The 72,089-nt window shown below is 35.2% G+C and overlaps 3 protein-coding genes and 1 long non-coding RNA gene across 6 annotated transcripts; 3 read left to right on the forward strand and 1 right to left on the reverse strand.

Moving 5' to 3' along the window:
- Positions 1-18,236: 18,236 nt before the first annotated feature.
- On the forward strand, positions 18,237-21,798 carry LOC131928403 (zinc finger protein 345-like). Its single transcript, XM_059284435.1, has one exon. The coding sequence runs from the start codon at positions 18,393-18,395 to the stop codon at positions 20,445-20,447; it is 2,055 nt and encodes a 684-aa protein (XP_059140418.1). The 5' UTR covers positions 18,237-18,392; the 3' UTR covers positions 20,448-21,798.
- Positions 21,799-25,465: 3,667 nt separating this feature from the next.
- On the forward strand, positions 25,466-26,464 carry LOC131928176 (DNA-directed RNA polymerase II subunit RPB11-a-like). The gene is made up of 2 exons (XM_059284121.1): positions 25,466-25,506; positions 26,158-26,464. Exons 1-2 carry the CDS (start codon positions 25,466-25,468, stop codon positions 26,462-26,464), a joined length of 348 nt encoding a protein of 115 aa, XP_059140104.1.
- A 5,190-nt stretch (positions 26,465-31,654) lies between these two features.
- LOC131928411 (uncharacterized) lies at positions 31,655-35,976 on the reverse strand. Of its 3 annotated transcripts, none has more exons than XR_009383777.1 (5): positions 35,946-35,976; positions 35,610-35,670; positions 34,437-34,503; positions 32,717-32,785; positions 31,655-31,859 (listed from the first exon to the last, which is right to left on the reverse strand). It is a non-coding gene; the product is annotated as an uncharacterized LOC131928411 (long non-coding RNA). The 3 variants fall into 3 exon arrangements; XR_009383774.1 differs by having other exon boundaries at positions 35,610-35,678; positions 35,946-35,971; XR_009383776.1 differs by having other exon boundaries at positions 35,610-35,678; positions 35,922-35,960.
- A 23,084-nt stretch (positions 35,977-59,060) lies between these two features.
- LOC131928045 (uncharacterized) lies at positions 59,061-65,442 on the forward strand. Its single transcript, XM_059283949.1, has 4 exons — positions 59,061-60,040; positions 60,614-60,807; positions 63,744-63,849; positions 65,027-65,442. Exons 1-4 carry the CDS (start codon positions 59,138-59,140, stop codon positions 65,192-65,194), a joined length of 1,371 nt encoding a protein of 456 aa, XP_059139932.1. The 5' UTR covers positions 59,061-59,137; the 3' UTR covers positions 65,195-65,442.
- Positions 65,443-72,089: the final 6,647 nt, after the last annotated feature.

A 72,089-nucleotide genomic window follows, 5' to 3' on the forward strand; every position in this document is an offset into this window, starting at 1 on the left:
AATACTAAATAGGATGGAATTTATAACTACCCGTAAACTTTGTTTTTCTCAAATTATATTTTTTTTTATATTTAATCAATATTTCTAGCAATGTCTCAAACAGTTACCAATGTTTGAATTTTTTCAAATGCGTCCCTTTATTTAGGGGATCCAAAATTTAAATGAAATTTAACTAAGATGTACATGAAATAAAAATGAATGTCTTCATTATTAAATAAAATTATGTTTTAATAAATTTACCGTTTTTAAACTTTCAAACAAAACCTACAGTTAAGTATTCAACAGGTAAAAAATATGGTTTTTCAAGGTTACACAGCTAATCAAAAAGATTTATTATAATTATTACGTAATGAAATTTAAAGCGTTTTACTGTGTTTTTCAAGCATGTCTTAGTTACACTAGGTTAATTTAGTTATTCATGTGAAAGTTATTTCCCTGGAATTAAATTTTGGTATTTGGATTGTTAAAGGGGAGATAATTCGTTAGTTAACTTTACACTCATTTCAAATTCATCAACCTTAGGTTGACCACTTACATGTAAATACAACTTTAAGTTATTATTTGCTATTGTAAAAATTATATAGAGCTTAATTAACAAAATAGTTTGGTAGTTTTTTGTAGCATTATCAAGCTGATTGCAATACTTAATGTTAGTAGACATACAGTCTTGGTCGTAAATTAAACATCTAATTAAATTGTCTTTTCATATTTTTCACCCTCTCATAAAGGATTCATATATAACAATTTTAGGCTGGAATCTTTAACATTTATTACCTTTTATTTTTCAAAAACAAAAAAAATCGTTACATAATCACACAATATTTTTTCAATTGTAGCTAAAAACAGTCAAGCTGAAAACAGGTAAGTTTCGGAACTGACCTTGGGGGGACCTCAGAGAGCCCAACACTATAAGAACTTTTTTTCAGTTTTTTTCCCAAACTTTTTTTCTCCCGAAAGGGGGGGGGGGGGTGAGCTATGTCGTTAAGTACAAAGTAGACTCGTGGACTTAGCAACCATTTCAATAAAATGTGATTACGCTTGCAACCTGGAATTGAAGGAATTAGTAAACGTTTGAGAAGAAGGAGGCAAGTAAAATTTTATTTTGATGTCTACTTATAACGTGTATGCAATTGATAATAAATTAATACGTCACTTTTAATTAATTGTTTTCTTACGCATAATGTTTTTGTAATTGATTTGTGTGAAAAGGGGCGTTTTAAGAAGTTTTGCATAGGGCGCTAAATAACATGGCGCCGGCACAGCTTGTAAAGTAATTCTTGTTGTGAACTGAAAGTATTTTGTTTGACTTCTAAATCCCAGTGTTAAATATTTTTAACTGTGTTTGTTTTGACACGTGACATGTTGATTGTTGTATTGCTTGTTAACCCTCTGCTCACCCACATCAATCATGTCGTTATAAAAGGCTTTGATCTAGAGACTTTCTTATATAGTTGGCACTTGCTGATAGGCATAAGGTGATGTTGAATTTAATACAGGGGATTTTTTATTCTTTGAGCTTTCATCTGAAGTGGATTTCTGTATTTATCAGTGTTTATTTCTTTCACTAAGCTAGATAAAATAAACCGAGATTGATCTCCCCTAAACTTTCTCGAATATTCTTATATGAAAACACAGGGGATGGCAACTCAGGATACAGACATGATTTTTAATCCATTTTATATGCTTAAACTTTTTAAAATAGTATAACATTTCCTAGAAAAAAAAAGAATTGCACACCAAGTGAACGCCAAATGAAATGTGCATAATAGTGCGGAATATTATTAGTACTTCGCGTGCGCTTTTTTTTTTTGTTGAGAAATCAGAAATAGCAAAAATTACTGCTTCCGTTGAACGGAAATTACTCAAGATTTGACAGAAGGTGGAGAATCAGATATTTTACTTACATGTGAAATGTCATATCTGATATAATAATATAATATCTATCTGAAATAGTACCGTACTCAAGTAATAGGCTTTTGAAAAAAATGAAAGTAGAAAAAGTTCCACTTCCGGTTATCAGAAATTGCTCAAAAATTGATACGGATATATGATTTTGATATAATACTTATATATGAAATTTCATCAACCTAGATGTAACGGTACTCAAGTTATCGTGTTTACAGACACACAGACACACATACACACACACACAGACATACGTACAAGATTGCAAAACTATGTTTTTCAGACTCAGGGAGGTGTAAAACGTCGAGATGGGCGACCCCATTTAAGGGGTGACAGTTTATCAATACATCGTGAAATTTACTGTGATAACCCCGGGTATGTCAGGCTCAATAGATGTGGGGACAGCAACCCATCTTGTAGAGTAAACTCCAAACTGTAGTAACTGCTGTATTGTAGTTTGTTCTTTGGATAAAACCTATGGTTGCATACTTAGAAAGAAAAGCATGCTGAAATCGGATTTAACGGCCTATATGGCCCATGATAAGTTGACACGTAATACTTGATTGTGTTGGTGAAATCTCGTCCAACATTACAAATAAGATCGAAGAAGAGGACTGTCAAACGTATGTTTTATTTAGTTAAAATAATATGGCAGAGGGGTGACCTTAACTGAAAATGCAGAATTATTGAAGTGGGGTGGGGGTGACACCTTCTTCTAACGCACCGGTTGACACCCGTTTTAGTGACGTTACGCCACAGCTCTAGTTTACATTTGTATTCAGTGCGCCGAGCGAAATGGAATTTATATAGAAAATATATAATTTTAAAAGTGTCCACCCCTCCGGAAAATTTAGTCCGCTCCCCCCAAATAAAATTCGGTAAATCGAAAAATTCAAGTGCCCCCCCCCCTCCCACCCTGAGAAAAAAGTCTGGAAAAAACACTACTTGCATTCATTACAGATTAATTGGCATAATACATAAACAAGTTTTTAAAACACTTTTAGTTTTACAGTTGGAGTTTGAGTCTAAGCCAAACAATAGAAGCACCAGTAATTTTTTTTCAAATATACGTCTACATGCTTATTACTCGACAAGAATTCCTAAGTACAAAGGAGAAAGAAGCCTTCAAAGAAAACAGTAGAGACGTAACCTTCAACACGACTCAGGAAAAACGCCATTGGAGGTCGCAGGGGGAGTAAAGCTTATATCAAGTTGCTTGACAAGCTTTTGATGAGGGTTCTAATCCCTCCGGGGCGACATCTAACATATGCGAATCAGCTGTTATTGTACTTTGGTTTTACCACCAGCTAGATTAGATCATACTGCCGTCTGCAATGTGTTTGATATTCTCGTAACATGGCGATTGATTAGAAGTAGATAATAGCAGTGGCGTAGCCAGGAATTGGTCATGGGAGGGGTTATATATATATATATATATATATATATATATATATATATATATAGGGGTATGAGTCGATGGGAGGGGTTATAACCCCCCCCCCCTAACGCCCCCCCCTTGCCTACGCCACTGGATAATGGGTAGGGTATGTTATACAAACTATTTTCTATTTTCTAGACGTAATAATCTTTTCCCCTTCTTGCTTTTCCCCTTCGTGCTCAAGAAACAACATGGGCAGATGAAGTAGAGTACATATGTTTTAGGGACCTCGACAAATGAGGGAATAGTGTAGTCAGCACTATGCCCAGCTGTCTTTGCTTTCCCTAACGTGAGTTAGCTACCCATCAGAGCTGGGTGGACTCATGAAGTTCTACTGACTTGAACCCGGATTCGAACTCGAGACTTACGGGTTAGTAGTCTAGTACCTTCAAAATTGAGAAGTGCACTTAGATATGAAAAACAAGGACAACCCCCCCCCCCCCCAACACACTCTTTAAATCCATCATCGAACAAGTATTTAACTGCTAATGTTTTTATCTAGTGCGCTCTATCTATTTGGATTTCACTAGTGCAATAAATTGGCCACATGTCAACAAATAGATATGGACACTTCCTTGATAGACCGCAGCTATCAAAATATTTTGAGTATGATTCTTTCAATGTGGCAATACTTGTCTGGCTAACAATAAACATGCGTGCAGACAATGGTTCCCAGCTTGTCGCTCACAACAATGTGCTATTTATAGCATATGACCCGGTTTAGCCTCCCCGCCTACATAAGCTTGAACTGTAAAAATCGTTTTTCAATTTTAAAAGTTTTTTAGCTCAAAATTTTTAATGAAAACAAACTTTTGTTAATTTTTTTAAACATCAGTTCTACGAAGTCACAAACTGCTGATGTAGGGCGAGTGGGTTATCATGGGAATTTTGTAAAGAATGTCTGACTGGTGTTGGTCGGGGTTGTCTGCCCTTTATCACACATTTTTATACATGGCAGATGATATATTTAAAATCTGAAAAGTTATAATTCATCCTCGAAAAAAAAATATGCTATCGTTCAAAAGTGGACCATTGCCATAGATAATTAGATCGAATCAATATAATTAAAGGCGGATATAAGAAAGAACAGCGCATATACACGCACTCGTAAACGTACACGTGTACACGTCGACATGTACGCGTACGTGTACATGTACGTGTACGTTACGTAAGATATATATATATATATATATATATATATATATATATATATATATATATATTTATTTATTTATATATATATATATATATATATATATATATATATATATATATATATATATACACATATATATATATATATATATATATATATATATATATATATATTTAAACCCCTAAAAGTTTAACTGGCAGGAGCGACGTTTAAAAGCATTGTCGATTATATGGGTAGTCTACTTCTTTAATATAAAAATAATTTACGATATTTTATTTAAAATGCGATTTTTTTTTTGCCTCTCCATCATATACTGCAGTATTACACACATTCACTTAAATGAAACATTGAAAAAAGAAACATGTTGCGAATAAACCGTTACATTTCTAGACACGCTTGCAAGAAAAAATGCATAACCCTCTGGCAAAGCATTTTATCATTGCTCATTGTAACTGAATGTTCGTTCACAATTTTTTTTTCTTTTACTGCGGTACTGGCGTGGACAAAAAATGTTGCGGTAAATCATTTTGTGCGGGACAGTTGTTTTATTTGTTAGGGTCGACTGCAGGGGCGTGTCCAGGTATTCGGGGTAGAGTAGCTAGTATTTTATATATATATATATATATATATATATATATATATATATATATATATATATATATATATATATATGGTGCCCTGTCAAAACGGCCTGGGACAAATCGGCCCCGTCAAAACGGCCCCGTTAATTTGACCCCGTCAAATCGACCCCCGACAAAACGACCCAGTCAAAATAGCCCCGTCAAAAGAACCCCGACTTATTGGCTCCCGTCAAATGGGCTCCCGATATTTAGGCTCCCGACAAATGGACTCCCGACATATTAACCCTTGACAAATAGGCTCAGGACATATTGGCCCCCGACAAAGCGGCTCCCGACATAAGGGCTCAAGACAAATGGGCTCCCGGCAAATGGGCTCACGACATATTGGCTACCGACAAATGGGCTCCCGACATAAGGGCTTAAGACAAATGGGCTCCCGGCAAATAGGCTCACGACATATTGGCTACCGACAAATGGGCTCCCGACATATTGGCTCCCGGCAATTGGGCTCCCGACATATTGGCTTTTGACAACATTTTGACTCCCGACATATTGGCTCCAGACCAATGAATGGCATGACCACTATTGGCATAAAAGTAACCATTGTGTCCTAACTCCAATACCACTATAACCTTTTTTAAATGCCCGAATGAAATTGTTTTTCATGAACCGACATTAATTCACAAACAAATCGAGCCCTTAGCAGCTAAATTCCACCCATTCTAAAGTTTTGATAATGTTTAATGGGGTCATCCATAAATATAGTCACACTCGTAGGGGGAGGGGGGGTCCGTAATTTTGTGACGATGTGTGATAAGGGGGAGGGGGGGAGGGTTCAAATGTTGCGACGTCACATATTTGCATTATAAGAAAGCAATGTTAGAAAACGAATTTTAGACATTATTTCGCGTTTTAGATAACTGTTTTAATAAATTGTAATAGTTTGGACAAGATTTTGGAAAAGTATCGATGTTTAAAAAAAAAAAATAATTCAACTGCAATTTTGAGGGGGGTTGTAGGTTGAGGTGTGACGTGATTTTAGGGGGGGGGGGGGGGGGCGGTCTGGCTTTTTGTGAAGACGTGTGACGGAGGGGAGAGGGGGGGGGGAGGTAAAAATCGTCCAAAAAAGCGTGAGGTCATTTATGAATGACCCCCAATTTACAACAGAAAAGATCTGTTGCTTAAAATCGAGCACAGCATTTTGTTTTGATAACCTACAAGCATACTGCAGTTAGGAAGGTACAGCGTGGACCCTTATCCCCACACACTGAGTTGGAACAGCCTATAACCGACTCAATTATGGATGTCATAGATAGATGACCCCTAAATTAAAACATACTATATTTTATAATAGATAAACTAATATAAAAATAAGGCCGGCCGAATTAGAGATGCATACGTTTTATTACATAAGAGTGTAGGATAAGCTAACTCTAAAGAATATTGATGAAGGGGTCCCACTGGCAGGTGTCATATTCAATGACCGGGAGACTTAGCTTCTACAGAAATGGTATTGTCAGTGCAGTGGCGTAGCTAGGATTTTTGGGCCCCTATGCAAAAATTATCATTGGGCCCCTTCATCAGCCGTTAGGCCAGTGGCGTCGCTAGGTCGGGTGTCACCCGGTGCGCTCTTCGTATTGTCACCCCCTCCCAGGAAACAAAGCATACATATATATAAATATATATATATATATATATATATATATATATATATATATATATATATATATATATATATATATATATATATATATATATATATATATGTGTGTGTGTATGTGTGTGTGTCGGCCTACATAGGCCTAAAATTTATATATATGCCACATACTGGTACACGTACGTGTTTAAGCTTTAATCACTGTAGACTTAATAGTAACGACGTTTATCTACAGTCTGTTTATAATGCAGTTGGATGTAGCATTGTTTTCTTTATAGTTTACGTTCAGGTCGTGGTGTCACACCCCCCCCCCCCTCTTGATATAATTTTCGATTTGTACTTAGAAGACTATTTACTTTAACTAAAGGATCTGGAAAAATGGCATTTCATTCTATAAATTTTGCAATTTTTTGCCTTTGGTGTCACCCCTCTAAACGGTGTCATCCGTTGCGATCCGCACCCCCCGCCCCGCCTTCGCTACGCCTCTGCGTTAGGCTACAGAGGAGTTAAACGAAGAGATCAACTTCTACTTGCGATGGATATTTTTTAATATATAAATATTCTGAAGGCAACATTTTTTATTTTATATGTTCTGATTATGTATTTATACTATATTATTATGTTTGCCTACTACTGCTACTGATTCTCTCAATGTCTTACAAAGTGATATCGCCTGTAGTGTTATTATAACGATTGGGCTCTGTTTGACCCACACACACACACACACTGAATCCCACTGCCGAAACGGTGGGGGGGGGGGGGCTTTTTGGAACTTTTAACCTTTTTCTTTTTTAAAATTATTTATATGTAACAAATATTAAAATTCCATTGTAAAAGTTTTAATTTTTTATGAGGGAAAAGGGCCTCTATGTGCCTTGGGCCCCTACGCCTTGCTTACGCTAGCTTTACGGTAGCTACGCCACTGTGTCAGTGGTCCTTTTGTCTGGAGCCAAATTGACAGGAACCTTTTTGTCGTGAGCCAAAATGACGCTCGCCTATTTGTCGGGAGTCGTAATGACGGGGGCCGTTTTGTGGAGAAACTAAATGGCGAGAGCCTATTAGTCGGGAGTCGTAATGACGGGGGCCGTTTTGTGGAAAAAACTAAATGACGGGAGCCTATATGTCGGGAGCCTATTTGTCAGGAGCCTTATTGACTGGAGCCCTTTTGTCGGGAGCCTATATAACGAGAGCCTATTTGTCGGTAGCCTAAATGACGGGAGCCTATTTGTCGGGAGCCTATATGACGGGGTCCATATGTCGCTGGCCCTTTTGACGGGGTCGTTTTGACGGAACTGTTTTGTCGGGGTCGTTTTGGCGGGGCCGTTTTGTCATTGGCCGATTTGACGCCGCACGATATATCTATTTATACATATATATACACACATTCCAATCAAAATATGACACTGTTGAGTAATACAATAAAAGCATGTACTCCCCATTAATTTGGCTCTTGTTATTCACACTAACATGTTTGGAATTAACTTAAAAGTGGTTGCTTAAGTTTTTTTGTTGTTTCTGGAATTTTTAAAAATTCCATCTTAATTTAGTTTATATCCAACAAAGGCGTCAATGTCGCAAATGGAGTTGACCCCTTCCCCCTGCTCCTCGCCATGTGCCTACACCTCTGATCAACTATAATGTAAAAATTAACATAAAGGGCGGCAACAGTGTGTCTGTATTTGTGAAGAGATGGATGCTACGGATAGAGAAACTCACAACAGTCACGAAGTAAAATACTGCATATGGTTAACATGAACACTAGACCACACGCATTCAACCTGAATATCTCTTAGTCCCAGGGTTCAAATCCAGCGGCTGTTTACACTTCTGACTGGGTCACGCTGACCAGCAGACAAAACAGTGCAACAAGGTTACAGCTTTGTGAGGTAGAGTGAGACATCCCATAAATCAAAAACAAAGGAAGGGAAATTCCGTTATTACCACAAAAAAATCTCTTAAACTCAGAATATGATAAATTTCATTGATAAACTACATAGAGAGAAATCTCTTGCAACAAGACGACGAATAACCATAAAAATTACACGAAATAGTTTCATAAAATACATAAATTACACAGGACATAATATTTTATATGAAAAAAAAAAGAAAAAAACAGAGTGAGGAACGTCCACTGAAAAACGAAATATTGAAAATATTACTTTGCTGCAAGTCGGGTTAGTAGTACAGCTCATGGTTGCTAAACCGAAACGTCCCGAGTTCGCATCCCGGCAAAAGAGGCTCGATAGCTGGGGACAGTAACTCTTCTAGGAGAGACAACTCCAAAATTCAAACAGCTGCTACTTTTTAGTCTGTTCATAGTGGGACAAAGGCTATGGAAGCAAATCCAAAAAGAAAAGCAGGCTGAAATCGGAGTCAATGGCCTCGATGGCGCATAACAAGTTGACACGTAATACTTAATTGTGTTGAAGGAAATCTCTCCCAACAAGGAATCGTGCTAGTCCTGGTAATGTTTTTATTTTTAAAATGATTTTTTGTTCTTTTTTCTATTTTTTTCCCCAATTTCCACCCCCTTCTTACGTGGACTTAAAATTCAGGCTTTGGTGTAGAAGAATGTACAATCAAAATTCGATCGAGGGTTCGGGGCCCCCTCTAAAATTTCTCGGATGTCTTGAACACAGTAAGTCCACCCCTGGTTAATGCTATGATTTAGTTCGGCAACCTTCAACCTTGTGTGTCATGTACTACTGAACCTTGACGCCAGTGAAGTAAGGAGCTCTATTTCCGCAATAGTAAGAAACATCAGTTGGTCAAGCCAAATAGTCTAAAATGCTGTTTGGCCAACGTATTTTAGGGAATAAGTATCAGGTTTAAAATTAGCTTTGTAAATAGTGACCAAAGTGTTGTATTTAAGATATGGTATGTTGATTAGGTTTTGGTTTAGTTACTATCAGAAAACAAATTTGAAATATGTCTCCAGTATTATGGCTAATTCAAAAGTTTTAAAGAATAGAGTCCTTGCAAACACGTGACCTAAATCACGTGATACCTGCGTCCGCCGCCACAGTGGTGTACACCGGACGTAAACACAATCAACTGTTCACCAGCGCTGGACGCGTTCACTGTATGTAAAGAACCGCACCCGCGGAAAAGGAAAAATACGTTAAAAAACTTGAACTCTTAGGAATTGAAGATCCTTATATTGTTATTGACAGTTTTGTGGATAATATAAATATGTGGCCGACATTTCTAAATAAAAATACTGTTAGTAATACTGTTTGCGTTTAGAGTTTAAGTAGACAGAGGCGTAGCGACCCTTCCCGGCGCCCGGGGCGAACTTTCAATTTGGCGCCCCCCCCCGCTTATATATATATATATATATATATATATATATATATATATATATATATATATATATATATATATATATATATATATATATATATATATACATGTGTGTGTGTATAATTATGTGTGTGTGATAGTGTGTTTATATATAAGCTTGTGTGTGGGTAAGAGTGTATTTGTGTGTGTAAGCGTGTGAGTAAGCGTGTACGCTACAGTCCGGACAAGGTTTAATAATTACATTGTATGATTTTCATTCCTTAAAACTTTACGACAATTTAATTCCCATTAAGATGCGTTTAACTTTTTTTTACGAAAGATTAGTAATGTCAGTAAAAAAAAATAAGCCTGATCTGTGTTAGAGGGTAGTTTGTAGCTAACGCTAATATGTTTAGACCAGCCTTTAATGTTCTAGTTTTGGAACGATCTCTGTTGTGATATGGTACATAGTTGGATTCGAAGTTTGTTAGAGTAAGGACACACAAGTGACATACAAGAAGAAGTTATCAGAAATATTTATAGTTCACATTGGAATACGACATGGGTATTTCGTTGATTGGTTGATGGTATGACAAAACAAGCTAGAGAAAACAAACTGGAATCCAACGGATGTTAACAGCTCGTAGTCTTGGATTTCGCAGATTAGCCCTGCCTTCTCGCACACAGAGTTTCTTCCAGGCATCTCTTCGGGGGGGGGGGGGCGAAGCCCCCCGAAAAATTTTACCGCCCCCCCCGAACGAAATGAAATTTATATATAGAAAATATATACGTTTAACAGTGTCCGCCCCCCCCCCCGAAGAAAGTATACCGCCCCCCCCCCGAAAATTTCAAGTGCCCCCCCCCCCCCGAAGAAAAAAGTCTGGAAGAAACTCTGCTCGCACAACGTCAACAACAAATGCAGAACTAATTGTATTGATTGAAGAAGCAGTAACAATCAATTTAATGATAGCCCATGACGTTCTGATTATAATCAGCAGCAATAAAACGCGTTTTAATACTCTAAGAAAATGTAGAATTCAAATGCATTGTCAAAAAAATTCAATCAGGATCTATAACTAAATGTGGTCTCTTTTACTGTATGGCTTGGAGCTAGATTACAGACAGTGGAGAATGAAATAAGAGCATGGAAAAAAGTGGTGGTTAGTGGCTTAGGGATTCAAGAATCCGTGATATTTAGTTCTCTTTAATATAGTTCAGTGATCCAGGTAAGATGTAATGCAATCAATCAAAAGTATCTGATCTCTCACGTTGAAGTTGAGAGAATCGTAAGAATCTTACAAAGAACTAGTCGCGTCTTTTTTTAAAAACAAAACTGGCTATTGAAATTGTACATTACGCGTTAATACACTTGGTTTCTTTACTAAGTGTTAAGAGAGTTATCTGCTCACCAATCCAGTACAAATACTTGCGATTTTTTTAGCGAAAAAAGCGCCCCCACCCCCACCCACACACTCATCACAACCATCTTGGACAAAGTTTGTAGAGCGGTTTTTAACGTAACAAACTTTTTTTAAAAAATGTTACACAATTATACAATGCACAGTACAATTCGTTTTTTTCTGAGAGCTAAAGGTTGTTTTCTCAGAATCCTGTGTAATTTTGCTATTTTATTTAGCCTAAAAGCGCCCCCCCCCCCTGCACCATCTTGATAAAAGTCACTAACGTATTTTACAGTTCAACAATCGTACAATACGTTTCAATACAATTGGTTTCTTTTAATAGTGGTAACGTTTATCGACTCAACAATCTAGTGTAAATTCTTCCGTTTTAAGTCTCGAAAAAGCGCCCCCCCCCCCCCATCTAGGTAAAGCTTCAAAGCGGTTTTGCCGGTCACTGTTTCTTAAGAGTATATGTGTTACATTAAGAAATCAAGGTAGAAAACAGTTAAATCAGTTTGTAAAGGCGTGTAGCCATTACATTTCTTAACTTAGACAGTTTATAATTCAAAACTGCAGCATAAAATCAGCTTTAAAATTTTTTCCCACCCCTTTTGGCGCCCCCAAAGGGTCGGCGCCCGGGGCGGCCGCCCCCCCCCCGCCCCCCCCCTAGCTACGCCTCTGTAAGTAGACGAATCTGATCAAATGCAGTAATATATTATAGGTTATCTAGATCTGGTTAATGTAGATTCTAGATTCTCTGTTAAGTACAAGATTTAGTAGCAATAGATCTAGTACAACCACACTACTGTAGCAAACGTTAGACCACTTAACTTCTACAAAACCCACACTACAACGGCTAATATAATTCATGGGTAATAACCACTGCTGTTCTTAGATCTCAGCCAACCTGGGTAGCATGATACAATTTAAGACACTTATAATCCAGCAGGGAAGTGATCAGACACATTAATACTGATGTTCAACCCTCATGATGGCCGGTGAACGGAAAAAAAGTCACAGGAAAAAAAAAACACAGAAAAATCGTCACAGTTTTTGCTAGGAAAAAAAGTCACAGAAATAAAGTCACAGAAAAAAGTCACAAAAATCTTTTTAGAAATATTTTTATTAATTTGTTAAGAATTGTAAAATTTTGTATGTTTATTGTTGTGGGTTGTATTTTTTGATAGCATAAATTATTTATAAACGTTAAAAGCATTTTGATTTATAACAATCGCATGTAAAAAAACTCTAAGATAATTAACACAACAATCTCAACTTTTGTTACGTATTTAGTTAAATACGCGGTAGAAAAGTTAATTATAAAAGAAATTTAGGCACATTTTGCCGTAGGCTATTCTCTGGTCGGCCTCTCCTCAGTAGGCATAGTCCGAACATATTTTGTGTTGTTGACGTTATGCGTCAATGACAGCCTTTGAACCTTGTCGGCTTTCTGTTTTGTTATGTAATGAGCGTGATAAATGTGGGCAGTAAAGGTGGTTGAACTAAACATAACTATTGTTGCCATGAGTTGAGGGCAGCAAGCAGAGGCGTAGCTAGGGGGGGCGGGGGGGGGGGGCGGCCGCCCCGGGCGCCGACCCTATGGGGGCGCCAAAAGGGGTGGGAAAAATTTTTTAAAGCTGATTTTATGCTGCAGTTTTGAATTATAAACTGTCTAAGTTAAGAAATGTAATGGCTACACGCCTTTACATACTGATTTAACTGTTTTCTACCTTGATTTCTTAATGTAAAACATATACTCTTAAGAAACAGTGACCGGCAAAACCGCTTTGAAGCTTTTCCTAGATGGGGGGGGGGGGGGCGCTTTTTCGAGACTTAAAACGGAAGAATTTACACTAGATTGTTGAGTCGATAAACGTTACCACTATTAAAAGAAACCAATTGTATTAAAACGTATTGTACGATTGTTGAACTGTAAAATACGTTAGAGACTTTTATCAAGATGGTGCAGGGGGGCGCTTTTAGGCTAAATAAAATAGCAAAATTACACTGGATTCTGAGTAAACAACATTTAGCCCTCAGAAAGAAACGAATTGTACTGTGCATTGTATAATTGTGTAACATTTTTTTAAAAAAGTTAGTTACGTTAAAAACCGCTCTACAAACTTTGTCCAAGATGGTTGTGATGAGTGTGTGTGGGGGTGGGGGGCGCTTTTTTCGCTAACAAAAATCGCAAGTATTTGTACTGGATTGGTGGGTAGATAACTCTCTTAACACTTAGTAAAGAAACCAAGTGTATTAACGCGTAATGTACAATTTCACTAGCCAGTTTTGTTAAAAAAAAAGACGCGACTAGTTCTTTGTAAGATTCTTACGATTCTCTCAACTTCAACGTGAGAGATCAGATACTTTTGACTGATTGCATTACATCTTACGTGGAACACTGAACTATATGAGAACTAAATATCACGGATTCTTGAATCCCTAAGCCACTAACCACCACTTTTTTCCATGCTCTTATTTCATTCCACTGTTTGTAATCTAGCTCCAAGCCATACAGTTAAAGAGACCACATTTAGTTATAGATCCTGATTGAATTTTTTTGACAATGCATTTGAATTCTACATTTTCTTAGAGTATTAAAACGCGTTTTATTGCTGCTGATTATAATCAGAACGTCATGGGCTATCATTAAATTGATTGTTACTGCTTCTTCAATCAATACAATTAGTTCTGCATTTGTTGTTGACGTTGTGTGAGCAGTGTTTCTTCCAGACTTTTTTCTCCGGGGGGGGGGGGGCACTTGAAATTTTCGGGGGGGGGGGGGCGGTAGACTTTCTTTGGGGGGGGGGGGCGGACACTGTTAAAACTATATATTTTCTATATATAAATCATATAAATTTCATTTCGTTCGGGGGCGGTAACAATTTTTCGGGGGGCTTCGCCCCCCCCCCCCCCCCCCGAAGAGATGCCTGGAAGAAACTCTGTGTGCGAGAAGACAGGGCAAATCTGCGAAATCCAAGACTACGAGCTGTTAACATCCGTTGGATTCCAGTTTGTTTTCTCTAGCTTGTTTTGTCATACCATCAACCAATCAACGAAATACCCATGTCGTATTCCAATGTGAACAATAAATATTTCTGATAACTTCTTCTTGTATGTCACTTGTGTGTCCTTACTCTAATAAACTTCGAATCCAACTATGTACCATATCACAACAGAGATCGTTCCAAAACTAGAACATAAAAGGCTGGTCTAAACATATTAGCGTTAGCTACAAACTACCCTCTAACACAGATCAGGCTTATTTTTTTTTACTGACATTACTAATCTTTCGCAAAAAAAGATAAACGCATCTTAATGGGAATTAAATTGTCGTAAAGTTTTAAGGAATGAAAATCATACAATGTAATTATTAAACCTTGTCCGGACTGTAGCACACACGCTTACACACACGCTTACACACACAAATACACTCTTACCCACACACAAGCTTATATATAAACACACTATCACACACACATAATTATACACACACATGTATATATATATATATATATATATATATATATATATATATATATATATATATATATATATATATATATATATATAAGGGGGGGCGCCAAATGGAAAGTTCGCCCCGGGCGCCGGGAAGGGTCGCTACGCCTCTGGCAGCAAGTCAGATGAACTTTCCATTTCACGGTAATTTAATATTGGTATTTAAAAAAAAAAACGATGAAAAACGTGGACTTTGGAGCATATTATTAAATGCTACTAATCTTAAGTTTAAAATAATTACAATCTACATACTTCATAATAAATATTTTTAGATGAATTATAAAAATTCCTATGCGTATACAGCTTACACGCATTACATTACATTTAATTAATCCTAAGTTAATTTGCTGTCTCTAAATATGAAAGGACTCTAATGGAATACATATTTTTATTCTTAATTGGCTGAAGAGTACTGAAGTGTATTTAAAAACTAAACTTTCTTTCTCATCTTTAGTCTAGCAACAAACAAGACAGATATAGATCTAGATCTAGATCTAGCTGATATATTATTATTATAAGAGTAAGTTGAATATTATTGAGTAATCTAGAATATTTTTTAAAAATCCTTAATTATTATCATCCGAGAAAAAAACCACCCCGCACTGGCCTATGCCAAGGCCGTTCGGTTCACAGCTTGCGGGTTTGTTTTATAATTTTATATCACGGCCCAAGCTCTCGAAGCGATTTAGATCTAGATATCTAGTTTTGAATCTTTTATTTTGATCTAAAATCTAGATCGGCACGGTTTCGTTTTCATTAATGGGGGCGAACGAGTTGACGAGAATCCTTCCATCATTATATTAAATTTAACTAGGGGCCTAATATCTATATTTATTATTACTATAGGCCTAAGGCCTAAGTATAATAAATTATTAATAAACTCTATTCTAGATCTAATCTAGGCCCTAATGCCTAAATAATAATAATATTAGGCCTAATAATATTTTATAGATTCTAGGCCTACATTGACACATTGGCCTACATACATACAAATTTGAAATTAAGGCCCAGTAATAGATCTAGATATTGGATCTAGATATCTACTTAGTACTTAGGCCTACTACTACTATTAACTATGATTGGGAATTCGAGACTAGTAATGTGAAAAGAACGTGCATTAGGCCTAAATGTTAGTAATTATTTCACATTTTAAGGAAGATATATGTTTTAAAAGTTACAAAAAATGTTTCAAACTTTCATTCATGTAGCTGTTTTTAAACAATTATATTAAAAATTTCAGTATTAAATAAAGTTTAGCAATGTTTTCATCAGATGCAACAAAGCTCGTTTACTTCAGCAGCCGTCTTGTTGAAGTTTTTTTGGTAAACTTATAGCGGGAGATTTAGGGGAAGACACTCTATTTTACAAATGGCTGCTGTTTATATAGCAAATATTGCTAGCTAACACTGCTGTTTAATTTTTGAAGTAACTTTCTGGCCTATATTGATATATTTAGCCTTTGTTTTGGTTTATTATTCCATTATCTATAATATTTGACACAAATATATCACAATTTACTTCTATTAAAGCCTTAACTATGAGACAACTTTGTCGCACATTGCTAGCCTCGGCCGATTTTTCGTACCCAAAACTCTAGATTACCAGGAATTTTTATACAAGTGTCTAAAAATTGAATCTTCTTTAAAAAAGGGGGGTGTTAGATTACTTGTAGTTAACTAAATACACACATGGCTGGCATATTTCAATGCTAAGTCTGTCTCTAACCCCAACCCTAATCCTACCATATGCCTAACCCTAACCCTAATTTTTAACCATAAAATTAGTCAAGATTACAATACTACTAACAAACCAACACAACTATTTTATGGAAGAATCTATTATCGGACATCTGTATCTAAAATCATCCCATTTTTATTTTGGTAATTCACATATACTTGTGAACTTAAATCTACTATCACAAATGCTAGATTGTGCTAAAAACAATTTACTAAAGAACAGTAAGATCAGCTAGACCTAGGACTATCATCTGACACTGTATTGTCTTTTTACAAGATTCAATAACATTCTGTTTTTTAACCTGCGCCTGCCTTTCATGTTGAAATAAAACTGTTAATTGTTATGTCAACATTGAATTGCTCAGATTAAAAAAAATCTAGCAGACCTGATATCCCTTTTTATACCTAGACAAATGATTTAGTAGACCCTTGTGGCCTACTGTTTTCAGTTTCAAAACCTGTCTTGATCGTTGTTTTTTGTTGTTATTAGTGCAAATAGCATTACTAGCTTAGGGTAAGATTTGGTGTTAAGGTTAGACTTTAGGATTAGGCTTAAGGGTAAGGGATAGTCTAAGAAAATAGGTAAAGCAAGGCACTAAGAGCTGTGTATCTTATTAGGACCCAGTCATCAGAAAATAAACAGCTTATTTCCTCTCAAAAGGAAGAGAATATTTATAATCTCATGTGAGATGATCTGAGAATATTGCGTATCTGCCAAAATTGTCCATCTGAAATTTTATTCCCTGTGACCTAACATAGATAAAATAAATAAAAAAATTAGTAAACAACGTAGCTCTGTTGGGCTGTTAAATTAAAGCGTTAAACTTGATTTATAAAGTTTCCCTTTCAAACCTGACGGTCTATGGGGCAAGTGAAGTAGAGTTCACTTGTTTCTGTGACCTCAGCATATGAAGAGATAGTGTGGTCAGCACTATGCCCAGCCGCTTTTACTTTCCCTAACCTGAGTACCCATTAGAGTTGGGTGGACTCAAGGATGGTCTACTAACTTGAACCCAGATTCGAACTCGTGACTTACGGGTTAGCAGTCCAGCTCTCTACCGCTAGACCACTCCGTCCCTTATAAACTTGATCTATAATTATTTATAATTATAGCAATATTTTAAATTATAAAAATGTCAATTTTTATTTTATTTCAGAGGGATAAATACTAACATAGTAATGGTAGACTTTATTAAGACGACTGTTAAGCATCTTAAACCACCTGTAAAAACAAAATGAAGTAAAAAAAAATTGGAAAGGAGCTCACTTATTATAAGACCTATTCAAATATTTAAAAAATTGAAAGCAACTTGAATTTTTCCCTTAATTTAGCCAGAAAATGTATGGTCATCCTCTTTTTGTTATATTTCCTCCAGTGTCGTTTAGATAATATAATAAAGGAATCATGACTACCCATGTGTACACCAGCCAGCACAACTTTTTATGTTTATATATTATATACTTTGTTTTGGCTATATAATCACAACTTTAACATTTAAATATTTAATCCTCAGTTCATTTATAAGAAGCAGTGCAACATGGGAGAGGAAACTAGTGAATTACCAGAATTTTTAAATTCTGAAGATGTTAAGCCACTTCTATCTACAGTATTTTCATCTTCTTCTAACATAAAAACAGAAGTATCATCATTTTTTACTTTCCGTGATACGAAACCAAACTTGACATTTTTAACTTCAGAGGATGTTAAAACCAATGTTATGCAAGAATTTTCATCTTCTAAAGACGCAAAGTCAGAATGTACACCATTTTCATCTTTTGATGCTGTAAAACACAATATGACATTTCTAACTTCTCAAGATGTAAAAGCAGGATTTTTAATTCATGAACATACAAAACCTGCTTTATCAGCAGTGTGTACAAGATCTGAAGATGTAAAACCAGAATTAACAACTTTATCAACTAGTGAAGATTTAAAACCAGAATTACAAACTTTATCAACTAGTGAAGATAAAAAACCAGAATTACAAGCTTTATCAACCAACAATGATATGAAACCAGATTTATGGACGAAATTTTTAGATTCCGAGGACAAACAACAAAATGGACTTGAAGAAAAGCTTAAACTCTCTGAAGATGAAACATATCTCTCTGTTGATCCTCATGTTCATCATGAACAGTTTTTTCAAAGATCTAACTTGAATAAACAAACCCAAGCAGGGGAGAGGCCACTTGAATGTGATGCTTGCAATAAAAGGTTTTCAGATAGCTCTTGGTTAATTAAACATAAAAAAGTTCATTCTGGAGATAAGCTACATGAATGTGATGATTGTCATAAAAAGTTTTCTAATAGATCTGCTCTAAGCAGCCACAAAAAAATTCATTTAATAGTTAAACATTATGAGTGTGATGTTTGTCATAAAAGGTTTTCTTTCAGTTCTGCTTTAATAATTCACAAACGTGTTCATTCAGGAGATATACCATATGAGTGTGATGTTTGTTATAAAAGGTTTTCTTTCAGTCCTGCTTTAATAATTCACAAACGTGTTCATTCAGGAAATATACCATATGAGTGTGATGTTTGTTATAAAAGGTTTTCTTTCAGTTCTGCTTTAACAATTCACAAACGTATTCATTCAGGAGAAAAACCATATGAATGTAATGTTTGTCATAAAAAGTTTTCTATCAATTCTACTTTAACAAAACACAAACGAGTTCATTCAGGAGAAAAACCATTTGAATGTGATGTTTGTCATAAAAAGTTTTCTAGCAGTTCTCATTTAACAACACACAAACGAGTTCATTCAGGAGATAAACCGTATGAATGTGATGTTTGTCATAAAAAGTTTTCTAGCAGTTCTCATTTAACAACACACAAACGAGTTCATTCAGGAGATAAACCATTTGAATGTGATGTTTGTCATAAAAAGTTTTCTAGCAGTTCTCATTTAACAACACACAAACGAGTTCATTCAGGAGATAAACCGTATGAATGTGATGTTTGTCATAAAAAGTTTTCTAGCAGTTCTCATTTAACAACACACAAACGAGTTCATTCAGGAGATAAATCGTATGAATGTGATGTTTGTCATAAAAACTTTTCTAGCAATTCTAATTTGATGGAACACAAAAAACTTCATTCAGGTGATAAACCATTTGAATGTGATGTTTGTTATAAAAGGTTTTCTTTCAGTTCTGCTTTAATAATTCACAAACGTATTCATTCAGGAGAAAAACCATATGAATGTAATGTTTGTCATAAAAAGTTTTCTATCAATTCTAATTTAACAAAACACAAACAAGTTCATTCAGGAGATAAACCATTTGAATGTGATGTTTGTCATAAAAAGTTTTCTAGCAGTTCTTATTTAACAACACACAAACGAGTTCATTCAGGAGATAAACCGTATGAATGTGATGTTTGTCATAAAAACTTTTCTAGCAGTTCTCATTTAACAACACACAAAAAACTTCATTCAGGAGATAAACCATTTGAATGTGATGTTTGTTATAAAAGGTTTTCTTTCAATTCTGTTTTAATAATTCACAAACGTATTCATTCAGGAGAAAAACCATATGAATGTAATGTTTGTCATAAAAAGTTTTCTAGCAGTTCTCATTTAACAACACACAAACGAGTTCATTCAGGAGATAAATCGTATGAATGTGATGTTTGTCATAAAAAGTTTTCTGTCCATTCTAATTTGATGGAACACAAAAAACTTCATTCAGGAGATAAACCATTTGAATGTGATGTTTGTTATAAAAGGTTTTCTTTCAGTTCTGCTTTAATAATTCACAAATGTTTTCATTAAGGAGAAAAACCATATGAATGTAATGTTCGTCATAAAAAGTTTTCTAGTAATTCTGTTTTAACAAAACACAGAGTTCATTCAGGAGATATACCTTATGAATGTGATGTTTGTCATAAAAGGTTTTCTGACAGTTTTAGTTTACGTAGGCACAAATAAATTCATACTGGAAATAAATTTTATAAATCTATTGTTTGTCATGACAACTTTGCCCAGAATAGTGGTTATTAATATGTTGTATTATTTAAATTGTTGAAGCATCAATGGAACAAACATTCTAATTTTTAACTCATTCACATTCTGTATATATAAATAAAAAGATAATGTTTAAGTTCTACTTCTAGGTTACTTATATATATCTATGTATATATACAAATATTGCAAAAGGTTCATTGCATAAATTTTAATGTAATTAAAAGGTTAGAGTTAGAGAAGATTGTTCTTAATAAATTATAATAGTAAAATTACCCATTTTCGACCATCCTTGCAGCTAAACATATAGTTGATCTTTTTCTTTGGTCTCAGCGGGGTCATTCCCTGACACAACTATCAGTTTCTAATGCTTGAAATAGTAAATCCACATACAAGTTATAAATTTAAACGCAAGAAGACTAAACCTGCAACGGTTATGTTTTGACATTTTGGTATTGTATTTTTAGCATAATTTATGCTTTGTTTTGTTCATTTTTTTTTAAAAACACTTTAATGAAACAATTTCTGTAGTCATTTGCTGTGGGACTGTAACATTAAATTAAAAATCACTAACAAAATGTATCAATTTTTTATATTTTTTTTTACTAAAAACTTGTATTCTTACATTAATTCCAATACGACCTCTGTGTGTTGAATGCTGGGGTTTATTTGAGCTTTTTCTGATGATTTAATGCCTTAACATACCAGGTAGTTGAGGTCAGTGTCAGACAACAAAGGCTTGTTCGGCATGAGATGCAAAGTTAACATTTGACTTTTCAAACTGTTTAGATATTTTTCTGCTACTTATTAGTAAAAATTTTTTTTTTAAATATGTTAAATGTTATCCTTATTCAACGTCATTCAAATGCAAAAATATATGCAGTGTCTTTCTAATCATGGGTACTGTAAACCATTTAAAAAAACTTATATGAATATATTCAATAGCACATTTTACACCACATTGTCACACCCTACATACACATGTTCAAATGACTTATGCACATGTATTAACAGAATTTTTTTTTTCATTAAGATGTTTTAATGAGCTTTTTGTATAATAATGCACTTAAAAATAAATAACATGCAGTATTTTAAATATGTTTTAGTTACCACATTTCACTTGATCATTCACGCTAATTATGTAATTTTTTTTTCCCAACACCACAACAAAGTAATAAAAAGTCAATTAACACTATAAGTTTGAAAATTGAAATTAATTTGTATATCATTAATTTAGACGAAGAGCACCGGGGATCGTCTATTCTCCTTAGGGGGCGCCAAAATGGGTTGGAAAAATAAATTGAAAGCTTGAGGGGGGTGCAGATCGAAAGTTTGGGGGGGGGGGTGCAAATTGCAATGTGTAGGGTGGGGGGTGCAAATCGAAATCTTGAGTGGGTGCTAATCGAAAGTTTTTCCCCGGGCGCCGGGAAGGGTCGCTAGGCCTCTGATTACGGGGTATGGCGGCATGGTAGTTCAGTTCCTGGGTCGAGTCGGTATAGCTTATGGTTGCTAAACCGAAAAGTCTCGAGTTCAAACCCTCGGGTAGATGAGGCTCGTTAGCTGAGGACAGCCACTCTTCTAGGAGAGACAACTCCAAAATCAAACAATTGCTGCCTTGTAGTTTGTGTTGGTTGGACAAAGGCTAAGGAAGCAAATCCAAAAAGAAAAGCAGGCTGAAATCGAAGTCAATGGCCTCAATTTCGCAAAACCAGTTGACACGTAATCCTTAATTGTGATGGAAGCATGGTCGAGTCGGCAAAGCTCATGGTTGATAAATTCGAAAAAAGTCTCGAGTTCAAACCCTCTGGCAGATAAGGCTCGTTCCTCCCAACGCTAAAAGTTAAGAACGAAGAAGAAAATGAGGGGGGGGGGGGGGGTGTGCAAATCGAAATCTTGAGGGGGGGGGGGGGTGCAAATTGAAATTTTTTCCCCGGGCGCCGGGAAGGGTCACTACGCCTATGATTGCGGGGTCTGGCGGCATGGTAGTTCCGTTCCTGGGTTAACTACAATTACTTCACGGGGAAGGGAGATACACATTGTAACAACTAAAGTAAATAGGGCTATCTTGAACTCACTGTGACCCCAAGTAGGCCCACGCGTTCATACAGCATGGTTTATTGTTGGGTTTTTTTTTTTTTGGGGGGGGGGGGGGGTGGAGATAAAATGACGTCATCAGCCATTTCAAAGGGGTCGTCCATAAATGACATCACACTCATTGTGTCGGTTTGTGATAAGGAGGAGAGGATCCCGATCGTGTGACGTTACACTTTTGCATTATAAAAAAGGCATTATAAAAAAAAACGAATTTTAGCCGTTATTTCGCGTTTTAGAAAACTTTTAATAAATTGTTATAGTAATTGATTCAAATTCTCCATGTTGGCTGATTTTTAAGAAAAATTCAATTGCAATTTTGAGGGGGTTGTGGGCTGAGGTGCGACGTCATTTTAGGGGGAAGTCTGGCTTTTTATTTAAATATAATATCAATATAAATGTAGGCATCATGTGCGAGCAAGATTTCCAATATAAACAGCGGCCATCTGTAAAATAGAGTGGTTTCCCTTGAATCTCAAGCAAAAATGTTACAAAATAAACCGGGAGTGATCTCCCCTAAACTTTCTCGAATATTCTTATATAACTTGGAATATAGACATGATTTTTAATTACTTAAACTTTTAAAAATAGAATAGAATCTCATACAAAAAATATTATTAATACTTTATAAATTTACATGCGTTTTTGTGAGAAATCGGAAATAGCGTAAATTAGTACTTCCGGTCAACGGAAATTACTCAAAATTTGACAGAAGGTAGAGAATTAGATCTTTTACTTACATGTGAAATTTCATTTGTCTATCTGAAATAGTACTCAAGTTATAGGCTTTTGAAAAATTCTAAGTAGAAAAAGTACCACTTCCGGTTATCGGGAAGTTGATCAGGATCTACGATTTAGATAAATTACTTATATATGAAATTTCATCAACCTAGCTGTAAAGGTACTCAAGTTATCGTGTTTACACACAGACAGACAGACACACACACACACAGACACACAGACATACGGACAAGATTGCAAAATTACGTTTTTCTGTATCAGTGAGGTGTAAAACGTCGAGATTTGTAAAAATCTCGATTTTTTTTTGCACGATTACAAGACTTTATACTTCGTATATACGAGAAAGTAAAAAAGGCAGGGATACCCGTTTTTTGCATACACACCGTTTTATTCCTAACTCATGTCTATCCATTTGCCTAAACTCATTGCTATTACTAACTCTTGACAGACCAGATAGTCTTGACAGGGACAATTCTCTTCCCTCGCGTGCATACACACATTTACAAACAAAGACAGCGCTCTTTTTCACTTTACAAGTAGAGCATTCTTTACTTTAGTTTTTTTTTTTTTTTTTTTTTTTTTACATTTTCCACATAGAACCCCACTATTAACTTTGGGAAGAAAGTTTACACTTTTTCGGTCGAAGGCTGAGAACTAATTTTTTTTAACTTCCTTTTTACTTCCTTTACTACAAAATAGATAGAACGGAAGAAACGAGATCTATTTTTAGCCACCACGTGATAAAACATTTATAGCTTTTTTTTTTTTTTCCTCGGCAAGAAAGAAACAAGGACTATGCCGCGCTACTGGGGTCAAGGGCTATAACCCACATTTGTTAACTCGATGTACTGATGAGATAGTTTGTTTGGGTTTTGTACCCACTTGCAAGAGAGCAGTTTTCGCTCTTTGTCGACCTGTTTATGTCAAGTTCATTTTAATGGCATGGGTTTAAGCTGTTAACTGCATAGAGGGAAAAAAAGTAAAAAAAAAAAAAAAACAGGAAAAAATTTGGGAATTACCCATTTTTTATGCGACGAGTAGCACAGCATAGCCGCCCGGAATTTTTTTTTAATTAAAAAAAATGTGAGTTCACAGACGCGAATCATGTAAAGTATTTCTGTGAGTTATGAGATTTTTTTTTTTTTTTGTGCGAGTTGCGGTTACAGAAAATAATTGTATACGCCATTTTATTGAAGATTTGTGTGTATGTCCAGAGCGTAGCGACCCTTCCCGGCGCCCGGGGACAAACTTTCGATATCCACCCCTCTCTAACTTGTGATTTGCACCACCCCCTCAAACTTTCGATTCGCAACCCCTCTTCGAACTTTTGATTTGCACCCCCCCCCCCCCTTTAAACTTTCAATTTGTTTTTCCTACCCATTTTGGCGCCCCCCCCCCCCCCTAAGGTCGGCGCCCGAGGACTTAACTATTTGTTAGCAAAAATAGCAAAATCAATTTATATGTTGGTTGTGTGATTTCTTAAATGTCTGTAACATATCACTTTTTTGCATTCTGTTCAAGCGTTTTTTTTATTTTATAATCTTATTGAGTGACATTTTATGTTGGTTGTTGGTTGTTTTTATGCTGGTATTTTGTGATTTATTAAGGATTTTTCAATGTTTATTCTGTATTCAATTTGAACAATATTGTATTTATGTAATATGTCGTCGTTTAGTGTCAGTCACCCAGTGCTAAAGATATGTAATATTGATACATAAATCGTTTAGTATGTATTTAGATATCTTTGATTAGTAGTTTAGTTTTGTGAGCTGAATCCTGCTATTTGAATGACGCAAACGAATTAAAACAAAGAATTAAATCACTATACATTTATATCTGTGGGTTTGGTTAGAGTTTTGGTGTTAAATTTTGTTACACAATTTTGACACGTTTCCAGAGCAGCGAGTTTTTTTTTCACGTTTTCCAGATAAAAAAATATTTCTGTGACGACGCGAGAATAATAGCATCTACATAATTTTTTTTTGCAATTAGATAGTATGCCAGTTTTATATTTTGCCTCTAAGGAAGCTGACTCCAAGTAGACTACGCAAAATACGTGACGGCAATGATAGTATTGATATAGTTTTAACTTTATTCGCATATGTACACGAATATACATTTCAACATATACGTATATATATATATATATATATATATATATATATATATATATATATATATATATATATATATATATATATATATATATTTTTTTTTTTTTTTTAAATTAATTAATTTCTATATATATAACATACATACATGTACATGTATTAGTTTAAGTAAGATCATCTCGTACCCTACAAGGGCAATAACCTAGAAAAAGAGACAAGCTGCACAATGTATCATATAATCCACCTTTTAAAATAGATGAGAATATTTGATCATGCAATCCTAATGTATAATTTTATTTTTCTAATAAACTTGTTTAAACCTTAGATTTTTGAAAAAGCTACCTATTTATGCACTCTCATATTTAAAAAAAGAAACGAAACAGCATTTTAAAATATTTTTATATTATATATGCATTACTATAATATTGTTATTTATTTATCAGTAATCCATTTACCAACAACATCTCGTGTATGTCACATTTATGAAAACGATAAACATGACAGTCGTATTGGAATAGCAGTTTTGAAACTCATTATGAATGCTCCATCGACTTTTGAGTCATTTCTTCTGTTTGAAGGAGAAAAAAAATCTACATAGAGAAAGACACTAAAGTCCCCAATGCAGCCATCTTCACTGTCAACAAAGAAGACGACACTCTTGGAAATGTAATCACCACTCAGCTGTTAAAAGACCCCCAAGTTTTGTTTGCTGGCTACAAGATCCCTCACCCCTTGGAGCACAAGTTTGTCCTGAGGATCCAGACCACACCTGACTACACCTCACAGGAAGCTATCACAAACGCCATCACTGATCTCATATCTGACACCACAAATGCCATCACTGATCTGATCTCTGACACCACAAATGCCATCACTGATCTCTGACACCACAAACGCCATCACTGATCTGATCTCTGACACCACAAATGCCATCACTGATCTCTGACACCACAAATGCCATCACTGATCTCTGACACCACAAATGCCATCACTGATCTCTGACACCACAAATGCCATCACTGATCTGATCTCTGACACCACAAATGCCATCACTGATCTCTGACACCACAAATGCCATCACTGATCTGATCTCTGACACCACAAATGCCATCACTGATCTCTGACACCACAAATGCCATCACTGATCTGATCTCTGACACCACAAACGCCATCACTGATCTCTGACACCACAAACGCCATCACTGATCTCTGACACCACAAATGCCATCACTGATCTCTGACACCACAAACGCCATCACTGATCTGATCTCTGACACCACAAACGCCATCACTGATCTCTGACACCACAAACGCCATCACTGATCTGATCTCTGACACCACAAACGCCATCACTGATCTGATCTCTGATACCACAAACGCCATCACTGATCTGATCTCTGACACCACAAATGCCATCACTGATCTGATCTCTGACACCACAAATGCCATCACTGATCTGATCTCTGACACCACAAACGCCATCACTGATCTGATCGCTGACATCACAAACGCCATCACTGATCTCTGACACCACAAATGCCATCACTGATCTGATCTCTGACACCACAAATGCCATCACTGATCTGATCTCTGACACCACAAACGCCATCACTGATCTGATCTCTGACACCACAAATGCCATCACTGATCTGATCTCTGACACCACAAACGCCATCACTGATCTCTGACACCACAAACGCCATCACTGATCTGATCTCTGACACCACAAACGCCATCACTGATCTGATCTCTGAAATTTCCCTCTTGAAAGAAAGATTCAAGGATGCTGTCAGAGACAAGCAAGAAGGATCCCCTGTCTAGACAATTCCATATTTTTAAACCACCGTTATCACTCATTCATTCACCATTGCTGTTCCTGTACATAACACATTTCATATCGTACTTCATGACATTTTTTTCACTTATCATGAAAACCTGTTGGATATAAAATGTTTTGAGAATAAATATTTTTAGTTATGGTAAAAAAAAATTAAAAAAAAAGTAAGTCACATTTATAAGTTAGATAATAAAACTTCTGAAGAAACCATTTCATTGCCAACAAGACAAATTTATTTGTCACACATGAAAAATCTGAATTAAAGTTTTTCTGTAGCTGGCATTTAACACTAGATACACCAAGAAATTACTACAACAGCAGAGTGTGGTACACACATACGACACCTCCCACATCAACACCTCCAAATTCTCATAACCCCCGACCCCCAGACTTGGCAGAAGGTTATGCGCAGCCGTCACCATAAATTTTGGGATGTTGCACACGGTTAAAATAATGGCCAAAAGCACCACTACTTTGGCCAGCTTTCTTTCCCGTGTTGAGAGATTATCCTCAAAACTGCGGGGTGGTTTTGTTTTACTTTGCGTAGAAATATTAACCCGATCGATGCGCACCGCGGTGCGAATTTTAGAAGAAGATTTGAGTGCGTAGATCATCCAAAACGTACAGACGATGATGATGGCTTGTGATGTTGCAGACAGACACACCCCAGCGATCAGGTCTGCGATGAATACACAAAGGACACATTCTTGTTGGTACACAATTTTTAATTGTGTTGCGTACACTACGGTTGCATTAATTCCCGTTCCTATAATAGGGAACATAACGAGTTGTAATGGTGTAAACATGAAGACAGGTAGATGGATACCTATATGCAAGAAATAAATTATCAAAATCATGAAAACGCATCGTGTTGTTGTGAATACTTGTTTAACTCTAAAAGGGGAGATAACGCAAAAACATCGCTCGGCTGATATAACCGCGGTTATCCAGCATGAGATTAAATACGCGATATACCTCATCCAGCTGAAATAGAAAGCGCCGATGGTGTACGGGTCGACAGGGCTGTTGGGGTAGACGATGTTGACCAAGTAGCAGAAACAGCTGGACAGCTGTAGGGCGGACACCGTGAGATCGGTGAAGGACAGGGTCCAAAGTCCAACGCTCATGCTGTCCTTGAGACCCAGTTTGAAGAACACGAAGACGTTGACGCTGTTGGTCAAGACGCCGGTTATCGCAATGACGCCGTGGACGCTGATGGTTAGCGAAATGAACAGGTACTCCATCACCTCATCGGAAACTATTTCCTCTTTTCCGCCGTCGAGTACTTCCACATTTACGACACCACCTCCAACGATTTCCGTCATATTCGCGGTTGATATTATTTCTTCAGAAACCGCCATATTCATTTGAAAATATTATCTTTTTTCTTTTAACGAAAATTAATTTAACAAATTGCAGCAGAAAAAAATCTTTAGGACAGCGAAACAAGCGAATATGAATATACACCGATCTGTCGGTAACAAAGCGAATCTAGGAAATTATTCAGTTAGTTTTATTATCAAAGTATGTAAGTAGACTATGTAGAAATATCAGTCTATTAGAGTTACTTGTTTAGGATTACTCACATTAAACTACACGATCCGCCGAGAAAGACGTACTCTTGATAGATACAGATCAAAACCCAACGGGTAGTAATTACCAGAAGTAATGTGCAAGCGTGAATTAACTTACATACAATTATTTTTTAATTACCCATTTCAAGTGCGTTTACTGTCGCGTTATATAATTATTGGCAAATATAATACGTAGTTAATATAATTTCTGTCATCGTGTTTGAATAATTATCTTCAAGAACGGCTTTATTAAATGTATATTTTAATTCTCTTAAAGTTGTAGTAAGGCGTAATTTTACTAGAAAAATAATAGAGTTATCCGAAGCAAAGATAAGAATAATAGTTTATAACTATTCTAGTAATTACATCTAACAACTAAAATTAAAAAGTAACAATTAGTCACTTCAGGTCATTAAAAAAAATAGAAAATAAAATAATTGACGAAAATTATAAATGAGAGTCATTTGATATTTTAGAAACAATGTTTCGTTATTCTCTGAGATATAGTTTTTTTTTAAAAAAAGACTAAATAAGATGACATAACTGCGTGTGTATTTAATATTTAAGAACCCTCTATTTGGTTACTCTTTAAAGCTGGAACTATACCAAGAGAATTAAGATAATTATCGTTACGTTTATCAGCAATTAGAATAATTGTTCCGCCATTGTTACACTCAGGTTTTTGTTTTACTGATAACTATATGATGGGATACAGTAAGGAAAAAAATGCGCAATGGGAAATGAAGCACAAAACAGTGCGCAGGCGGAAATTTTCCTTAAAAAATCGATCATTTATAGACGTTTGCTAAATATGTCCAATTGTACATAGGGACAAAAACCATTTTTCCACAAACTATTACCAAACGGAAGTGTATTAGTGTTGTAAGTTTGTATCTGCGCATTCGATTGTGTTTGCATAGTTTTCAGTTGCGCATTTTTCCGTTGCGCATTTATTTCTGGGAATCACAGAATCACACGCTTATGCTTCAGATGTTAATTAAACTGATAATGTATCGTTCATCATAGCTTTTCTATTACTATTGCAATTTAAGTATGCTTTTTTTTTTGTTACTAAATAAAACAGGTCAAAATTATTCAATCCTGTATTTATTTATGTTCGTTGTGTTATATATGTTATGTTGCATTCTTCTACACGTAGTAATAAATAAATGATTTTACATGTATTATGTTTTACATATAATAAAGAGATATAGATCAGTAACATAACCGCAGATGAAGTAGAGTTCGTCTGTGTAAATGAATAGATAATTTGCTGAGCTATATGTATCATCGATCTCACTTTTCTCGACTCGAGACAGGTACCCATTACAGCTGGGTGAGCTCAGTGAGCTCTACAGCATTGAGAGATTGACATTGTGAGATCTACGTTCCATTGAGCAGCCACACATACATATAATCCTTGCGGTGAAGGAGTGTTACATTTTTTTATACTTATGTATGTTTTCAAAGATATTTAAAAGGCTATTAAACAGTCATGAAAATTTCAAGATGGTCGAGCATCATGGCTAGACTGGGTCGTCGGACATCGGACAAAAATCCCTGTTGGATGCCGAGAAAAAATAGGGCTTGTAAGTAGGTCACAACTTCTCGTTCCCGCACTATGCAGCTAGTAGATTCCGAGACCGTACACTTACAAGCCCTATTCCCAGTGGGCTGCCAGGACCGTTGCTGCATTTGGCATATAAGTGCTCTCTAGATCTAAATTATCCCGTAACCCTTATGTCTATGGTTAAGTGTCGCGGTGCCCAACCCTCTCCATGCCTAACCACAGCCGGATGCCTCCATCTAGATGACTCGCCTATAACTCCCTATAACTACATGGGATTTGGTGTCACCCCCACAAATGATTCTGTCACCACCGCCTTGTGGCACTACAAGCGGGGTAACCTGAGGTGTGTGCACAGCCAAAATGTTTTCATAAAAAGCGTTTTAATAACAATCTTTTATGTAATAATGCACCAAAAAGTAGAAAATAAATTTTACTATTTAAATAACTATAAAGAAAAGCATGGGCCATTTTAGTATCTATTGGATACCTTTACTAATATTTAGGAACAGACCTTTTCTTTATAGTAATTTAAATAGTAGTGTATAATTTATTTTCTATTTTTTAGTGCATTATTACATAAAAGCTAGTTATTAAAACGGTTTTTATGAATTTTTTTTAGTACTTTACATGTTTTTATTTACAATAGAGTTACATGACTATAATCCATTGCGCGCATATTGAACGTGATGATGCGTGTGTATAGAACTGCCTACTAATTTGGTTGAAATTAGAATTAATTCATAAAAAATTAAGACGCATTTAATGTCACGATGCATTGTCTTCATGTCTTGACCCACGTACCAATTACGAACTATATCTGTCAGTTAGAAGTGCCTGCAATTTCGCAGGGCACTTCGACCTAGACAGACAGACAGACAGAGGAAGTGAGTTAAATAAAAGCTTGTAAAAATAATTAGAATATAGTTTCCACTTTGTCGCCCACGATCTATCGCTAGTTAACGATCTTCTAATGAAACGACTTCACCGTCCATTTATCCATTAGGGAAATTTGTAAACAGCGTGTGTTAATGTGTTGAAGAAGTTTGATGGTAAATTTTTATGAAAACATATACCAACACATTAAACAATTGATGTTTCATTTTTTTATTACATTTTCAAACAGAAAAAAACATTTATCGGGATTGGCAAAACAGAATGTTAAAATAATAGTGAGAGGGTCGTATTTTAGTTAATCAGTAGATTGAGGATATTTTTTTTTATGATAAGAATTAAAATTTGGGATGTGTCAAAGGCTAATTTGCGGATATGCAATAATCAGAACCGGCAAAACGAGTCCGTCTGAAAAACATGATCAAAATTAAAAGTTTATAAACACTTTTAAGATAAATTTTCGTAAATGTTTCTTTATGTGTTTTATATATATATATATATATATATATATATATATATATATATATATATATATATATATATATATATATATATATATATATATATATATATATATATATATATATATATATATATATATTTATATATACTGTAGATGTAGATGTAGATGTAGATGTAGATGTAGATGTAGATGTAGATGTAGATGTAGATGTAGATGTAGATGTAGATGTAGATGTAGATGTAGATGTAGATGTAGATGTAGATGTAGATGTAGATGTAGATGTAGATGTAGATGTAGATGTAGATGTAGATGTAGATGTAGATGTAGATGTAGATGTAGATGTAGATGTAGATGTAGATGTAGATGTAGATGTAGATGTAGATGTAGATGTAGATGTAGATGTAGATGTAGATGTAGATGTAGATGTAGATGTAGATGTAGATGTAGATGTAGATGTAGATGTAGATGTAGATGTAGATGTAGATGTAGATGTAGATGTAGATGTAGATGTAGATGTAGATGTAGATGTAGATGTAGATGTAGATGTCGTATCAATTAATATACTAAACATAATGTATGCATGTATTTATTTGCGTTTAATATTGACTGCACATAGAATTTAAGTCGGTGAACTGAGTATTTAAAAAAAAATTAAAACATGATTTTAAACATATTATTATATTATTCATTGTGAACGTTTTGAGAAAAAAAATCAAATGTATTCATAGAAATTTGCAATTCAGTTGTATAATTGTAGAAAAAGAAAATTACTCTATATTAAAATACAAAAATCACAACTTACTGGCATTTCATCCCACTGGGGCAAGCATTTGGATTATTATAACATAAGATTCTTTCGCTTCTATTACATCTAAATATAGAAATATAGAATTACAATACTAATGAATAAGCTCATGTGTTATTAATATTGGTGCTATTATTTAATATATTGTGTTCTAATATAATTAATTTAACAATGAATAGTAAAATGAAGCGAAAACGAAATTGATACAAAAATATTTGGATGAAATTTTGATTGTCGATATAATATTATATTGTTCAACAAAAAGCTTGAAAATTCTATGTAATAATTCAATTTTTTGAAATTTTAAAAAATATTGCAAGCAATAAAATTATCGTTACATGACAGTGTGTAAAAATTAAAGATCTTTAAGAACATCAATTACACTCGTTTTCATACTTTTGTGTTGAATATAAGCAGATGATGACAAGCAAATTGCCAGAAAGACTAAAACAAAGAGAGTCGCCACAATTGTTTTCTTTGATAAAATACACAATAGTAGTCGATGGGGTATAGCCTATTAAATTTATATTAAATAACATAACATCGACTGTCACCATAACACCCTCACTCTACTGATCCAAATTAAAAATATAAGTGTTCGCTAAATTACTATTGTAGTACTATTCAGAGGCGTCGCGAGAAGGGGAGGGGGGCGGACCGCACCGGTGACACCATTTAGGGGGTAACACCAAGGCAAAAAAGAGCAACACACACATATATATATATATATATATATATATATATATATATATATATATATATATATATATATATATATATTTATATATATATATATATATACGTATATATAAAAGATCATTCAGTTAAATAAATGAATAATTAGAGTTAAAAAGTAATTTAATTAAGAGCAAAAGTGACAAATCCAGAAAGAGGTGTGTGTGGAGGGGGGTGGGGGGGGTGACATCATGACGTAATACTGCTAACTATATAGAAAACTATACTACATTCAGCTGTATTTATAACCAACTATTGATCAACACCGTTAGTATTATCTATGCAAAGTTTAAAGCTATCGCCTAATGGAGGGGGGGGGGGGGTTGGCACCAACTAAACGTTGCCTGAGGAAAAATGTTTTCATGTCTGGGGGGGGGGGGGGGATGACACCAAATTTAATAATTTACTACAACTTGATTTAATAACTGTTAGAGTAAGGAATCTAAATAATTTTTCAAGGTGGATTAATATATGTAATATTTGCACACATTGATCAATGGAATTGTTATACAATTAGCATATAGTAATTATTTGTTTGAATATTTCTAGCCTTAATAAAACTTAAAGTTTTTTTGTACGTAATTCGCAAATGTTATAAAATATTGTGATGTAGATGTTTATATAAAGTGGATGTGAGAGTGGCCTCGCCTTGAAAATAGTGTGCGAGCGTGAAAAAGAAGTGTGTGAACGGTGTGTGTAAGCGGTGTGTTGTGTAGCGTCAACTTAGCGTAGCATGTTGTCACATTCTCTCTGTGTCAATGTTCACCGTTTCTCTTGTAATTGTTGGAAATTACAAATGACTGTTGCAATTTCACTCCGTGGATTCTGTTTTTATTTATGTTACACCTGGCCCCACCAGAAATAATCGAAAAGCTGAGGGTAAAAATATTCAATGTCGGTTGAAAAACATGTTTTATGGCAACAACCTTTTGGAACCTGCTTTCAATGCAACACTTTTAATTTCTGGTGTATACACACTTACGCATTGGCATAGGCAACCATAAGGAGAATAAGGAAAAACCAAAGCTTCATTTCTTGTTGGAATGAGGCTGAAACAAATCAAATTTGTAATTTTAAGAAAGCTGTTTAAAGATAGCGTTGTGTTGACAACTAATCGACGAAATTGAACTCATCTATTCGTCTTTTTTTTAACAAGCCTTTCGGTAGAACATTAGAAATTTGTCTTTTTTTTTTAATAACTTATTATCTCTTGCCGTCATCCGTCATCTTCAGTTTCTTAATTTGCTAAATTGTAGAATTCTACTAGTATACGAAACACGAAGTAGCTTGGGCTAACCCACACTTACAAGTATAATTGAATGGCTGTGGCAAAACCCAATTCTGCACTACCCCCCCCCCCCCCTAAACCCAATATAATAAAACCCTAATACTAATAAATTGTCTTAGGTATAATTATAGCGTTACTCTTATATTCAGTTTCAAATTTAAAGTAACACGCTTTACGTTATCCAATACGTAACATTCCTTTTAAGACGGTCCATGGGGCAAGTGAAGTAAAATTAACTTGTTTCTGCAGCCTCGGCATATAAACATATGAAAGGTCGGTGTGGTCATCACTATGCATATGAACATATGAAGGGTCGGCGTGATGATCACTATGCCCAGCCGACTTTACTTTCCCATTCGAATCCGGGTTCAAGTCAGTAGACCGTTCCTGAGTCCACCCAACTCTGATGGGTACCTAACTCATGTTAGGGAGAGTAAAGGCGGCTGGGCATAGTGCTGACCACACTATCTCTTCATTTGCCGAGGTCACAGAAACAAGTGAACTCTACTTCACTTGCCCCATAGACCTTCAGGTTTGAAAGGTGAACTTTAATTATTTTTTACGACAGGGATACCCATCCGAGCTGGGTGGAATCAGGGACGGTCTACTGACTTAAACCTAAAGCTTTCGGGTTAGCAGTCAATGGAATCGCTAGGCCACGCAGCCCCATTGAGAGAGAGAGAGAGAGAGAGAGAGAGAGAGAGAGAGAGAGAGAGACAATAGGGCTGGTAAGTAGGTCACCAACCAGTTCTACGGCTCAATAAAACCTGCATGAGCCATAGCACTGGTTGGTGACCAACTTACCAGCCCTATTAAGCATAAACACACCATAACATTAGAAAATGGGGCAATGGCTGCCAGGCTTACGTGGGTGTAAATAAAGAGAGACGCTCAATACTGGGTCCGATGGAGAGGTGTGGTTGCAGCCCTTTGTACCTCAGGGTTAACAAAGGAACAAGTCAATACTTCATAACATATAAAAAAGCATACACTGGAATTGCTAAGTAAGTATAAACATCAACAACCATTTAGATGAGGCTCACATTTTTTTTTAAATTAAAGTAATCTACGAATGAAAACATTTTTTTTTAAATACAATCACATTAAGCAGAAAGCATTGTAGTAATCGTGTTGCAGTTATAATCTAACTATCTATATATTTCCGAGAAGTATACATACAACACAAAATATACACAGGCACACCTGTTCACGTTGAAGAATGTGTTGGCGTTTGTTTGATAAGTGAATGGTTTATATAGATTGCATGGTTGTAATTCGATAGGCCCCATTCTAATAGGACTTTAACGAGACCTGACGCCGACATAGATAAAACAGCTTAATGCATTTACATCAGATCAAAACGCTGTAACGGGAGAGATTTAAAAACAAAAGTATCATTATATCGCTTTACTTGAGGCTCAAAAGAACATACAACATAAAAAGCTGATACATTAACATAACATATTAGTTTAAATCAGTTCATGGGAATATACAACATAAAAAATTGGTACATTATCATATTTGTATTCGTTTATATCCAGTAAGCTAGTAGATTTTATATTTGTAATATAAGAAAAAATCATTTTCGACATTATGATTGGACCCATAAGGATAGGGGTTTTCGTTTTTGACTACTATCACCATCTGTTGTACATCTTATTTTTGTTGAATATATTGTAAATGTTGTATATGTTGTGTATGTTGTATATGTTGTATATGATGTATATGTTGTATATGTTGTATATGTTGTATATGTTGTATATGTTGTATATGTTGTATATGTTGTATATGTTGTATATGTTGTATATGTTGTATATGTTGTATATGTTGTATATGTTGTATATGTTGTATATGTTGTATATGTTGTATATGTTGTATATGTTGTATATGTTGTATATGTTGTATATGTTGTATATGTTGTATATGTTGTATATGTTGTATATGTTGTATATGTTGTATATGTTGTATATGTTGTATATGTTGTATATGTTGTATATGTTGTATATGTTGTATATGTTGCATATGTTGTATATGTTGCATATGTTGCATATGTTACATATGTTGCATATGTTGCATATGTTGCATATGTTGCATATGTTGCATATGTTGCATATGTTGTATATGTTGTATATGTTGTATATGTTGTATATGTTGTATATGTTGTATATGTTGTATATGTTGTATATGTTGTATATGTTGTATATGTTGTATATGTTGTATATGTTGTATATGTTGTATATGTTGTATATGTTGTATATGTTGTATATGTTGTATATGTTGTATATGTTGTATATGTTGTATATGTTGTATATGTTGTATATGTTGTATATGTTGTATATGTTGTATATGTTGTATATGTTGTATATGTTGTATATGTTGTATATGTTGTATATGTTGTATATGTTGCATATGTTGCATATGTTACATATGTTGCATATGTTGCATATGTTGCATATGTTGCATATGTTGCATATGTTGCATATGTTGCATATGTTGTATATGTTGTATATGTTGTATATGTTGTATATGTTGTATATGTTGTATATGTTGTGTATGTTGTGTATGTTGGGTATGTTGTATATGTTGTGTATGTTGTGTATGTTGTGTATGTTGTATATGTTGTATATGTTGTATATGTTGTATATGTTGTATATGTTGTATATGTTGTATATGTTGTATATGTTGTATATGTTGTATATGTTGTATATGTTGTATATGTTGTATATGTTGTATATGTTGTATATGTTGTATATGTTGTATATGTTGTATATGTTGTATATGTTGTATATGTTGAACATGTTGTATATGTTGTATATGTTGTATATGTTGTATATGTTTATATGTTGTATATGTTGTATTTGTTGTATATGTTGTATATGGTGTATATGTTGTATCTAATGTATCTGTTGTATGTTGTATCTGTTGTATCTGTTGTAACTGTTGTAACTGTTATAACTGTTGTATGTAGTATGTTGTAACCGTTGTATCAGTTATATCTGTTGAATCTGTTGTAACTGTTGTATCTGTTGTATCCATTCTGACAGTTGTAACTGTTGTATCTGTTGTAACTTTTGTAACTGTTGAATCTATTGAATCTGTTGTAACTGTTGTATTTAGTGAATCTGCTGTATACGTTATATCGTAAATAATTGTTGTATCTGTTGTCTCTGTTGTAACAGTTCAATCTATATGTTCTATCTGTTGTACCTTATTGTTGTATATGTTGTATATTTTTTATTAGTTGCAATTGTTGTATATGTTCTAACTGTTGCTTACGTTATATCGTATCTCTTGTATATGTTGTAACTGTTATAACTACTGTAGCTGTTGTATATGTTTTATGTATATTTTTTATCTATTGTATCTGTTGTATATATTGTAACTGCTGTACTTGTTGTAACCAATGGCGTAGGCGGGAGGGGGGGGGGGTAAAAATTATTACTGTTATAATACCACTGTTACTTATTTAAATTTATTTCTGAATAGATGTATAATTTTATATGTATGTTTAGAACAGTAATCTAAAAACTGACGCTATGTTCACTCTGAGTTGGTTATTCTCCCCCATCCCCACCTCACCACCTAAAACGGGAAAGGCAGTAATTGGGTTACTGAAGTTAAACTTTAAACCCCCCCCCCCCCCCCCCAAAATGAGACAATCCTTGCTAAGCCACTGGTTGTAACTATTGTATAAGTTATGTCGTATCTAATTTTTGTATCTGTTGTAACTTTTGTATTTGTTGTATATGTTGTATATGTTGTATTTTTGTAACTGTTGTATACGTTATGTAGTATTTAGTGTATATATTGTAACTGTTATAACTACTGTAACTGTTGTGACAGTTCTAACAATCATAACTGTTGTAACAATAAAAAAGTCGTTAGCGTTGTAAATAATTTTTAATAAAATTTGCACATTTGGGATAGAACATATGTCGCCTTTATTCCAAAATTTAAACACATACTTATTTAAATGTTCACGTACAAAGAACATCTCATGCTTTAAACTGTGAGTATTGAGTTGCAGGTATGTTATGTCCTAACCACTTTAACTATCGATTATTTAAAATCACCAGCATGTGGTGCAGATAAGCAATCAGAAACCATAAGCTTTTACATGTATGTAACTAAACCAATCCGTATAATCCTAATAAATACGTTTTTTGATCTGTACATTTGAGCATGAAGTACATTTTAAGCTGCCAATCTTAAACAATTAAATGCGATATATGACTGGATGAAAATATCAAACTTGAACTATTAAGTGAATTGTTTTTGTTTTTTTCTTCAGATAATATTTCAAGAGAATACTGTAATATGGATTTTGGTATAATCTGTCTCCAGGTTTAATGTAAAACCTGTCTCTACGTTTAATATATGCACAACGGTCCAAATTCATAGTGTGTTGTTTCAAAGAGTAACTGTATGCCTTGTCTGTTTTGTAATAAGAATGATCAGAGTCAGGGGCGTGGCGACCCTTCCAGGTGCCCTGGGACAAACTTTCAACTTGCCCCCCCCCCGGGGGACAAACCAAATATTTTTTTTATTAATTATAATGCAAATCTGCAGCTAGAATGAGCTTTTAATATTTTTTTCCACCTATTTTGGCGCCCCCTAGGGTCGGCGCCCGGGGACATATGTACAACCCCCTTGCTACGCCTCTGATCGAAGCCCTTCACTCTTGAGAAAGTCAATAATCGGGCAGGTAAGTTCCACAAACTTCTACTCACTATTCTTGCGGCCATTTGTTTATTTTTTTCTTTTACTCTCTTAAGCCTTTGTGACTCCATCAAATTTCTGCCACTCCTTGTTTTATTATCATGCTAATTCGATCTCAAAATTTGATTATCAGCTTTCGCTTTCTACTTAATGCAGGGGTCTCCAAACTACGGCCCGCGGGCCGAATGCGGCCCGCGAGTTCATTTTATCCGGCCCGCAACGATCTTTTTGTCCACTGAAACATTTTTTTGTTGGAGGTGGCTGAGGAGCTTTGCACAGAAAATTCAAAACTATTTGAAAATGTAACTTTGTGGGCAAATACAATTACTCGCCGTGTTGCAGACATTGTTGAAAACATTGTGACACAAATAGCGAAAAATTCAAGCAAATTTCGCCATTTTTCAATTGCAATGGATGAGTCGCTGGACAGCTGTTCCACCTCTCAGCTATTTGTTTTCATAGAGGTGTGGATGAAGACCTGAACATAACACGAGAGCTCGCCTTCTACATATAATGTATGACACTGTTACCAAAGGGGATATCTGACCATAGATAGTTCAGAGACAAAAACAAAATCGCAAGATTTACCATATTTCACATCAGTAAGATTGCCAATTTAGAGAGAAAATTCTAAGCAGAGTATCTAAGAAAATAAATAGGTGTCTTCCTGATTGTAAAGGCAAGTCACATCCATTATTGTCTGATGAAGAGTGGGTATAGAAATTTGCCTCTGCTGCAGACATAACTAGTCATTTAATTTTTCGGAACCTAAAACGGCAAGAGAGTGAAATCTAGTTTCTGATCTATACACCCACCTAAAGGCTTTTAGATACAAACTTGTCATGTTTTTGGAACATGTACAGGCTAACAGCTTGACACACTTTCAGCAGTGCAACGTCTTTAGGGCTGAAGCAACCACTGAGTTCCCCACGTCATTTAGATACGAGATCATTAAAGACCTCCAGCTGAAGTTTCAGTAGCGGTTTTCCGACTTGGATTCATATGCAGAAGAAGTGAGATCGTTTCAAAGCCCATTGGAAGCAAATGTGGCCAGTTGCAAAGATGAACTGCAGCTGGAGGTCATTGAATTGCAAGAAAATGACCTCCTTAGAGACAAGCTAAAAGAAGGGCGGATGGGTTTTCATACGTTTTTGCACAAGGAAGATTTCCTAACATTAAAACTTTTGCATCAAAGTAACTTTCAAATTTTCGAACAACATGCTGTGTGAACAAACATTTTCAAGAATCAAATACGGGAAGAACAATTTCAGAACAAACGTGGACCTCGAGTGAGTGGCGTAGCTAGGATTTTTGGGCCCCTATGCAAAAAGTGTTAGTGGGCCCCTCAGAGGCGTAGCGACCCTTCCCGGCGACCGGGGACAAACTTTCGATTTGCACCCCCCCCCCCTCAAACTTTCGAAAAAGGGCACCTATTTGCCTTGGGCCCCTATGCCTTGCTTACTCTAGCTTTACGGTAGCTACGCCACAGCCTCGAGGGGGGGGGTGGACACTTGAAATTTGTAATTATTTCTGTATAAATTATATCTCGTTGGGGGGGGGGGGGGCGGTAGACGTTCTTCGCGAGGGGGGGGGGAGGGGCGCCACGACCTTGAAGAGATACCTTAAAGAAACTCTGGCCCCCGAACTGATATTTGATAGTCCTCGGGCTGAAAAGTTTGGAGACCCCTGGCCTAGAGTGATGGATTGTTTTGTTTTGTCGGCCTACATTTTGTGTTTTTTTCTTATTTCTTTAGTGTACTACTTTCAATTTATTTTACATCATATCGAAGCAATGACATACAACTAGTTTTTCTACTGTATCTGCTGTATCAGTTTATGTTTATCTATCTATCTAAATGTATATATATATATATATATATATATATATATATATATATATATACATATATATATATATATATATATATATATATATATATATATATATATATATATATATATATATATATATATATATATATATATATATATATTATATATATATATATATATATATATATATATATATATATATATATATATATATATATATATATATATATATATATACATATAGATAGATAGATGGATACATATTATTGTACATTTCTGTTAAACAATTAGTGCCCCTCCGGGTATCAGAGAAGAACTCACCTACATAAAGTGATGCGACTGCCGGTGTAGGAACCGCTGCATGTAAGATATGCGCCGCTTTCGCGAGCTTTCATTCTTAGACACTCTTGAGATAGCTTCTCTGTTAAACCGAGGTACCAGTAGGACATAAGCACTTTTCTGACGTCACAGTAGGACATAAGCACTTTTCTGACGTCACAGTAGGACATAAGCACTTTTCTGACGTCACAGTAGGACATAAGCACTTTTCTGACGTCACAGTAGGACATAAGCATATTTTTGACGTCACAGTAGGACATAAACAGTTGACGAGATCCTTCCTAGTACCACCATCCTTAACTAATACTGTTTCACTTTTTTTTTTCAAATCTGAGTGATGTCGATGAAATGGGAAATAACCAACTTTTAAATAAAAGTATTTATAAAGTGAGATTTCCGTTTTTTGGAAGAAAAAAATATAGTATAATTTTAGTTCTTTTGTTTTTTAATTAATAACAAATTAAATAGCGCGTTCAATAAATAAATACAACAAATTACATAACTTTGTGTTTTGACGAAAGTGTAGTTTGTAATTTTACAAAATAATAATCGTGTTTTTAAAGAATTACAAGGCCTTATATTTTTTAATGAAAATTAAAAATAAGTGTTTCGTAATTGTCCGAATTGTCGTAAAAAGTAAGATAGGTTTTAAAAATGTATAATCTTAGGAAACACACAAACTAAACAGTAATAAGACGACCCGTGTTATTTACTCTAATTGCAACTTGTAGCAAAGTAAAATTGTATGTATCTATTTAAAAATATCTCGCGTGTATAATTAAGAACTACTTCGGATAGGACGACGACAGCCAAGGTATAGCTAAGAAAATATATTATAATTACAGATGTATTATATAGAAATTATTTATAATTGTTCTATGAAATAATCTGTGAAGAAAAATTGATTTTTAATTAATGTACTTCAATGACATTTATTTTAATATTCGTAGCTAGAAAGTAGCCTAGGCCTATATATATGATATGAATCAAGGTTTTATAATCAAAGTAACTTTAAAAATTTCATTTCGCATACGGATCCGCAAACATGTTTTGTGTTAGTTTAGAATATAAAAATATATTTCATGCTTTCTTATATGTATAATAAATACGAATAATTTGGTATGGAAACAGGTTGGAGTTAGATTAATTTTTTTTAATAATAACTAATTTCGCTTCATAACAAAGTAGTACTGAAAGTCTAAGAAACACTACGTTCTAACGGATACAAAATCAACTACTATTGCAATTTTTTTTTATTAACATAAAGAATTACTAGAAAATAAATAGCCTGTTCCAATTTAAATTTAAAACAATCACAAGCATGAATCGGACCGTCTCTGGCGAAGTAAACCAATTCATCTCCAACACGAGAGAGTACCTCATCTCAGACGAGGCCCTCAGATATTTCCAGATAATCATCACGATATCTGTTCGAGGGTTCCTGATTTTTGGCGGGCTCCTCACCAATTTCTTCAACGTGATCATCTATTTTAGGCTCGGCTTAAACAGCAGCATGAAGGTCGCCATCTTTGTGACGTCATTTAGCGACGCGACCGTCAGTTTTATGATGTTCGTTGCGACCCTGTGTCACTTGGTGAAAGAACTCGAGCAAGACAGCGAAATCGACCTGGACGGGTTTAGCCTCTACGTCCTAGAAGACACCGCGTATATAATATTTTTTAACACGTTTTTATTAACTCAGCTTCGCGTGTGTTTGTTGTTAAAATTGACATCGAAAATTAACCCACTTCTGATTGCTCAATAGATCTGAAATTTGGCATGTAGGCTACTTTCGCCTAACAATTTCAGATGCAATCATAAAAACTAGCAATTAGAGACGGTAATTAGCTTAATTTAATTACGCCCCAAGGACCATAAAATTGAGGACATGATTTCTAAAGATACCGACAAGACTGGAGGCTTATAGACACAGTTACTTCGGCCCCAATCGATGTGAGCGCGCTGGCCGTGATCGTATAGTGGTTAGTACTTCGCGTTGTGGCCGCGACAACCCAGGTTCGAATCCTGGTCGCTCAAGATTTTTTTAGTCCGTGTATTTATAAACACTTAGTCAATTCATACTTAATCAAGTCATTAGATAAAGTAGAAAATAACCTATATAACTATATAAAAAACTTTTTTAAAAACCACGTTTTTCATGTGTAGCAACGGACTAAAAAGGAGAAAATAAAATACTTAAAAAAAACTTTTTAAAAAACCACGTTTTTCTTGTGGACTAAAAAGTAGAAAATAACTATTTACATACATTTGATGACAAAAAACGTGGGTCGGGCAGATGGGTCGGGAAATTTGATGGTGAACGTACCCACGTTTTTTGTCATCAAATGTATGTAAATAGTTATTTTCTACTTTTTAGTCCACAAGAAAAACGTGGTTTTTTAAAAAGTTTTTTTTAAGTATTTTATTAGCGTCCTGCTGGGTCACCGCCTTCATGTCTGTCGAGAGATGCTGCTGTGTTTTGTTTCCTTTCAAGGTCAAGTCCATTTTCACCATACGTCGGTCGGTTGTTACCATAGTGATTATTTACCTCGTTGCTATAACAACAAACCTGCATATGTTGTACGGGATAAGAAAAGTTCAGCTGGAAGTCGAAGCCAATTCCACGTCCGCTGGCAGAAGTCAGTGGATGCTGGTGTATTCTGACGCCACGGAGAGCGCCGTTTGGGGATTTGTCGAATACATTTTCAGCGGCCTGGTTTTGTTCGTGATGTGCCAGGTTGTGTTGTTGTTGTCGTCTATTTTAATGATGTACGGGCTGAAGAAAAGCTCATTAGTGCGTGACATTAAGGTTAAAAATTATACCTTGCTACCCCGCAAGGTCAAGGATGAAAACATGGCGTCAAATTTAACAATTTCTGAAAAGAAACTCGTTAAATTAGTTCTGATGTTGTCTATCCTGATGATAGTTTGCAACATGCCGAGACTGATAGCTTTCACGATTTATTACATCGTAGGTGAAGCAGAGTACAACACGTACCAAAACTTGAACACCCTAACATGGGAAATTGTGGTGTTTTTCGGTACTTTCATCTCTATGGGAAATTTTTTCATTTACCTAAAACTCAACTCAATGTTTAGACAGTATGTTTACAACTTGTTTTCAAAGATTTGTGTATCCATCGTTTAACTTGATCTGTGTTTGACATCGTTTAACTTAATTTGTGTTTGACTTATTAATTATTTAAACATCGACTATTTATCTCTAATAAATCTCTATTTGCATATAAATTTATATTATGCAATAGTATGTGAGTATGTAAAACAATATTAAGGAAAGGATATGATTGTAAAATTCTTAAAATAACATCACTTCGATTTAAAATTAGATACATTTTTATGCTGCATAACATTCTTGTCATCATTTTAAAAAAAATAAAATAAAGAACGATTTGTATAAAAAGGGGATAACTTCGAAATTCATCGAATTGATTGATTCCTTAATTAGATTTGAAAATTATAAACGAAAAGCAATATTCAACATTTATTTCTGCTGCAGAGTATGATCCTTGTTTTGATGAAAGTATATACTCAATGTGAAATTTATATAATGTACTTAAAGAAAAGACAAGACGTCTAAGTATGGTCAGCTAATCACATTTGTAGCTTAAAACATTATTTCAAGGAGAAAAAATGGGATTCGCCGGATCTGAATATTCTGAATGAAATGAAGCCAATAATACACAGAAGTGTAGAACAGTATGTAATTTATTCATCACATCTTTTGATTCAGTACTCATGCGAATTTCACATTATGTGTACATTATTTTCAAAGTGTAAATATCAATTATTTAGTAATTTTCTTTGAGAAACTACAATTTGTGTGTTACTGTATTAGTCTTGTCTTTTAAATTTAATACTTCATTTGTTGTCTTTGCACTGATTAATTTAAAAATTCCTACCTTCCATAATAAATGTATCAACATATCATTTGTAGTCATTGCACTAATTAATTCGAAACGCCTACCTTTCAATGAAAATGTTTTATCATATACTTTATTTGTAGTCATTGCACTGATTAATTCGAAACTCCTACCTTCTATAATGAATGTATTATGAACAAGTTGGACAACTAAGTTGTTTTTTTTAAATCAAATATGATATTAAAGTTACCTAGAGACATATGATCGTAGCCGATTATTATTCTATCGAAAGTACGACAAATACACCACTCTTTCACAAAGTCCAACCAAGTCCCCTCGTTTAGAAACAGCTGCTAAGAGCATTTAGTATCTGTACCGTTTACGCTTGCGACATGTATACTATACACGTCTAAAAAAAACTCACAACAAATAAGTATAAACGCTGCGTGGAAAAAAGGTTTTCATATAACATTAACTTACTGCGAGTTGTCTTTTTTCTCCCCTGGATATGTATAGTATACATGTCGCAAGAGTAAACATTGTGTTAAACAGAAGCCCTACTAGGACATAAGTTATTGACAAAAATCTTTTTTTGGTAACATTGTCAGTGCTGGTGTCTTCAAGGGCGTGTCGCTTCGAAGAAATGGGAGATAACTAGCTTTATATTAACGGTATTTGTTAAAAGGGAGGTAACCAACTTTAAAATAAAAATGTACTTATTATTGGGAAATAAATTTAAAAATTATAACTTCTCAAGAAATAACTTTAAATAAACGGTATTTAAAATAAGTTATATCCGCTCTTTAAAAAATAGTATACTAATTTTATTAATCAATAATACAATAGTTACAAACTAAGTAAATACTATAAATTACAAAAAGTTCATTGATTCATCCACTATAATACTCTCAATTTTTTTCTCCCAAATAAAAAAAAAAATTACACGATTATACGTTCTTCCAGCAAATTAATTTTTGAAATGTTTACTATTTATCGTAATTGATGTAAACATGTATATGCTCTGTACAATTTACAAACTTAGTCAACAGGCAAACTACCTACTAAAGAAACGCGTGCGACTAACCTTACATTACAATTTGTAACAAAGTATGCGTGTGTTGTCTTTTGACATTGTCTTGGACTTTTAATTACTAACCGTTTCGGAAAGCCGACGACGACCAATGTATATTTTTTAAATTAAATAACAATTAAATTGTACTAACAATGTTTTTTTTATATCGTATTTATTTTGTAATTGCATTATCGAAAAATTTAAAAAAAAAATAACTTTATATGTGGACTTCAAGTAAATAACTTGATATTCATAAACAGGGAACATAGTTACGTTAGAATATATTTCAAGCATAACCAGAGTAAAGAAATTAATTTAAACATAATGATAAATAAAATTATTCTGTTTATGGAAAGTCCATTTTTGGAACCTGGCGGTCCATGGAGGCAAGTGAAGTAGAGTTCACGTGTATTCATTTTGTTAAATACAGAGATAATCCTTACTACTTTGTTATTAGTGTGATGGATACGTATGAATAGTTAAGAGGCATAGTTAAGAGTTGTATTAATATAGTTATGTGAATAATAATAAAACAATAACAATATGACAAACTACACTGAAAAGGTTTGGAAACAACATTTTTTGTCTAGTAAATAATTGTTATTTTAACATTTGTCACAAATTTAGGCATATTAGACATTATCAGATTTTAATAAAATCTTCAAAATATTAAAAGATGAATTCAAAAGTTGGTGATTACGAGGAATTGACTACGATTATTCTCAACATGAAAGAGTATCTTATCTCAGACAAGGAGCTCAGATATTTCCAGATAATTATCACGATATTTTGTCGCGGCGTTTTGATTCTCGGTGGGATTATAACCAATTTCTTCAACGTCTTCATCTATTTTCGACTCGGCCTCAACAGCAGCATGAAAGTCGCCATCTTTGTGACGTCACTTGGTGACGCGACTGTGAGCCTTTTGCTCTTTGCTTCCTCCTTGTGCCACTTAGCCAGCGAGCTGGAGCCAGAGAACGAGTTTGATCTACCCGGGTTCAGTCTCTACGTCCTCGAGGACATCTCGTATATTCTATTTTTAGCATCGTGCTGGGTCACGGCCTTCATGTCTGTCGAGAAATGTTGCTGCGTTCTGTTTCCTTTCAAGGTCAAGGCTATTTTCACCATCCGGCGGTCGGTGGTTACCATAGTGATTATTTACCTCGTTGCTATAACAACAAACCTGCATATGTTGTACGGCATAAGAAAAGTTCAACCAGAAGTCGAGGCCAATTCCACGTCTGCGGGCAGAAGTCAGTGGATGCTGGTGTATTCTGACGTCACAGAGAGCGAGGTTTGGGTGGTAATCGAATACATTTTCAGCGGCCTGGTTTTGTTCGTGATATGCCAGGTTGTGTTGTTGTTGTCGTCTATATTGATGGTGTACGGGCTGAGGCAAAGTTCAAAGGTGCGTGAAATTAAGCTTAAAAATAACAAACTAAAATCCCTTAAGCCCAAGGGCGAAAAGATGGCGTCAAACTTATCAATTTCTGAGAAAAAACTTGTGAAATTAGTCCTGATGTTATCTATTCTGATGATAGTGTGCAGCTTTCCGCGTATTATAGCTTTCATGATTTATTACATCGTAGGTGAAGCAGAGTACACCAGGTACCAAAACTTGAACACACTCACGTGGGAGATGGTGGTGTTTTCTTGTACGTTTATCGCAACGGGAAATTTTTTTATTTACTTAAAACTCAACTCCGTGTATCGCCATTGTTTGTACAACTTTTGGTCGAAGATTTGTGTTTGATATTATGTAGTTTATTTAAACATCGACAACTTATAGAATAGGTCTGTGCTGCTAATTACATTTGTAGCTTAGAAAATTAATTCACATAACAATTATGTGATTTTTAGCGTTCGGAATTTTCTGGAGGAAGTAAAACAAATAAGTAAAACCAGACGCTGCAAGTCACAGTTTTTAGCAGCGGTTCTATTACTATATCAGCAGTTCTATTATTATTGCAGCGGTTCTATTATTATTGCAGCGGTTCTATTACTATAGCAGCAGTTCTATTACTATTGCAACGGTTCTATTACTATATCAGCAGTTCTATTATTATAGAAGCAGTTCTATTATTATAGCAGCAGTTCTGTTATTATAGCAGCGGTTCTATTATTATACTAAATCGAAGGCAAACTGACAGTGTAACTTGCATGTCTGAGGAAAAACAAAGTAATTCCATTCCTCCCATCCTCCCCAAACAAATGTCCATGATATGTGGACGGATCATGGGGTAAATTTAACATATGTAAAGATCTGTTGAAACACCGCACGACGGACGGAATGCAGACTGGACAAAGAATATTTTTCCCGACGGTCAGTTTTTTTCCTCGCAAGTGACCCACGCTTTTCTTTATAGTTTATTTAATAGTAGTGTTTAATTTATTTTCTAGTTTTTTTTTGTGCATTATTACATAAAAGCTTGCTATTAAAACGATTTTTATGGAATTTTGTTTTAGTACTTAACATGTTTTATTTACACTAGAGTTGCATGACTAAAAACCATAGCGCACCTATTGAACGTGATGACGCTCTTTTGAAAGTAATGACACGTGTCTAATAGCGCGGAATAGTTTGATGACACAGCCTACTAATTTGGACAAAGTTTTAATTAATTCATAAAAAAATAATTAGGCAACCAATTGAGTCAAATTGAATGTCATGTTGCATTGTCTTCATGTCTTGACCCACGTCAAATTGAATGCCATGTTGCATTGTCTTCATGTCTTGACCCACGTAAAATTGAATGTAATGTTGCATTGTCTTCATGTCTTGACCCACGTCAAATTGAATGTAATGTTGCATTGTCTTCATGTCTTGACCCACGTCAAATTGAATGTAATGTTACATTGTCTTCATGTCTTGACGCACGTTCCAACTTCGAACCGTATCTGTCTGTTAGAAGTGCCTGCCAACTGACGACAGAGGAAGTGAGTTAAATAAAAGCTTGTAATAAAAGCTTGTAAAAAAAACAACACAGTTTAACGTAGGCTATTTTATATTAACGTAGGTCATATGACATTAACGTCCGTTAAATTATAGCCTTCGTTAAAATGGTGATTTTTCAAGCTTTTATTTAACTCACTTCCTCTGTCGCCAGTCTGTCGACTGTCTATCTGTCGTCAGTCTAGATCGAAACGCAGGAGTGAAAATTCGGAAACTTCTACTTGACCGATACGATTCACATTTGGCACGTGGGTCAAGACATGAAGACAATGCAATCTAAAACTAAATTTGACTTAATTGGATGCCTAATTAAATTTTTATGAATTAATTAAAATTTGGACCGAATCAATAGGCATGTCTGTCCAACCACACCACACGCGTCATCACGTTCAATCGCTGCGCCATCACCTTCAGTAGGCGCGCCATCACGTTCAATAGACGCGCAATGGTTTTTAGTCATGTAAAACTATGGTAAATAAAACATGTAAAGTACTGAAAAAAAAATTCATAAAAAACGTTTTAATAACAAGCTTTTAAGTAATGATGCACTAAAAAGTAGAAAATAAATTACACACTACTATTTAAATTACTATAAAGAAAAGCGTGGGTCTCTTCTCAAATATTAGTAAAGGTATCCAATAGGTACTAAAGTACTAAAGTGACCCACGCTTTTCTTTATAGTAATTTAAATAGTAGTGTATAATTTATTTTCTACTTTTTAGTGCATCATTACATAAAAGCTTGTTATTAAAACGTTTTTTATGAATTTTTTACAAGCTTTTATTTAACTCACTCCCTCTGTCGACAGTCTGTCGACAGTCTATCTGTCGTCAGTCTAGATCGAAACGCAGGAGTGAAAATTCGGAAACTTCTACTTGTCCGATACGATTCACATTTGGCACGTGGGTCAAGACATGAAGACAATGCAATCTGAAACTAAATTTGACTTAATTGGATGCCTAATTAATTTTTTATGAATTAATTAAAATTTGGACCGAATTAGTAGGTATGTCTATCCAACCACACCACACGCGTCATCACATTCAATAGCTGCGCCATCAGGTTCAATAGCTGCGCCATCACGTTCAATAGACGCGCAATGGTTTTTAGTCATGTAACACTATTGTAAATAAAACATGTAAAGTACTGAAAAAAAAATTCATAAAAAAACGTTTTAATAACAAGCTTTTATGTACTAATGCACTAAAAAGTAGAAAATAAATTATACACTACTATTTAAATTACTATAAAGAAAAGCGTGGGTCACTTTAGTACTTTAGTGGGTCTCTTCTCAAATATTAGTAAAGGTATCCAATAGGTACTAAAGTACTAAAGTGACCCACGCTTTTCTTTATAGTAATTTAAATAGTAGTGTATAATTTATTTTCTACTTTTTAGTGCATTAGTACATAAAAGCTTGTTATTAAAACGTTTTTTTATAAATTTTTTTGTCCTGTTAAAGATGAGTATATTTTCTGATAATTTACTCGAATCCGTAACAAATTGTCTAAAATGTAGTTACAATATTAATAAAAAAATTATTAATAGTCTAACCCTTTCGGTACTTACTTTGATTCTATTATTTTTAAATGTTTCATAGTTGGGTCATTTTGTGTACTCTTGGTATGTAAGACTCATGAAGCGATGTCTATTAAACAAATAACTGCAATGTTGTTGTTGTTTTTTTAAATTATTAACAGTGAGAATTTGTTCACGAAAATTAATTTAGTTTGCAAATTTATATATCTCCCTGGCCAACGCGATTTTGAATTTTAAGTGAGATAGACCGAGATTTACAAGCCCTATTAAACGCAATACCAGCACACAGACACAAAGGAGCGCTAAACGAAGCCGAATACATGGATAGGCAGAGAAGAGGCCTCGTAAAAATAACACCAAAGTAAAATATACAGTAAACAGGTAAGTAGCGTAAGAGATGACAAAGGGACTATAACAAGCGACCTAGGAGAATAAAACGTCTGTTTACGTTAAAAAGTAAAAGTAAAGTTCCCTTTTCAAACCTGACGGTCTATAGGGCAAGTGAAGTAGAGTTCACTTGTTTCTGTGACATCGGCATACTATGAAGAGATAGTGTGGTCAGCACTATGCCCAGCCGCCTTTACTTTCCCTAACTTGAGTTAGGTACCCATCAGAGTTGGGTGGTCTCAGGGACGATCTACTGACTTGAACCCGGATTCGAACTCGAGACTTACGGGTTAGCAGCCCAGCTCTCTGTTTACTTTATACTATCAAATACTTTTCAATAAGGAAGACACGGACGATGAAATATATAATTCAAACCTTAATTGCACAACTAGGCTGGACAATGATGATTGCACTAAAATCAACACCCTAATCACAACGGAGAAAATATCCAAAGACGATACACGGTCTACAACCAAATGAAGCTCCATGACCAGACAGACTGACTAGTGAATTTTGTTGAGCTGTTTTAAAAATTACCCATTGCACAATTTTAGAAGCGATGTTTCAAGATATACATTAAAAATGGAAATTACGCAACAGATTTTAACATAGCTTATAACAACGGATACGTAAACATGACACGGTGGAACAAATGGGTCATCCATAAATGACGTCACGGTTTTTTGGACGATTTTTACCTCCCCCCCTTCCCCTCCGTCAAAAAAAGCTAGACCCCCCCCTAAAATGACGTCACACCTCAGCCTAACCCGCCCCCCCCCCCCCCCCCCCTCAAAATTGCAGTTGAATTTTTCTAAAAAATCGATATTTTTCCAAAATCTTGTTTGAACTCTGTCAACATAAAGTATTTTAATCAATTCATATTACAATTTATTAAACAGTTTTGTAAAACGCGAAATAACGGCTAAAGCTCGTTTTCTAACATTGCTTTTTTTATGATGCAAAAGTGTGACGTCATACCATCTGAACTCTCCCCCCCCCCGCTCCCCTCATCACACACCGTCACAAAATTACGGAACCCCCCCTCCCCCCTTCCACTCTACGAGTGTGACGTCATTTATGGACGACCACAATTTTTTTTTATCAATTACAGAATTAAATCACGACTCGGCAATGATAAAATTCAAACAAAAACATCCGTAAATGATTACACCACGCTCATGCATGACACAATAACTAATCCTTAGAATAGACAGACATTTAAGCATTTGATAAACTAGATCGTGCGTAGTTAAAGAACATAAATACACACTACTGCACACCATCATTGATTAAGGAATAATTAACAGCATCACCAAACGTCAAACAACGAACCGCACAACGGCTCATCTGAATTACTCTGTTAAATCAAATCTTCCGTTAGTCTAATCAATTTATGTTTTCTCTTTTTTTTTTCAACTTGTTTTACCTATCACTTTCTCTTAGTATGTTATAATTGGCACTATACTAAAGGATGTGAATTTGTAGGTGGCAGGTTTATTTTCATTCCTTTTCAAATCGATAATGAAATTAAAAAAAAAACATTTCTTATTGATAAGACTCGGCACATTAAGAAAGACACTCCTAGCTAGGTTATGTAAAACAAATATGACTAATAACCAAATAGGGTTGTTACACTACTTCTGACACCGTGGTCGAATAGTAGAGCGTACTTCTACGAACCCGAACGTTTTGAGTTCGGATTCCGTGAGTCTGCAGGACATACAAGAGTCCACTCAGCTTTGATAGGTGCCTGACTTGCGTTAGAGAAAGTAAAGACTACTGGGCAGAGTGCAGACCACACTATCACTTCACATGCAAAACGGTTGATCTGGTAATGACCGTATTCGAGAGAGAGAGAGAGAGAGAGAGAGGGGGGAGAGAGAGAGAGAGAGTGGGAGAGAGAGACAGAGTGTGAGAGAGAGAGGGACAGAGAGAGAGAGAGAGAGAGAGTGGGAGAGAGAGAGAGAGGGAGAGAGAGAGAGAGAGAGAGAGAGCTACCTGTTCAACAAATACCAATCAACTATTTTCTCCATAATGCTTTTATTGCGCTCAAAGTGATAAAAAATTTAAAAAAAAATTAAACGTAACTATGGTATTATTTTGGGGATTTTCATAAAAAAAAAACAATATGAGTCTATAACATTTATTTTGATCAATACAAGAAGACAATATTAAAGTAAATATAATTATATTATAAAATACAAGTGGTACACTGACGAAAACCTATTACCAAAACAAAACCAAATCTTATCCTAAAAACTGTTCTTAATCCTAAACTAAAATAAATATCTAAATTTAGATTTGAGCACAATATCAAAAATAAAAGTATAGGAAAAATTAAGCTAAGTCTAATCATTGTATTCAATTCTAATACAAGGTTTAATGGTACGTTGAAGTCTAGAACAAATCAAATACAAGTATTTTCTTCTCAGTCAAAAATGATTATTTATTAGAGCAAACTATTATACTAAATCCAAATTTCCACTTTTTAACGTGCATTAACTTATCCATAGACTCAGTCTAGATCATACATAAACCACAACATACGGTAAGGCTTTGATGTTGAGCCAAAAACCTTGCATCAAAATAATCAATGTGCAAAAATTCAAAAGAGGATCGGTTTTCAAATGTTCTTTTTTTTGCTTATATATTCAAATGATCAACGACAAAATTCGTAGCAGCGTGACCAGTATTTAGATACTTCAGTTCACAATTCTGTCTGTTGTATTAGTTCAACTCATGACTAGTATTTAGATACTTCAGTTCACAATTCTGTCTGTTGTATTAGTTCAACTCATGACTAGTATTTAGATACTTCAGTTCACAATTCTGTCTGTTGTATTAGTTCAACTCATGACTAGTATTTAGATACTTCAGTTCACAATTCTGTCTGTTGTATTAGTTCAACTCATGACTAGTATTTAGATACTTCAGTTCACAATTCTGTCTGTTGTATTAGTTCAACTCATGACTAGTATTTAGATACTTCAGTTCACAATTCTGTCTGTTGTATTAGTTCAACTCATGACTAGTATTTAGATACTTCAGTTCACAATTCTGTCTGTTGTATTAGTTCAACTCATGACTAGTATTTAGATACTTCAGTTCACAATTCTGTCTGTTGTATTAGTTCAACTCATGACTAGTATTTAGATACTTCAGTCACAGTTATGTCTGTTGTATTAGTTCAACTCATGACTAGTATTTAGATACTTCAGTCACAGTTATGTCTGTTGTATTAGTTCAACTCATGACTAGTATTTAGATACTTCAGTCACAGTTATGTCAGTTGTATTAGTTCAACTCATTTATTCAACTGATCAACGAAATAATCGCAGAAATGTGACTAGTATTTAGATACATTAGTTCACAATTATGTCTGTTGTATTAGTTCTACTCATTAGGCACCTATAAAACAATTTTCCACATACTTTCTTATGCATTACTACTATCAAACAGGTCACTGGTTACATTTCTAATATCACAAAAGTAATGACTAGCCAAGAACTTCAACCTTTCTTACTAGCTGGGTCATTAGCTTCCTCTCCTCTTAATGTTGAACAGTATTTTTCTAAGCTATAATCTTCGTTGTGTATTCTATTTAATTAACACAGTAGTTTTTTTTTCTTCTAAAGTCACTGACGGTATCTGATAGTATTTAAAAACAAAATGTAAGGTATTACAGAATGACAAACAAATCAATAGACGTGTGAATATTTAGATCTTTATTATAAAGAAATAAACCTAACAGGAATACACATTAGTACAATCGTACAATCACCGTGATTTATGTAATTATATTTTATTAATTAGTAAAATAAAAAAAGATGTATCTGACATATTTACTTGCCATTTCATAACAATTCATAAACAAACGCATACATGACCGTATTTTTACCTTAGTCAATTTGAACAGCGTGTTTAGAAAAAAAAATGGTAAAGCAACCTCCCCTCCATAACTCTACCCCCCCCCCCCCCCGCTACGCACATTAAGATTATGGGAGATAATATCTTAGTAATAAAACATAATTATAACATTTTGATTATGTTGTTGAGAGAAATAAAATCTTACGCTAGTATGTAATACCAGACTAGTTAAAATACTGAAGGTCTAAATAAATTATTTAAATTACTTCTCTTAAACTAATTTCACTGGAATACCAGTTGTTTAAAACTCTTCCAATTAATAGTCTATATTTTTATAATTGTTTATAATTTTAATATCTAAATTTCAGAACCTATTTATTTCCAGCGAAAAAGTTAACTCTAACCTCTATCAAAGTTTTCTCGTAAGCCTATATTATTACCTCCCTTATAATTTATAAAATTAGTGAACCCAGTAGACAACAAATAAGAGTGAACATTTACGTTGTAAATTGATTCTTTTCATAAAGGAAATGAATGTGTCTGTCCTTATTGATATATAATTACGAACTATTTGTTTTTATAAAAATTCCCTGACTGCGTAGGCCTAAGTTAAAAGAAACACAAACCAATTAACTAAAATTTAAGTTGTTTAACACTGTAGTTATGGTCGATCAATTTTTTCAGTAAGTAAACGGAACGCCATTTAATACCGCGTTACAGAATTAATAGACGACACTTTGATCTAAAATAAAAGAGTATTGTTTAACGGGCGTTGATCTTATATTTAAAATTATGACGTCAATATTCTCTTCGCGTATAAAATACTTAACGATATTTGATCACTCCTTGGCTGAGATTACCTGTTCGGTTTTAATTGTGGCGGTCAGACTAGACTTATCTAGCTGGGAGAGATTAGGAAATGGGATCGAGCCTAATTTAAGTTTGTGGCTTCGGTAGTTATAAAACAAAAGAAAAGACTAACTACGATTCAAAGCATTGTGTTCGACGATTTGTCCAATAATAAGAGAATGTTAGCTGTTATTCTATCGTCTGATAGCTTTTAAAGATTTCAGTCTTGTTTTTTTTTTCAATAGAATAAGACTTCAAAAAATTTCAACCATAATTTAAACGGTTTGAGAGAATGGAATTCGCCACAAATAGTCCTACAACAAGGAAGTGTTAACTGTTATCCAAACATTCGTTGTCGTTAATTTTAAAGATATTTTCTCAGGAGAAAGTTTTATCAATTTAAATGACATTTTTAGCTTAAATTATTTTGGATATTTTGTCATTTAAAATAACATTTAAAAATAAATCGCAAACATGAATTCATCAGTTTGTGAATATGAGGAAGTGGATAATTTTATTTCCAACATAAAAGAGTACCTTCTATCAGACGAAGGACTGAGATATTTCCAGATAATTATCACGATTTTTTTTCGAGGATTTCTTTACCTGGGCGGCATTATAACAAATTATTTCAACGTTTTTATCTTCGTGAGACTCGGTCTAAACAACAGCATGAGGGTCGCCATCTTTGTGACGTCACTCGGTGACGTGGCTATAAGCGTTCTCCTGTTCGCTGCCTCCTTGTGCCACTTAGCCAGCGAGCTGGAGCCAGAGAACGGGTTTGATCTCCCCGGGTTCAGTCTCTACGTCCTCGAGGACATCTCGTATATTCTATTTTTAGCATCGTGCTGGGTCACCGCCTTCATGTCTGTCGAGAAATGTTGCTGCGTTTTGTTTCCTTTCAAGGTCAAGGCTATTTTTACCATCCGGCGGTCGGTGGTTACCATAGTGATTATTTACCTTGTTGCTATAACGACAAACCTGCATATGTTGTACGGCATAAGACAAGTTTTGACGGAAGTTGAGGTCAATTCTACGTCTGCTGGGAAAAGCCAATGGACGCTTGTGTACTCTGACGTCACAGAGAGCACAATCTGGGTGGTAATCGAATACATTCTCAGCGGCCTGGTTTTGTTTGTGATATGCCAGGTTGTGTTGCTGTTGTCGTCTATTTTGATGGTGTACGGGCTAAGGCAAAGTTCAAAGGTGCGTGCGAGTATGTCTAAAAATAGCTCGATACAACCCTTGCAGGTTAAGGCTGATGTTAATAAAGTGGCTTCAACCTTGACATACTCTGAAAGAAAACTTGTCAAAGTAGTCTTGATGTTATCTATACTACAGATAGTTTGCAACATGCCGAGACTGATAGCTTTCATGATTTATTACATCGTAGGTGAAGCAGAGTACATCACGTACCAAAACTTGAACACACTCACGTGGGAGATGGTGGTGTTCTTCGGTACTTTCATAACAACCGGTAATTTTTTTATTTATTTAAAACTCAACTCGATGTTCAGGCAATATTTTTACAAAATTTTCACACAGTTTTGTGTCTAGCTGCAGTTATTATATGAAAATACATTATTACCAAAGCTTATGTTTCTGAATGTGTTCTTGTTTTCATTTTAAGTCCTCTGGTGTATACTATTAATCGTTTAAATGGATAATGTATTCACCACATTTAAAATTCAATATGTAATCTCGTAAGGCTATTCGTATGCCTAAAAGACTTGTCTATAGAATGTTCTTTGTTCTACTTTTAAATGAATACAACTGCATTTTCATATCCGAGAACTTAAATCTTATTTCAATCTAGCTGTAGATTGAAAGCCTTAGATGATATAAAAAGTCAACAATTTTAAACCAGTTTGAAAGATGATATATGATGTTTTAATTACGTATAATATAAAAAGTCAACATGAATGTAAATCAGTGTCTTTTATTAAAAGGTTCTATCAGGTACGTAACCTTTATTGTGTTTAACTACAAACGTACCATAGCAACTGCAGAGAAAAACTACGAAAAAGTGTTGTATATGAACTATATTCTATTGAAAGTATCGCAGATTTATTTCTTATTCACAACGCTGTTTCCATGCACAAATGTCTTTCGCGTTTAGAAACTGCTTGAATTTATCACGATAAATCACTTATTTAATTGTATACGTTAGCTATTCTGTCAATCCAGAACGCTATTAGTATTCAATGACTTTAAATAAACCAAATAAATAAATAAATGTTTATTTTACTTTGTACAATAATTAAATCAAGAGGTTTGACTGTCGTTAATGAAAAACTAAATTTGCTTCCATGTTATTTATCTTAATATATTTAAGAGTAAAATAATAATAAAAAAAAATAAACCGAAACATCTAAACTGAAATAATGATGTACATGACAGTTTTTAATATTAGTAGTATTAGTTGAAGACAAAAGCTGTCGATTACTTTGTTTTACAATAATAATGTATACGACATTAAATTAATTATGCGAATATGAAACATATAACAAAAGCACACAATAAATATATCTGTAATAAGGACTTATTTCTTAAAATAACTAGTTTTTACCGATTGAAATAAGAAAAATTTTAACAAACAAAAAAAGTGTTAGGTGTAATCAAAACAGTTATGTAGGGATTGAAAATTTAAAACTCTTATTTCATCTATCAAAATAGCTCTTAGGAGCAGAATGTTTTAAATGTATGATACGTATAATAATTGCCGAGGCTTTATATCACAACATTATTTTACTGATATAAACGAAATAAAATAAAATGCATACGCTCCAGTAAAATTTTTACACAAAACACCTTTCTGCACGGGTTTGCACCATACAAGAGAAGGCAGCAACTTTGTAAGCGTTCATCGAGTCAAGCTAAATCAAACAGTGAGGGGATTCTTATCTTAAAAGTTTTGCTTCTATCGCCTTTCTTACTGTCAAGTCCCACCTCTGTTATGGATCAAAGCAGCGTGAAAAGATTTAGAAAGACCGTCATCACTAGTGCTACAACCATGCCGGAGTTCGGGCAGACCAAAGAGAGGTACGATCTAAAATTAAATACTCCTTCAAAGGTCGCGTATCTGCCGGACCGGGTGCCTCAAGACATCTTGATAAATATTTTCAGCCTTCTCGACAGCTACGATCTGTTAAGAGCAGCAGCTGTGTGTAAGTCTTGGCGGGATTTGATCCACGGTACGCCGCGGTTGTGGAAGAACATGCTCTTAAAGCTGTCTTGCATGCGACAGTCTGGGATTAGGAAAAACGCTTACTCGTACGCTAAGATATACGGAAAACGTTTCCGGAAGTTGGTGATCAGCTGCCAGAACCGTAGAAACCAGATCAACTGCATGGATGTGGTCGTCTGCTTCAAGAAAATTTTGCCTCTCTTACATCCAACACATCTGACGTCGTTAAAAATAACCGACCTGCGGCTACGTCACGCGAGAGCGAACACTGTTTCCAGTATCGTTCGCATTCTGACTCGCCAGCTGTCCAAATTTGACCACCTAGAATATTTTGGGATGCCCTTTCTACAGTGTGGAGTCGTTGAGGCCGTCAAAATCGTGACCACTGTGCTCTTATCGTCTAAGGAAACGCTGCAATCTCTAATGATTGAAGGATTTTTTCAGCCGTCCTTCATTGCGATTACCGTTCTGCCGCGTAGCTTTATCTCTCTGATCGACGGGGTCCTTTCTCTTAACTGCTTGAGGAAACTTGGGATCGACTACTTTCTTCTGACCTACGGGCTGCTTAACTCGCTGTCCGCTTCCAATGCAAAACTTGAAACCCTGAAAATCGGTGTAACAATTCTTTATCCTCTTCCAAATATAATCTCAAAAAGCGCTTGGTTAAACTTGGTGAGTAAATCGCGTTGTGTTTCATTACATGTATTTTATAATATGTTATTGATGTGTTTTCTTGGAGATTTTTAAGAGTGCTTTTGGAAATAAACTCACCTCTAGTTGCTAGCTATCGAGGTTCTACTTCATTAAACCACGCCATTACCCCCTCTTCCTCACCGTTTACCCCCTATCCACGCAGCTGGACTGCTAACCCGTAGGTCTCGAGTTCGATTCCCGGTTCAAGGCAGAAGACCGTCCCTGAGTCCAACCAGCTCTGATGGGTACCTAACTCACGTTAGGGTAAGTAAAGGCGGCTGGTCATATAGTGACCACATTATCCCTGTATATGCCGAGGTCACAGAAATAAGTGAACTCTACTTCATTTGCCAGGTAGACTTTCCGGTTTGAAAGGGAACTTACCACACCCAGTATCAAAAATATCTCCTATATCGATTATACCAATCTTACAAGAAAACCTTTTATTCATCTTACGGGTATATTTAAAATGTAAGACATATCAATTAGCAATGGCTGCATTAGTCAATATGTAACATCTAACTTTGAATGAGAATTTTCTTTTCAATACAGATGAACGCATTCCAGAAGTTGAAAATTGTGTTTAGTTTTGACGGCTTTGTTTCGGATCCTTCTGTCTCCATCCCCGCCATATTGGATCCGGTGATACCTATCCACAACATCCGGTTGATAATTGGAGACAATTACGACCACACGAATGAGTTGAAAATGGCGGCTGTGCTGCAACATATCTCGACGCACTTCAGGTCAGTGGTGCGTGAGTTTTTGAGTGACTGAAGTTTTTGTGTGACTGAAATTTTTGAGTGACTCAAGTTTTTGTGTGACTCAAGTTTTTGTGTAACTCAAGTTTTTGTGTGACTGAAGTTTTTGTGTGGCTCAAGTTTTTGTGTGACTCAAGTTTTTGTGTGGCTCAAGTTTTTGTGTGACTCAAGTTTTTGTGTGGCTCAAGTTTTTTTGTGACTCAAGTTTTTGTGTGACTCAAGTTTTTGTGTGACTCAAGTTTTTGTGTGACTCAAGTTTTTGTGTGACTGAAGTTTTTGTGTGGCTCAAGTTTTTGTGTGACTCAAGTTTTTGTGTGACTCAAGTTTTTGTGTGACTCAACTTTTTGTGTGACTCACGTTTTTGTGTTACTTAAGTTTTTGTGTGACTCAAGTTTTTGTGTGACTGAAGTTTTTGTGTGACTGAAGTTTTTGTGTGACTCAAGTTTTTGTGTGACTCAAGTTTTTATGTGACTCAAGTTTTTGTGTGACTCAAGTTTTTGTGTGACTCAAGTTTTTGTTTGACTGAAGTTTTTGTGTGACTTAAGATTTTGTGTGACTGAAGTTTTTGTGTGACTGAAGTTTTTGTGTGACTCAAGTTTTGGTGTGACTCAAGTTTTTGTGTGACTGAAGTTTTTGTGTGACACAAGTTTTTGTGCGTCTGAAGTTTTTGTGTGACTCAAGTTTTTGTGTGACTGAAGGTTTTGTGTGACACAAGTTTTTGTACGTCTGAAGTTTTTGTGTGACTCAACTTTTTGTGTGACTCAAGTTTTTGTGTGACTGAAGTTTTTGTGTGACTCAAGTTTTTGTGTGACTGAAGTTTTTGTGTGACTCAAGTTTTTGTGTAACTGAAGGTTTTGTGTGACTGAAATTTTTGTGTGACTGAAGTTTTTGTGTGACTCAAGTTTTTGTGTGACTGAAGTTTTTGTGTGACTCAAGTTTTTGTGTGACTGAAGTTTTTGTGTGACTGAAAATTTTGTGTGACTCAAGTTTTTGTGTGACTGAAGTTTTTGTGTGACTGAAGTTTTTGTGTGACTCAAGTTTTTGTGTGACTCAAGTTTTTGTGTGACTCAAGTTTTTGTGTGACTGAAGTTTTTGTGTGACTCAAGTTTTTGTGTGACTGAAGTTTTTGTGTGACTCAAGTTTTTGTGTAACTGAAGGTTTTGTGTGACTGAAGTTTTTGTGTGACTGAAGTTTTTGTGTGACTCAAGTTTTTGTGTGACTGAAAATTTTGTGTGACTGAAAATTTTGTGTGACTCAAGTTTTTGTGTGACTGAAGTTTTTGTGTGACTCAAGTTTTTGTGTGACTCAAGTTTTTTTGTGACTCAAGTTTTTGTGTGACTCAAGTTTTTGTGTGACTCAAGTTTTTGTGTGACTCAAGTTTTTGTGTGACTCAAGTTTTTGTGTGACTCAAGTTTTTGTGTGACTCAAGTTTTTGTGTGACTCAAGTTTTTGTGTGACTCAAGTTTTTGTGTGACTCAAGTTTTTGTGTGACTCAAGTTTTTGTGTGACTCAAGTTTTTGTGTGACTCAAGTTTTTGTGTGACTCAAGTTTTTGTGTGACTCAAGTTTTTGTGTGACTCAAGTTTTTGTGTGACTCAAGTTTTTGTGTGACTCAAGTTTTTGTGTGACTCAAGTTTTTGTGTGACTCAAGTTTTTGTGTGACTCAAGTTTTTGTGTGACTCAAGTTTTTGTGTGACTCAAGTTTTTGTGTGACTCAAGTTTTTGTGTGACTCAAGTTTTTGTGTGACTCAAGTTTTTGTGTGACTCAAGTTTTTGTGTGACTCAAGTTTTTGTGTGACTCAAGTTTTTGTGTGACTCAAGTTTTTGTGTGACTCAAGTTTTTGTGTGGCTCAAGTTTTTGTGTGACTCAAGTTTTTGTGTGACTCACGTTTTTGTGTGACACAAGTTTTTGTGTGACTCAAGTTTTTGTGTGACTCAAGTTTTTGTGTATGCACGTGGTAAAAAAAGCAGAAACATTCACTGAAGATAACAGGCGCCGAAACACACTACACTAAAAACAGTTTAAAAAAACCCAGAGGAAAAGTAAAAAAAAAATAGAATTCACAAGTAAACACTACCCCCCTCTACCCCCGCCCTCCCCACCCCCCCCCAAAAAAAAAGTAAATACATGAGTTTCAATCACATTTTGTAACACCTCAGATTCGGCCTGGCTGATAAATATTCGAACAAACATAATGTGATGCATATAAACATTACTAATTATTCTTTTTGTTTCATTCATGGATACTAAAATGTGAAAACAAACTTGTATGGGACCTGGACTGTAATCGTGAGTGGGATCAGGGGAGGGGGGAGAATAATTGACTGGAGATAATTCTTTGACGTAGTAATTTCTTGCATAGGAGATGCATAGACTTGCCGAGTAAAAAGAGTAACGGGTTATTTTTTTTTGGGGGGGGGGGGGGTTGTGGTAAATGATGTAAATGTGTAGCAGAATGAATGATTTCTTTTGTGAATGGAGTGTTGGTGGTGGATATGCGGTGTGGCCAGGTGTTGTAAATAGACGGGTTTCCAAAGAAAATCATGATTGTTTAGTATACTGGCATTACATAACCTATCGGGGTGAAGGTCAGTTACGGTCTGTGATTAAGTATGATATGATGAGAGAGACAGTGAGGCCTAGGGTTAGAGAGCTAAAGCCTCGAGTTCGAATGTTCATGTGTCCACCCACCTCTGATGGGTACCTGTCTCACGGCTGGGCATAGTGCTGACCACACTATCCCTACATTTACCGAGATTTTTTGAAGCAGATGAACTCTACTTCATCAACCCCATGTGTCTTGAGCACGAAAGGCAAAGGATGATGAAGAGATGAACTATGAAAAGGGTCGGCAATTAACTCTGTTAGCCAACAAAAAGGGACTTAACCCTGTCTCCTATTTTAAACCGTGTTGTCTACAGCCGAAGTCTGGTCAAATTTGAGATGGACATCGACAATTACGACGACCCAATTGACGCAGCCTTAGAGACATTCGTTCAGAAATGTCGTCGTCTGCTACACCTGAAGGTAAGATGAATGGACATTTGAAATGTAGTCCAAAGCCAGCACACAATATAGGGCTGGTAAGTAGGTCACCAACCAGTTCTACAGCTCAATAAAACCTGCATGAGCCATAGAACTGGTTGGTAACCTACTTACCAGCCCTATAGAAACAGTGCCAATCAGAGGCGTAGCGATGGGCGGGGCGGGGGTGCGGACCGCACCGGGTGACACCATTTAGGAGGGTGACACCAAGGCAAAAAATAGCAAAATAAATAGAGCAAAACTTGAAGGTGGGGGGGGGGGGGTGTAAATCGAAAGTTTGCGGGGGGGGGGGGTGCAAATCGAAAGTTTGAGTGGGGGGTGCAAATCGAAAATTTGAAAGTTTGTCCCCGGGAAGGGTTTCTACGCCTCTGGTGTGTGACACCATTAAGTGCCGCACCGGGTGACACCCGACCTCGCTACACCACTGGTGCCAATGGACTGAAATTACTTCATACGTTTGAAACCTGACTAAGAGTTAGTGAAAAACTCAAAATATATGCCCCCCTCCCCCCCACACACACACACAAAAGATAAACATGAGACACCAACATAATATAAGCACTACCAAAAAGATAGCTTATAGAAAAACATTCCGTAAATGGGACTTCAATAGATGATTGAAGTCACCTAAAAAGATAGACGATCCCAAAATAAAGATACCACCAAAGTAGACATTGACCAGAGTAAAAATAATGGGACTGCATCAACATATAGGAAGTATTACACAATTTAGAACCACAGCAAAGTATAGGGACCACCACGAAATATAGGGACCACCACAAAATATAGGGACCACCACAAAATATAGGGACCACCACAAAATATAGGGACCACCACAAAATATAGGGACCACCACAAAATATAGGGACCACCACAAAATATAGGGACCACCACAAAATATAGGGACCACCACAAAATATAGGGACCACCACAAAATGTTGGGACCACCACAAAATATAGGGACCACCACAAAATATAGGGACCACCACAAAATATAGGGACCACCAAAAAATATAGGGACCACCACAAAATGTTGGGACCACCACAACATATGGGGGACAACACAAACTATAGAGACCAGCACCAAACTCCGGGTCCATTAAAAAATAGAGATCATTCCTAGGAGCCCAGAAAACACTAAGACAACTCTATATTTCAGGTCTCGGCTCACTTCGCCAGTCCACATACACAACAGCGAGTGCTAGAACTGATTCAAGCCAGAAAGCAAAGGCTCGAAGATTGTAAATTATTAATGAAATCCAACAAAAGAAGGAAACTCAACACGCCTGAAGGCCCAGGTTCGAGCCCCGCACCGACTGCAAGTTAGGGACGTGAATGCGATACTCGTGAACTATGGGTTCACGAGTTTACTAACACGGTTAGGCTAACGCGGCGAAAACTACAAACTATGTTTAAAGAAGCAATCACGTTGTATACCATCTTAAATCACTCACGTAAATTAAACATGTAATGTAAAAATATATCCATCTTTTTAATTAGTTGAGCGAAAATGACAGGAAATTAAACCATCATTCTTTCACATGGTGAATCATCGAATATCATGATTATCAATAAAAACAGAAAAAAATGTGGACATTTTGTTTGATTTATAGATTTTACCTTAATTTTTAGTATGTTAGTATGTTGGTAAAATCACAAAGTAATTGATATATTCTGATATGTTAATTTGAAAAATTAAAGTCAACGTTTTAATTGCGACAGAAAAACTTAATCTATTTAAAAATAGAAGAGATACGTCATAGTTACAACGAACCGACACAACACGATATTGAAATATACAAATTAAAAATTTAAAAAAAGTAAAATATAATGAAAAAATATAAAAGTTTGGATGGTATACCGTTTTTATATATGTAAAAAAAAGTTTTTTTTGAACATTTAACTTTTCAGAAATTTAAAGTTTTTTTTAAACGATCTTAAACGATATTAAAAAATATATCAGACTTATTTTATCTATGTCCATGTCTAACATGACAAATAGTATTTTAAAAACAATTTTTTTCTAAACAAGAATGAGGACGAAGGACAAATACCATCTAGGCTTATGTTATTTATTACCTTCTTGTTTTGAATTCAACCCACTTTTGATGAAGAAGGTGCGCTATAAATAGAACTGGATTGACAGCGGAACTCAGTGGAAAAACAAACACAGTCAGCCATCCCATAATCCGTGGACTTAACGTCACTCCAAATGGTGAAGCCAGCCCCGTAACACTGATCGTTAACCAACAGAGAATGTTAGATGCAATAATACGAGACACGGGTGGAATGTTGTATAACTCACCACCCCCTGGGGAGATGAGGTTCGAATTGTTATCAACGAAAAACAGTGAGGTTATTTTAAGAATAGAGATACTTACAATTTCGATAAGGATTATGATGGTGTGTAAACAAAAAGAATAAATCCAGCCGGTTGGGTGGTGGGAGTAAAAAGGTAGACCAAGACACATAGCATTGGAGGAGAAGAAGCGCCAGTGTGGGTTAAAAATTGGGATCAAACTAGGCAGAAAACAAAGAAACCAGAAGGAAATTCCCGAAGCGATGATGTGCATTTTAGACAGGTGTTCAGTAGAAGGGAACGTACGCAGGCTAAGATGTTGTATGCAGATAAGGAGTGTGAACATGACTGATGCTTGACTTGAGAGAGTAGCTAAGACACCAGCTGTAAGACACACGAAGCTGTCTCGCCATTCTAAATCATACAAGACATAGATGTCGTGATAATAAAAACTGGCGCCTACAATCAACGTGAGATAAACGCTGGTTATCAAATCAGATAAAGCCAGATTTAAGACATAAAATCTATACCGTTGTATGAACATTTTATCCCAATTCATCAAACTGTTAACAATTACAATCAAATTACCCGTTAACCCAATTACACAAATTACCAGAAGATAAGTTCGTTTTATGACGTCACCGGTGAGGTAATCGCACGAAGATATGGGGTCATCAGGTGCAAAACACATATGAGAAGAAATACCATATCCACTATATACACTACAACACAGTTTAAAGCTGTCCCCATAAATGGCTGAACTAATCGTCAATTCTCGTAACTGTTCTGCCGTTGTCAAATCATAAACAATTTCCGTGTTTCTAATATCTAACGTGCCCAAGTGTTTTAAATCCTCCGTCCAAGAAATGTTGTTTATTTTTGTATGACTCAGGTTCAAATATTCAACCTCAATGTTGTTTTTGTCAATTAAAAATAAACCTTCGAAATCAAAGACATTAAACTCACAAGTAAATAGGCTTAGGTCTGAGAAAGAGAGGTCTATTACTTCAGTACGTTTGATGGATAATGTGAAGGTTTCTATTGATGTATGGGAGAAATTATAATGTGTGATATCTAACACTACATAGTTATTGATGATGGATGGTGTGTAAATATTGTTAAAGCTCAGGTCGATAAAATAAAGGTGTTTCAAATTTGAATGGAAATCAAGATGATTTAAAAGATTAATTAACGTTGTGTCATTTAAGCTACAATTAGATATAATGAGTTCCATTAACTTGGTGGAGATCTCCAGAATTTGAAAGAGAATAGATCTAAGATCTATGCCAGATAAATCTAGAACTTTTGTTCTGCGATCTACCATTTCAAACAGATGTTCTTTGTCCACGTTGGTGTAATTTTTAACTGCTGTCACTCCAAAATGGCACTGGAATCCTGTAGGACATTTATCGTAACAGTGTCGCTCATCATCCCCTGTCGGACAGTGGTCAACACCGTCACACACATTGGCAGGGTGGAGTAGAGTTGTGGACTGCCGACATTGGAATAAATGAGGTGAAAAAATAGTTTGGTAGCTTACGGGAGTTTCGTCATAACCTAAGTGACAATCAACGACTCCATCATTTACCATATAATACGGGATACAGTACGACATGGGGCATTTAAAAAACCCATCAGCACAAATGAATTGTTCACAATTCTCTAAATGTGAACCTTCCATGCATCCCAAACTTTGCTTAGTAATCCTGTCTCTCAGATGAACACACCTAGCCGCCCACAACTTTACCACCTTACGGGATTTGTTGTATGTGATAATCTCATCTTCAACACCAAGCTCCACGTTTCTTATCCCACATTTTGTTATTCTTCTTTCATTTCCCAGTTGACATTCCGTCCCATTACATAAAGATAGTATCTCTTCAACTTGTTTTATCTTAATATAAGAGATAGCCTTATCTCTGCGTAGTATATTGAAGTGATAGTTCACGTCGTTATAAAACCACTGAGTGGGCAGACAACTCCCATCAAAGAATAAAGTCTCCATACAGCTGTTACAATTCTCTTCTTCAATATTTTCACGGCACTGAACAGAACCCGCGCATTTTTTAACCTTAGTGATACAATCCGCGTTGCAGATCTCGTCGTATTTGTTATTGTCGCAGACAAACCTGTCGAAACACATGTTGCTGAAGATTTGTTTGGGCTCGTCGTTGGCGTTGGTGCAGTCGACCACGCCGTCGCAGCGGAGTGAGTACGGCACGTGCTGGGTAGAGTCGCATTCAAACATCTTAACTTTTTTCTCCAGCTCGTATACAATCTCTGTCTTACCCTTAACGGCATTAGTTTCTCCAGTACCACTAGTAACATTCTTTACCATCTCTGTCTTATCCTTAACGGTATTAGTTTCTTCAGTACCTCTAGTAACATTCTTCTCCAGCTTGTATAAAATCTCCGTCTTATTCTTAATTAAATTGGTTTCTTTATGAATTCTAGTCACACCACCAATGTCACTATCTTTTAATAGGTTGAAGTTTACTTCAAATTCACATAAAATCAGGTTAGAAATATTTGTGCTTTTATAAACATACAACGAAGAATCAACGTCTTCTATTATATTTGAATGCAATTCCAGAACTAAGCATTGTTCAACTTCGTTGTTTTTAATCTTCGAAAAACCGAACAGGATTGTATTTTTATTTTCCCAATGAGAGTACTGTATGCCTTCTTTATAACTACTGCAAGACCTGGTGTTAAAAATGATTGGATCATCTTCAGGTAAGGTGAGATTTAACATTCGCCTCAGCTCAGTTAGTAGGTTTGTTGCTTCTTCATACGTGTCGATTAGAACAAGTTCTGCCTGCATAGATCTGCAGTAGACTGATGATGTGTAGTAGTCTAGTAGTACCTCAACCAACTTAAACGTATAACACGATTTGTGTGAGCTCTCGATGTTGTTAAACGAAAACCAACCGGCAGTACACTGCCCGCAGATGGTCATAGAAATAAATTGATTACTAGTCAAGTCATCGGCGGGTGAAATAAACGCGATATTTTTAAATTTCTTATAGTTTTGCTGTCGACTTTCCGATTCTGTAACTGATATTAAGTAAGTTTTAAACTTGCCATACTTTGAAACATTAATATCTTTCTTGTACTTCCTTTCAACGTCAAGCTCCCAGATACAAATTTCACAAATAATTACTACTACACGCGAGGAAACTGTGTGATCCAGACCATAATCCTCAAAGTAACGCATGGATTTTACGTGTATATCCTCTATCACCATCGCTGTAGGTTCATCAAAAACGTCCAGTCTTTCAATTCCGTTGAGCAGTTGACTTGGGGAGTTGTAGTCGTCAAAATGAATCAGCGGTGACGGAACTTTTGGATTTAAAAAGATGGCTATTCTGCTTATTGGAAAATCGCTATCGTCTTCGGGCAAAAACAACTTAGCTAGTGTCTGTAACCTAACTTTTTGTAGAGGGTTTACAGTAGACACATGCAAGATCACGTGTGTTGATTTACAATCCTCAAATTGAAAGTTTAAATATATACCTGCAAAATTATATATATATATATATATATATATATATATATATATATATATATATATATATATATATATATATATATATATATATATATATATATATATATATGCCCTACATATATTAATATGCAGTGGCGTAGCGAGGTCGGGTGTCACCCGGTGCGGCACTTAATGGTGTCACCCCCCCAGAGGCATAGAGACCCTTCCCAGGGACAAACTTTCAAATTTTCGATTTGCACCCCCCCTTAAACTTTCGATTTGCACCCCCCCCCCTTCAAGTTTTCGATTTGCACCCCCCCCCCCCCCCCCTCAAACTTTCGATTTGCACCCCCCTCGAGTTTTTCTCTATATATTTTGCTATTTTTTGCCTTGGTGTCACCCCCCTAAATGGTGTCACCCGGTGCGGTCCGCACCCCCCGCCCCCCCCCTCGCTACGCCCCTGTTAATATGTAGTTGTAAATAATTTTACCATACTTACAAATTTGAGCCAGTAAAATGAAAACGGCAACCAACAGCATAGTGATTTTAGTGTTAATTCACACGTCCAACCTCATTATCAATGATCCGATTGTCCTTTTTGTTTTCAGTATTTGCACTAAAATGTACGAAATCATTTTCTTGACACGTTTAGACATAATCCAACGTTAAATAAATATTTGGAATCGTTTATTTTAATTATTATTTTCTAAATAAGCCACGTTTATATATTTTTAAGCTAATGAACAGAACCTCTAAAAACGTTTCCAAACATTTGAAAATTCAATAAAGCATACATTTTTAAAAATATAAATTGTTTATCCAAACGTATGGGGGTAGACACTGCTCTTGAAGTAATACCTGTTGGAAACTCATATAAATATGGTATATCGTAAAGTTAAACAGAATAATTTGGGGAGTCTTTAAATTTTCCCTGTAGTCTTATACGTCGTACTGCACAGTAAATAGCCTACATTTCCATACTCAATGAGAGATGTGTGTTGAATAAAAATGTAAAAATCAATAATAGCACACAAAAAATAGTTGTATGAATATATAGCTATTTACCTTGTTGCTTGGATCACACGCTTAAATTAGAAATGAAAATTCTCTTATAAAACGGAGTTAATTACTTTTTAAAACTAGACAAAACATGTTAGTATTCTTGTAATGGTATCACCCGTAGTTAGAGGCCAGCCAGAGTTTAGCTCTGTCTATAAAACTGAAACCATCCTAGGTTAGATAAAAAGAATAAATGAACTGGTTCATTGTGTTGAGTTGTAGAACCTGACTCATGTTTGTTGATTCTGTAAAACTATTATTTACACTCATTTTGCTTGATAGCTCATTATAACTTTACAATATACATTTAATGATAGTAATTATTTTGCAGCATCCATTATTTAAAAAATTTAGTTGATAATTTTAAATAGTTTTGTTTCGCCGTTCAGTTAATTTAGCTTGATATTTTATTTTAATTTCTTCACGATGTTTTTAATGAAAACAGTAAAGAATCTTACAGAAATTTTAAAATATATCAGTGTAGTTAATTAACAAACGCTATGTCAATTTATGTAGTGAGCTTTTGAAATTAGATCCGGTTTATGATGGCTATCATTAGCGTACCTTTTGTTAAACGGGAGGAGGGGGTGTATAGCTGTGTATGTTAAACTAATATTTTAGCTTCTTCATTTAAAATTCCTGACTACGCGATTGAATGCTAGTTGCTTTTTAATAACGTTCATAATTATAAACATTAAGCATATCGTAATTCGCCTATAAAAAAACAATTCTTTAAAAAAATTTAAAGACAAGATTTTTCATGACATTAATATTTAAAATTGAATTTGCAAAAATAATAAATTTATTGTTATTTTGTAAACACTGTATGGATAAATTTAAAAAATAACGTTTCTAAAGTAGAAAAGGTTCGAGTACTGTTTTCAGCTTTTAACGTATGAAAATGCATGCCTATATTTATTAAAGTTATCACAAAAAGTCAAAATCCATCAGATCCTTTACTTACTACATACCATACCTTCACCATTGGTCACACCCAGGGTCGGCGCTACCTATAAGGCGAACTAGGCGGTCGCCTAGGGCGCCATCCTTAGGGGGGGGGGGGGCGCAAAAGGTTCAATTAATAACTTTTATAAAGGAGTAGCCATCTATTTCGGCACCCAGAACGAATTATCAATTTTGCAACCCCACCCCAAAATTAGAATTAGGTCTATATAGGCCTATATTTATTCGTGATGGTTAAAATGCAACCCCATCTTCCTAATTTGAAAGGTCGGGAGGCTTTTTACCAGTCACTTTGCCTTTTTAGTTTGGTGTCACATGATGTAGAAAACGATTAAATAAGTTCGTAATTTAATTTTCGAATATTTCAAACGGTTATCTAATTTTAATAGGGTTAGAAAGTCTCGTTTTCTC

This window comes from Physella acuta, unplaced genomic scaffold, assembly GCF_028476545.2.
Source record: "Physella acuta isolate Inbredline_101_S28 unplaced genomic scaffold, ASM2847654v3 ptg000090l, whole genome shotgun sequence".
Taxonomy (NCBI): Eukaryota; Metazoa; Mollusca; class Gastropoda; family Physidae; genus Physella; species Physella acuta.

Excerpts from the sequence above, each read along its gene's own strand:
- LOC131928403 (XM_059284435.1), top strand. The coding sequence starts at position 18,393 with ATGCAAGAATTTTCATCTTCTAAAGACGCAAAGTCAGAATGTACACCA.
- LOC131928176 (XM_059284121.1), top strand. The coding sequence starts at position 25,466 with ATGCCAGTTTTATATTTTGCCTCTAAGGAAGCTGACTCCAA. Across the intron at positions 25,507-26,157 it reads TCTAAGGAAGCTGACTCCAA|GAGAAAAAAAATCTACATAG; the intron begins GTAGACTACGCA and ends TTCTGTTTGAAG.
- LOC131928045 (XM_059283949.1), top strand. The coding sequence starts at position 59,138 with ATGGATCAAAGCAGCGTGAAAAGATTTAGAAAGACCGTCATCACTAGT. Across the intron at positions 60,041-60,613 it reads AAAGCGCTTGGTTAAACTTG|ATGAACGCATTCCAGAAGTT; the intron begins GTGAGTAAATCG and ends TTTTCAATACAG. Across the intron at positions 60,808-63,743 it reads CATATCTCGACGCACTTCAG|CCGAAGTCTGGTCAAATTTG; the intron begins GTCAGTGGTGCG and ends TGTTGTCTACAG.